Source organism: Micromys minutus (assembly GCF_963924665.1).
Source record: "Micromys minutus genome assembly, chromosome: 26".
In the NCBI taxonomy this organism is placed as follows: Eukaryota; Metazoa; Chordata; class Mammalia; order Rodentia; family Muridae; genus Micromys; species Micromys minutus.
Window position 1 is genome coordinate 5,977,830 of NC_137961.1, and position 69,067 is coordinate 6,046,896.

The 69,067-nt window shown below is 46.0% G+C and overlaps 1 protein-coding gene across 1 annotated transcript; it reads right to left on the reverse strand.

Annotated features, from left to right (window-relative positions):
• Nucleotides 1-36,371: 36,371 nt before the first annotated feature.
• Nucleotides 36,372-60,403, reverse strand: VXN (vexin; the record flags this gene model as incomplete). The annotated part of the gene is made up of 6 exons (XM_080938562.1): nucleotides 60,230-60,403; nucleotides 55,448-55,503; nucleotides 48,358-48,553; nucleotides 42,267-42,328; nucleotides 38,957-39,048; nucleotides 36,372-36,555 (listed from the first exon to the last, which is right to left on the reverse strand). The coding sequence occupies exons 1-6, from the start codon at nucleotides 60,294-60,296 to the stop codon at nucleotides 36,372-36,374; spliced, it is 657 nt and encodes a 218-aa protein (XP_080794688.1). The 5' UTR covers nucleotides 60,297-60,403.
• Between the last annotated feature and the right edge of the window lie 8,664 nt (nucleotides 60,404-69,067).

Consider the following 69,067-nt stretch of genomic DNA (forward strand, 5'->3'; position numbering starts at 1 on the left):
TCCATTTATATAAAATTATAAAAGCATAAAGCGAAGCGAAGCTAATGCATGCTGTTAGAAGTTGGGATGATGGTCACTCTGCATTTGTGGCTGCGTAGGGTGCTACAATGTTCTTTCTTGCTCTAGATGCAGATTTCATGGATATGCTCACAGCCTGTAAAAATACCAGCTGCAGTATTAAAGATGGAAGAGCTGCTCTCTTTGTATGCTATGTTTCAGTACATTGTAAAAACTAAGCCTAAGTAGAATAACAAGAAAATAAAAATGCTCAACCAGAGCAGATGTGATGAAGTATTCCTGGCACAATTCTACCTGTGTGAGACAAAACCAGCACTCAGAGCTTAATGCCATCACTCCCCAGGATATATGCCAGAATCATTCCTCCTGCTAAACTGAACTCTCCCTAAGCTTCTGCATGGCATAAAGGACTTCTTCCTGGTAATTCCATGTTATGTTTTTATGAGTAAGAGCTTACTCTGTCCCAGTACACGAACCTTTGATAGACACTCTCCCTTCTAGACTCTCTGCAGTTGCCTACCTGTTAACCTTTCTCCTCAATGTGATGATTGTACATGCCTTCCCACAGAAATGCAGAAATGCCACACTCACCAGATCAGTGGTCACCAAATAGTTACCAAACTAGCATGCATTGCTATATGCCCACTAATTCCTTGTATCTTGTCGTCTGCATTTCTTTATAACACATGTGGTTTTTAATGTCTTGTTTATTTGGAGTTTACATTTTTTTTATCAACATCACATAACTCACTCATTGGATTAACCCCTAGTCTTTGTTCCTAAGGTCTCTGCTCAGGGCTGAGCAGACTGTAGATCTCTCATTTGATTGCTGACTTTTGTTCTTGCCTAAGCTCTGATAAGAGAGAAGATATCTAATTTTTATGGTTTAATGATCTATTTTGTTTAAGTCAATATATTAAGAAGATAAGTTTAATATGAGACTACAAAATTTTAAGTTGAGTAAATTTTTTCTTTCCAAGTCTTTGAAATCCTATGTTCAATACACTTCAAACAAGGGTCACTATTCAGAATTTACAAAGAACTGCAGAAATTAAATACCAAGAAAATAAAACAGCCAATCAACAAATGGTCAAATGAACTGAATGCACTGAGTATACTGTCTAAAAGAAAAAAAAACCACAAATGGCCAATAATTATTTTAAAAGGTGTTAAAATCCCTAGCTGTTAGGGAGACGGAAGTTAAAACTGCATTGAGATAGCATCTTACCCCAGACAGAATGGCTCCTGAAAACAGTCTGGCACCAGCTGGAGGGGATGAGGTGAGAAAGACACCCAAGTCTGGCAGTACAAGTGAACACAGCCATTGTGCAAATCAGTTCAGAAATTTATCAAAAAATTAAAACAGAAGTATCATAGAATTTGTTATTTCACTCAGGCATATACCCAGAGAATTCCATAGCCCACCATAAAGATATCTGTGTCTGTTACTGCTTTATTCACAGTAGCTAAAAAGATCAATAGATGATGGAAATTTGGTACATAAAAAATTAGAATACTGCTCAGCTCTATGTGGAAAAAAAAAGCTTAGAGGAAAATGGATGAAGTTAAGGTTTTCTAGTTCAAATCCTGTTGTAGACTAGGTTTTTGTTTTGGGTTGTGGATAAATGCATAAACTACTGAAGGTGAAATCCAGAGCCCCATGGCTTCTCTGTTCCTAATGCCTAGTCTAGTCTAGTCTATAAAAGCTCATTGTTGTACGGACTTTGGCTCCAGTTACTTTTAGTGACTGATGCTCTTTTTATTTGCAAGGGTTTTTTTTTTTTTTAATATATAATGAATTTTATAAAGTTAAGAAAAAAATGTCCAGTTTGCATGTAAGAAATTCAGAGCAGCCACATTTCATGGACTTAAAGACCACGTGTGGTAAGTGACTATTGTATACCGACTGGTCAATGCATTCACAGTTCTGGGCAATTCTAGATTACTGGGCATTAACAGGAGAGGTTACTGGAATCCAGAAGAAAGTTCAGGTTATAACAGATAATTTAGTAAGTTACAGTCAGCGTCTTCTTCAATCTTTTGAGCTGAATCTGAATTAAAGTGTAAATCATGTGGGAAATCCTGGCTTAGGTTTCTTCATTAGGAAAATAGAGAAATATCACATTTCAGCCTCTTCCTCTCTCAGTGGATTTTAGGGTTCTTGAGGCCAGCAGGTCTTGTTCCTCAGGATTTCTCTAGCACTCAGCAGACAGTCAAGGATGGCAGTGCTGAAGGCACTGCTGGGAGAGCGGACAGACTACTCAAATTCTCCCTGGAAATAATTGCTGTCCCATATGAAGTCACAAAGGAAAAGGATCAGTTTTCCTTGGGAGGAAACTATGTCTGAAGTGATGAATCTCAGACTGATTGGCCTGAGGCAAACAGGCAAATCAATTGGGAAACACTAGGTCAAGACTTGGGGGGGAGGAGTCAGTTCTGTGTTTAAAGACCTTAAGTACACTATTAGCAGCATGTGGGAGGCAGAGGCAGGCAGACCTGCTGTTACAGGACAGCCAGGACTACACAGAGATCCTCAGTCTCAAAACCCATTCCCCAAAATTTAAAAACAAACAAACAACCCCAAACCAAACCCAACCAACCCAACCACCCACCCACCCACCCAACCAAACAAACAAAAATGGAGCAGGAGAGATGGCTTAGCAGTTAAGAGCCCTGACTGCTCTTCCAGAGGTCCTGAGTTCAAATCCCAGCAACCATGTGGCAGCTCACAACCATCTGTAATGGGATCCGTTTCCCTCTTCTGGTGTGTCTGAAGATACTGACAGTGTATTCACATGAAATAAGTAAATAAAGAGGAATTGATAGGGGAAGGATGGTACTGAAGCGGTCCCTGAAATAAGTCTACGGTAGACCATGCATTCTATGGGAAGCCGACTGGAGACCACAATTAGCGTGCAGGTGATGCATGGGGAGTTAAGTCATCTAAGAAACAACAGCCAGCAGGGAAAGGCTAGGCTGTCTTGAGTCTCCATGAAGACCTCTCTAAACACAGTGGCTCTCCCAGTTGTTGAGGTGAGAAGAACAGAACTTCCTTTCATGTAAACTGTCTAGACGTGGGACTTGCTCTTGAGGAAGCCCATCTGTCAGTAGATGTGAGACAACTCGAGTCCTTAAAATGTTCACTCGTTCCTTAAAAAGACGGCAGAATCATCTGCTGCAAGGAAAAGGAGGAAATATCGCTGCAGGAGATGTGGTCAGTGCTCTTGGTGCTTAGTGTCTTTGTGGGTAAGTTGCTTTGCTTAAATAAACAACTCTACCCATGCTCTTGTTTAAATGCACTGGGCCATACAAAGACAAGAAGAAAAGGGGACTTGGTGGGAGAGGAAGGGAACAAGGATGGTGTGCAGAGCTATGTCTAAAGAACGTGTGGATGAAACTGTGAAAGAATGAACAGTTCTCCAAGAGAACAAGGAAGAGATATGATTTAGGAAAAACTATGAGCTGCCAAGAACATGAAGGGCTTGTTTTCGGTTGGTAAGCATGAGTCCAGGCCCTGTCCGAGGTCCCTAGCAATGCCCTATGAGAATATCGTTCTCCTTTCCCTTCTGGAAGAAGCACAGGCTGAGGAAGCCCTGTCTGAGTGCCCAGAGACACAGGCCTCCCCTGACTTTGGTATCGTCCTGCAGGGCAAGGATGACCTGGAGTAGCCAACGAAGAAGCAGATGGAATGCCCAACCCAAAAGATGGAGAAGCAAAAGAGTGTGGAATATCACCAAGAGGCATGGTTCATGGATGAGACAGGACAGGTTTCATTGTGTGTGCATGTGCATATGTGTGTGTGCATATGTGTGCTTGTGCATGTATGGGTGTGTGCTTGTGTGTGTGCATGTGTGTGTATGTGTGTGCTTGTGTGTATGTGGGTGTGTGTATCTGTGCCCCTTCTAGAACTCCTGCTGGAAGAATGCAGCCAAGCCAGATGCTACAGCTGAAGCAGGCACAAATTCATACCTGGGCATGATTTTCCCAAGTCTGCCTTATCTCACCTGATTCCCTTGGGTATAGATGGGTCACAAGATAGTTCAATTTTTTTCTCTCTTAAAGATTCTTTATCTAGTTTATGTAGTAGAAATGCTAACTCATATCCCTTCCAACCATGTGTACAGCTTCCTTCTCCTAACACTTCTCTCAGTTTATAAAACAATATTTTTGTCTTGATGATGGCCTTCTACTGGGGATCGGATGACATTGTAATATAATTTAAAATTGCATTTCCTTGGTGACTAAGCATGTAGAATATTTTCCCTACATTATTCACTTGTATTTTTTTTTTTTTTTTTGAGAAGTGTCTGCTTAGTCTATTAGGTCCTCTATTGATCAAATTACTATTTGGTTGGGTATTAAATTATTTAGAATTTTTAATATAATCTGTGTATTAATCCTTTATTGGAAGAGTAGCTGCCAGAATTTTCTCCCATTTTAAGTTATATTGTCGCTTTGGTAATTATTACCTTTGTTGAGCAGAAATGTTGATTATTTACCTTCCTGTAGATCGAACCCAGGGTTCTGTGTGTGTGAAGAAAGTGTCCTATCACCGACTATATGTTTCAGAAGCGTTTAAATTTGTTAGCATCTAGTGTGTCAGTTTGGGTTAAGTATCTTAAGAGGCAAAATCTAAGGTTTACCATAGCATCAAAAGGTGGGTTTTTTTTTTTTTTTTTTTTTTGTCTACTTTCACAAAAATTTAATTTAAAATTAATCAATTTTGAATTTAATTTAACTTATTACCTTTAAATTTAAAAATTCAAAAAATTAAATGTAAAAGATAAGGTCTTCTGTCTTACACAGTGGGCAGACATTTATTATAAATATTATCTCTATCTCTCTATATAACTATCTCATCTCCAAGAATTTAAAATATATTACTTACCCCTCCCCCTTTTTTCCTTTTCTTTTTCTTTTTTTATTTTTTTGAGCAATGTCTTGTAGAGCCTAGGCTGGTCTCGAACTTGCGATATATGTGAGATGTGAGGTTGACTTGGAAATTCGAATTCATCTTTCTCTACCTTCTAAGTACTGAGATTATTGTCATGTGCCAACAAAACCAGTTCGTGATGTGTTGTAGATCAGGACTCTGCATGCTGAGCAAGCATTCTACCATTCTTCCCAGCCCTGCTTTGTTTAATCTGAGAAAATCGATAAAGACATTGTGGGGATAATAAGCAAAAGGTATGTTTCACTCTGTGACTGCTTCCTCTGTTACCCCAAGGCTGTATGTGGCTGTTTTTCTGCCCTGTCACCCCAGATCTGTTTGGGTTAATATCTCCTACTCACCCGATAGTGACCCTTGCATTCTGTGGTTATTACAGAAAGGCAGCTAACTCGAGGCTGTGCTGAGGTAATTATAATGGCAAAGCATTTAGTGGGCTACGGAGTAGTGACTGAGAGGCAACCTTCATTGGCCACTGCCAAAGGTTTCATTATTTACCTTAAACAAACGAACCAACCAACCTTGAGTTTTCATACGGTTTTAGCTCAGTTGCCAGAAGGAAGCGTGTGTCTGGTGAGAAAGCAGTTAGAGAAAATGGCTTTATAGAAGCCTTTGTGCTTCGGGTAGGCTCAGAAGACGGTGGCCCAGCAGGGGGACTGGGGAAAGCCTGTGCGGCCAAGCTGGATTTCCCCAACGTGAGTCTCTGATGGGTTCAGGCCACCAGAGAGGGTCAGCCCTGGGCAGTGTGTACCTCCAGTGGGGCGTGAAACAGTGTCTCCAGGCTTTTGTTCAATAAGCAAACCAGCTTGTGCAGGAAATCCACTGGAGAGGGTTCTAAATTAGAGACTACAAACTTATGAATGGCCCGTCTGCTTCCAGGGCAGAGCCGTTGTATCTCTAAGCTCATTTCTAGATGCTTCAGTGCTCGGGGATGAGGGCGAGAATCGGATCTCATTATGTATTGTTTTCAGAAGGAATAATCAAGGGGAAGACACAGATAAAGCACCGCTTTACTGAATCCCCATGTGGGCCGTTCATTGCTAGTGAAGCATTGGTAAAAATGCACAAAGCCTGCTGTTCTAAAAGCAAAATCCATTAAAAGTGATTTAATAAAGGTAGAGATTGTTTGCTGAAAACTGACAATAATATGTTGGCGAGGACCTCCCCAAGGTGCAGGGCACACTGCGGGGTGTTTTTAAAGACAGTATTCACCACCTGGAGGGCACCAACTGTGCTCAGTGGAGGGAGACCCGTGCTTTCTAGCACCATTAATTTGCACACACCTAACAGAGACCTCTGAATCCCTTCGATGAGTAAGCAAACTGAAGACTGGAAGTTATTTCACCTGCTCAAGGTCATACTCGTAGAGGTGAATTTATTATTAAATGATGCCACCACACTGCTCCTTGTTGAGTGCTGAGAGTCGCAGAGTATAGATGGGGACTCAGAGGGCAATCATGTATGTATGTATGTATGTATGTATGTATGTATGTATGTATGTATGTATATATCTATTATCTATCTACCATCTATCTATCTGTCTGTCTGTCTGTCTATCATGTATGTATGTATCTATCATCTATCTATTATCTATCTATCAATCAATCTACCTATCATCTATCAATCTATCATCTATCATCACCATCTATCTATTATCTATCTACCTACCTATCTATCTATCTATTATCTCTCTCTCTCTATCTATCTATATGTCTGTCTATGTATGTATCTATCTACCTATCTATCGATCATATATCTATTTTTGCTTTTTGAAAATAGAGCTATTGTCACCTATTCTTCTTTCACATTAAGCTCCCTTTTCATGACAGAGATGCTGAAACTGGAGGTGTAGAAAAAAAGCCAAGAAGCTTATCCTTGATCAGGTTCCAGCCTAAGCTGGCCAGCTTAACTCCTGGGATGCTAGGTTCTCCTTTTAGAAGAAGGAAACAGAAAAATTTTGGAGTTAGGATGAAATGAAATAAAGAGAGCCTGCAAACAATGGAGTTGCACACAAAGCTGAAGCATTCTTATTGGCCAAATGAATTCATTCATTAAGAAAATAAGTTATTGTAAATAGATGTCCAACTCGATTCTTTGTACAGATGGTCTAATTAACACTTACAAGGACGGTTAAGAGAACAGGGAAACATGCATTTTGTCTACAACTGTTGTTCAAGCACATATACTGAGCCTTCAATGTAGCAGGTGTTCAGTGGACATTTGTAGAATAATATATACTCGATTTATGCAAGGTCTATCAATATTTGGCTCTGCTCCCATACTGGCTTCTGCTCTTAGGGTAATTTTGATCAGCAGATATGGTGGAATTGCATTTTAGCCAGAGAAAACAAGAGTGGGCAAAAGTAGAGAAGGAAAATTTAAGGGTACACTTGGAATGACAAGTGGTTCACTTTGCCTTGAAGAAGAAAATACTGTGAACTTGTCTATGGGAGCCAGATCCTAAAGGGTCTTAAACATCCTGCTAAGACTTTGGTCCTAAAAGCACCCAGGAACTTATATTACTTTAGCCATGATAGGAAAATTAATTTTAAAAGAACCATCATACGTATCGATGCGACACACAATCAATCAGTTTTACTTCAGCTCAGTTGCCTCGTTACTTCAAACGAAAAGCAGGCCAGTTGGTCCTGGCCACAGGGAGACAAGCCCCGGGAATCCTTTGCTCCAGGACCCGTGATTCAGATGTAATACAGTTAAACAGTTGAGGCTGTTTTCCGTTCGGTTAAGCATGATGGCTCAGCAGGCATCTCCAGTGAGTGGATCATGGATTGCTATCTCAGAAGCCAATGGGAAAGCCAAAAGTCAGCGTTCAAAGTTCCTTCAGAAAGACAGACATTTATACACGGACACTTACTTTAATCACCTTGGCAACAGGATTCAGTCAGAGTGTGTAGGTGGCTGTGTGGCATGAACGAATAAAGAAATAGAAGTTGGACAGATAGGAAAGGGGGACTGGGCAGAGCTGGGGAGGGGATGGATAGGGGCTAAAAAAACAAAAACAAAACAAAACAAAACAAAAAAGCCTCTTGCATGAAATTTTTAAAGAACTAAATTCTTAAAAAGGGAAAAGGACTTTGGGTGAGGACATTCAAGAAAAGTTGACGGGTATAGTTTGAAGGAATAGATACATATTTTTGGTATTAAGTATTAAGATACATAGTATTCAGACACTAAAATTCATGACCTAGGTACTTAGGTCATATCTAAGACCACACAGACATAAGGTGACATGTATAAAAATACAGCTCAAAGCCTGTGACACAAAGTCTGTTACAGGGTTTATATTTTCAAAATTTGCATTCGTATGATTGGATTATGTACCATGGAAGAGGATCCTACGGGGAGAGAGCAGAGACACAGCGTAAGGGAGGGGACGTAGGAAGGACAGCTGAAACTGTGGGCCATCTGAGGAGTTGCTGAAAACCCAATACAATAGATGCTTCTTAAGACATACACACATCTGAAAGAAACCCCAACAGAACCACCAAGTAACAGGGAAGGTGAAGCTCCAACTGGACATCTCTTGTCACCAGATGAACCCTCCGGTGCTGGGAATGGGTTACACCCCAGCAAATGGGTGGGTCTCTGCATCTGTGTGTGTTTCTTATACTTTTTCTTTGGCTCTTTTTAATTTTTTTGTTTGTTTTGTCCTGTTCTGGTTTGTTTGCTTTTTAAATATCATCATCATCATCATCATTATCTTCATTATTAGATGTCTGCTTTTTAATGAGAGAAAGAAAGGATGTGGATTTGGATGTGTGGGGCAGGGGGAGGATCTGGGTGGAGTTGAAGGAGGGGAAATCGTAATCAGAATATATCGTATTAAAATCTGTTTTCAATAAAAGTAAATGTGTGTTAGCTTATCAATTATGTTAGCCTATTGATTATGCTTATTGGGATTTGTTACAGTATTTTCCTGATACATCGAATGAATTTTTATCATCATCATTCTCCCCTCCCTCTCCCTGAGCACTCCATCTTACACTCCCCACAACTACCTCGTCTTTCTGATGACCCAATGAGCTTCATCCGGGTGTCTGAGAGGCTTCTTTCTGGGTAACGGATTATTCATCAGAGCATAAGCAGCTTACCAGTGTCTACACTACTGAAGAAATTATAGCCCCTCCCTCCAGTTACGATGAACTATCCACAGATACTCAGGGAAGATTATGGGCTTCATGAGCCTCTCCCTCTATCTGTCATTGTCTTTTTATAGGTTTTAGGGAGGGGATGCTGATAGTTCCAGACTTGTGCGGTTTCTGGTTGGTAGTCACAACTGTATAGGACCAAGAATGAATACCCATGTCACATTTGTCCACAATCTACTTCCTGTAGTTTATACATTCTTTCTGACACATCCTCTGTGACATTCCCTCAGTCTTGGAGGTGGTGATGTAGAAGCCCTAAATATGGTCGAGTCTCTCATTATGGCGGTACAGGTAACCCAGTAGCTGAAAGCACTTGCCATGAAAGTCTGACAACCTGAGTTCAGACCCTGTACTGGCTGGTTTTGTGTCAACTAAGACAAATTGGCACCAGCATAGTGGGGTGTTCCTGTGACAACCTGACCATGTTTTGGAAAGGACTGTGGAAGGACTTTGGGACTTTGAGCTGGAAGAGCCATTGACATATTAAGAGCTCTGTGGGATGTTTAGTAGGAGCTTGGAAGATAATGTTGAGAACAGTGCAGAAGATGGAGGCCTGGCTTGTGAAATTTCAGAGGGAAAATTTAAGACTCTTTGATCAGGGCTGTTGCTGTTTTGGTTGTAAAGATTCTGTGGTTTTGGTTAGCTGGGGCTAAAGAATCAGCTATGATTAACAAGATACCAGAACTACTAAAGCAAAACCTTTGCACTAAGAAATTAGTGGTGATTAAGAAGAGACCAGCATCACTGAGGTGAAATCTTCTGGGAAGTGTTTTCTGAGAGCACAAAGAGGCTGTGTTCCAGAGATAGCCACGGTTGTACCTCCTGCTGTGGCTGGACTTGGTCATGTGTAAGAGTCCCCCAGGTGGTACTGGTTTTGAAGGAATGAAGGGGTCATGGAGAGCAGCTGAGGCTCAGCACTGTGAGAGGCCATGGAAGGCATTGGTGAAGGTGTAGCCTCAGTTGCAGTTAATGTCCCAGGACTGAGGGGTCAGGCAGCTGGAGCCTAGAAGGTGTGTGTTTCAAAGGGCAGAGCTGGAGAAGTGACCCAAGCCCTTGGAGGAGCCCAGAAGTTTGTAAGTACATTCCCAGATACCGAATGGCTAGAGATTGACTTTGCTTTGACTGTGACTGTGCCCTGATATCTTTCCCTCTTGAAGGAAGAAGTAGAGCCCACAGTTTAGAGATTTTAAATTGTAAAAAGACTTTAATTTTTAAAAGAGACTGAACATTTTAAAGGTATTGCAACTTTAAAATGTAAGAATTGGTAAAGACTGTGGGACTCTTAAGGTTATCTAGATCTTGGGGATGAACAAGAAAGTAAGGGTTGAGGCTTAATAGTGATTTGTTTGTGTGTCAAGTTGACAAGGGGTCAATTGTACTGGCTGGTTTTGTGTCAACTTGACACAAGCTGTAGTTATCACAGAGAAAGGAACCTCAGCTGAGGAAATGCCTCCATGAGATCCAGCTGTAAGGCGTTTTCTCAACTAGTGATCAAGGGGGGATGGCACCGCCCATTGTGGGTGGAGCCATCCCTGGCCCAGCACATTGTGGGTGGTGCCATCCCTGGCCCAGCCCGTTGTGGGTGGAGCCATCCCTGGGCTGGTGGATCTGGGTTCTATAAGAAAGCAGGCTGAGCAAGCCAGGGGGAGCAAGCCAGTAAGTAACATCCCTCCATGGCCTCTGCATCAGCTCCTGTTCTCTGACCTGCCTGGGTTCCAGTCCTGACTTCCTCTGGTGATGAACAGCAATGTGGAGGTGTAAGCTGAATAAACCCTTTCCTCCCCAACTTGCTTCTTGGTCATGGTGTTTGTGCAGGAAGAGAAACCCTGACTAAAACAGACCCCTACCACCATGTAAAAGCCAGACGTGGTGCTGAGTGTTTGTAAGCCCAGCACTTCTACAGGGAGCTGGGAACTTGATGGCAGCTAGACTGGAACACACGGTGTGGTGGCAGACACAAGGAAGACACTCAAACGGGATGGAAGGCAGGGACCGATACCCAAGGTTGTTTTGTGACACACATGTGTATATGCCCTCACACATAAACTTGTGAGCCATATTTATGTAGATTGATGTTAAGGTGATGCATGATTGGACAGTGGAGAGGTAGGCGGAGAAAGGGTAAGAAAATGAAAGGGGAACAGAGATTAGAGGAAAAATAAAGATGGAGCTAGAGATGGGTGATAGACCCAGGTGAACTTACTTGGCACTAGGTAGATATAAACATTTTAAGGGATTCCATGCGGTCTTTTCTCTCAGTGCTTTGACCAGTTATAAGTGACTGCAATTATGGTTTCCCACTGCAAAACTGAGCTTTGCTGGCCAAAGCTGGTGGGACCAGTAATCTATGCGTATAAACATAATTCTTTAGGAGGCAATTTAAAGGCATATCAAATCCACTTAGTGAAACAGTAGCTTCTCCACCATGGCCTGGGATGTCTCCACCACAGGCCTTTGATCAGGTTAACACCAGCTAAGAACTGGGGCTCCAGCTTAACCATCGAGCGGTTGGTGACTAACACTCATCAAGTGACTTGCCACTGTCACACCAGTGGGCACTCCTTTCCTGTCTAGTTGCTAGTGTAGACTCAGGGTTCACAGCCAAGTAAGACTTTTGATGATAATTTCCCCCTAGCAGCCCCAAGCCTCTTAGATCTCTAAGTTTTAGATATTTATTTATTTGTGTGTGTGTGTGTGTGTGTGTGTGTGTGTGTGTGTGTGTGTGTATGTATGTGCAAAGAGAAGGAGGGGGAAAAAGGAGGGAGGAAGGGAGGCAGCTAGGGAGAGGGGAAAGAGCAAATTTGCATGTGCTTGCCATGGAGCAGGTGTGAGGGCAGGCTGAAGGACAAAGCTTTAATGTCAGCTTTTCTTTCCCTTTGAGTTGGGAACTCTTGTTTTTCTGCTGGGCACTAGGCTAGCTGACCCGTGAACTTCCAGGGGCTCTCTTGTTTCTGCCTCCAAGTTCCCCGTAGAAAATGAGAGACACTCCCACTGTGCATCTAGCTTTCCTGTAAGTTCTGGGGGCTTGAACTTGGGTTTTCTTGCCTGTGCAGCAAGTGCTTTTGCCCTGAAAGCCATCTTCCCAGACTGTTTTTGGAATCACAGAATGAAATCCAGAATGCTGGGTACCACTCGAGCTTCTTTAGTAAGAAACTTCATCCACATAGCTTTTGGGATTTGGAAAGATCTCTTTTATTTCTGAGTATTTTCTTGTATTGTTATATTGCTCTTGGATGCAGGCATGTCGTGAAACTTGCTGGGATGAGCCCCTGTTTCCTTGGCACTTCGATATGAGAAACCTCATTTTCTTATCGTACGTCAGGGATGAGAACCTGGCGGTGCTATATTTCAACATTGCCCGAATCGCAGCCGGGATGGCGTTTCGTTAAGGCCATTGGTAGACGAGAAGTAGATTGGTGTTTTAAGATCTAGGGTCCCCCAAGTTCCCAGTGCCAAGGAAACCCAGAGCTCACTGCTCTCCTAGCGGTGGCACAGATTTCCTTACAATCCAGAGCAAATGGCAGCAAATGACAAGGTGGGCTGTCTAAGCAAAAACCACAAGGTAGAGGGTTGTTTGGTGGCATCAGGATGAGAGGAGCCTGTGGCAGCATGGCTCTGGGCCATCAATTAAATCATCAGGTGTCAGCTATCAACTTTCTCCTGCGGTGTAAGGAGAGAGGCTCCTCTTCAGATATGATTATTTCCCCTCCATGTGTAAAACTGGGAGGTGGGGCAGGTCCGCAGAAGAGCCACCAAAGGGGTACCACTCTTGAGAGCATGGCTGTTGTGTGATTCCATTAACTTTCCTAAGAGGTGAAGCTGTTTTACTGAAACTGATGTAAGTTACTCAACAATGATGTGCTGAGAGAAAAAGGAAAGAAGAGTTAGGACACACATGCTTGGGATGGAGTTACAGTACTAAGCAATTCATTTCACTAAAAAAATAACAAACTCAAAAACCTAATGATGTAATAGAGTTATTAAAATAATTGTGTGGGGCGCTAGCTCAGTTGCTCAGTACTAAGCTCTTCTTGCCTAACATAGAAAAGAATGTTAGTCCTGGTTTAAATCCTCAGCATCACAGATATTCCTCCTCCTTCCTCTCCCTCCTCTCTTCCTCTTCTCTTCTTGTGTTTGTTGTTTGGTGTATATAGCTAATTAAATTGTTATAGGAAAGCAAAACAAAAAAAAAAAAACAAAAATTCAGATACACCATTTCTAGTCAGCCATGGTGGTTCACATCTGCGATTCCAAGTCTTGTGGGCTAAAAGGCAGGAGGATTGCTGTGAGTTCAAGGCTAGGCTTATCTGAATGTTTGGACCAATGTAACTACCCTGACCCCATTCAGTACACATCCCACCGACTGTGTCACTGTGTCATTTGGGTGCTGAAGTACCTATGGGGGGACCTGTTATTTTGGGAGAATGACTAGGTCCTGCTTAACGTGAGGATCATTCTAACTGAAGGGAACACATAACTTGTCTAGCTGGGGACAGTTTGGAACTCAGGTTATATTAATAATGCTGCAGTGATGGACAGAGCAGGTCACACACAGTCTCTCATTCCAAATACTGTCTAATAATAAAGCCAATGTTTATTTGCAACTCTCAGGTGTTTTATAAGCAGGATTCAAAATGCAGCTCCATGGCAGGGCCTTGCCTGGCACATGAGACCCCAAGTTCTGATCTTGGCCCTACAAACCCCCAGAGGACCTGCTTGACTTCCGCAGTTACAAATCCAGACCCCCTTTCCAACCCTTAAGAGAGGGCATGTCGGGGGCCTCAAGGAAGTGTCGAATTTTAGAAACAGATTCCCTCATACAGGGACACTTCCTGTCCTTGAGGGTTGTCCTCTCTAGCTTTCTCTGGGATATGACCCCCCACCCCAAGTTAAGTCTTGAAGTCAGAACAAGTTTCGGGCAGGGGTAGAAAGCTATTCTTAGTAAGGAGGTGAAAGGCACCCAAACCCAAGGCTATGCTTTGAGAAACACGCCGGAGTGCAGCCTTACCCTCAGCAGTATGGTGGTCCCATAGCGTAACAAGAGACAATGGAGGTCCCACTGACCTAAGCAATCCCTTGTGTGGCTAGCTGGAAGCCCCTCTCTCTGCTCAGGGTCTTGTTCCCATGTTCCTCACTCTTTCAATCCACATTGTATACATGCAACAAACAGATCCTCAGTCTGATCCCCGCACACCCAGCAAGTCCCCTGGAGTCATGGCCACCTTTGCTCTGCTTTCCCTCCTTGGCAAGAGTGGGCTTCATGGTTTAAGCTCCATGGAAGCCAAACCACCCCGCCACCCAGCCTGCTGGTGTCCTTGCTCTCCAGCATCATGTCCCCTGCTCTCTCTGCCTCAGTTTCCCCGTCTCTGTTGCTCTTCACTGACAACTCCATCTCCCGCACTTACACGTGGACCTCGGTAATGTCCTGCTCACACACATGTTTCAGATGTGGGAAGCTGTCCAGGCAGGGTGAGTTCCTTCAGACTTTGACATAGGGGTCCCCACAGCTAATTCTGCCCGGTCCTCCCTCACCTGCCTGGCCTGTGACATTCCTGTTTTCTGCTTTCTCTTCTCCCAGCCATTCTTGGCTTCATCTCGTCTCTTTTTTCTGCTGTGTCTAACTTGTACATATTGGAGTCCCCAGGCCTCTGCCTTCCCATTTTCACAGAGGAAAGAGAATCGATGACGTCATTATTAACAAGTAAATGATCTGCACCCACAGATAATGTCATTCCACCCATGGTTCTATGTGACAGCCACACAGAAACATAACACCCCCTAGAGATTTTTTTACTTAGCGAAAGATATAAAAGTCCTAAAATACAGATAAGCAAAGCTAGAGAGATTAAACCAGACCCATGCTCACCACCTAGACAGGATCACAGTGAACATCTTGCTGTGTATACTTTGTATACATTAACATGTCTGTGTATATAAATGCAGTAATATTATAACAAGTTCTTTTATTTTGTAGCAGTGAGCCCTTGTGCGTGTCCTTTGATCCCAACACTCCTCAGGCATTATTCTTGGTCACTTAGACTCCATTTTACAGCGATGATTGCCCCATAATTTATGTAACCCCAAATATCCACTCTCTTCTCTCCCATTCTTCCCGCCCCTTTCTGTATCAGGGTTGGAATACAGTGTGTGGCTCACAGAACTGAGATGGGTCCCTAACCTAACCCAGCCTTGTCTGTCTGTCTGTCCATCCGTCTGTCTGTCATCTATTTATTTTAATGGTTTTTTTTTTTTTTTTTTTTGGTTTTCAAAGCAGCTCAGATTGGGCTGCAACATAATTGCTCCTGGCAATTGTCTTGCCTCAGTTTCCAAATGCTTGGATGACAGGCAAGAGGGATCACATCCGGTTCCCTCGTTCTTAGTTTAAATTGTGCGTCCAAAGTTTTGCTAGCACACACACACACACACACACACACACACACACACACACACACACACACACACACAGAGGTAGAACTGTGCACAACACCCGGCAGCACTGTCCATAGATCGTTGTGTATTTAATGCACCCAGTCAGATTGAGGAATCCACGCTAACGGTCCCAGGGTCCCTAAATCGCCTGCCTCTTGCTGAAGGCCAGGAGAAAAAACATCCCCTGCTCAGGCGTGAGGCTGACCAGCTGTCCTCAGTGCGGCCAAGGACCGGGCGGGGCCCAGGGCCTTTGTCTGTCTGGCCCAGTGCCCCCAGCCCGCACGCCTGCCAGAAGGGTGTCGCGTCGGCTTGACGGCTTGACGCGAGGCGGCTGTGGCCCGTGTTGCACAAATGCGCAGCCTGACCTGCAGCGGCTGCTAGCCTTTGTGTTTGCTAGACACCAGATGGAGCAGAATTAAGGGATGGCACCCGCGGGTCCCGCGGGTCAGATGGCAGGTGTCCCCGCAGACCCTCTGCTGCTGCTGCTGCTATAGGCATTTTGGCGGGAAAAGAAAATTAGAAACGAATAAAGAAGAGAGCCGTTTTCTCTGTGACAGGCCCTTAGAACAAATGCCTATTTGACCTGGTGTGTGCTTGTGGGGAGGAGCTGTGGCTCAGAACCGGCCTCTCACCTTCTGAGAGATGAAAGCCAGTTGCCTGTCCGATCTGGGCCAACGAACGCGGGGGAGGTTCCATCTGGCCTTGGAGGGCAGAGACCAGGGCGATGTTTGCGCTCCAGCGAACACCGTGGTCCCGTGGGCCGTTGTTGAGGCGCCTCTGAATGCAAGGATGCCACAAATGATGGATTATGGATTCATGCCGAGTCCAGGGCTGCCCCAGGAGCTCCTACAGAGTGTGCACGCAGACAGGAGGACTCTGGCGGGAGAAGGGAGGAGAAGGGAGCCACACTGAAATCTGCAAGTCCCTCGCCTCCCACCGAGTCCCTTCCCACCAAGAACATCTAGACCAGAGTTTTTGGCAGAAAAGGGGAGATGGACATCTCCAAAGTGGGCTTAGAGTTTGACAGGAGAGGCGGATAGGGGAGGCTCTGCCTGTCCCATCTACTGTGACTCTGGTGAATACAACTCACCCAGCCCTGTAGCTGATTGCAGTTTAGGCAGTGGGAAATGGGTTTGAATAGGAACAGTCAGCTGTAGAACACTCCCGCTCTGAGACAGAAGCTTTTTAAATTTTTTAATTAAAATTTTTTTTTTGAATTTTTTTTTTATGACCTCCGTCCTACTGACTTGCCCTCTTCAGGTGGGTATGTTTCCTGTCAAAGGCCCATCGTAGATATAAAGATGATCTGGTCACTATAACATGCCCTGCTCCCTCCTCTTCCTCCATGTTCATGATATTGTTATTCTTTCTGGAGAGGAACAGCCAGCTCAGGGGATAAATGTGATGGTACTCAGCACACACACACACACACACACACACACACACACACACACACACACACAAAGCAAACAACAAACAAATAACCCAATCAAACAACCAAACAACAACAGCAACAACAACCACCAAAAAAACCAAACTCCTGGTGCTTGAGACCTGGGAGAGAACTTGAGGGCCCAGCCGTGGGTCCCTACTGTGAAGCTAGATGCCCCTCAGGGGACCTGAAAACCTGCTTCTGGCATAACTGCTCACAGTTACCTGCTTGGCTTCTGCTTTCCTTACCAAGCTGTGGTTTTGAGCTAAAATGCTAAAATCTGGGCATGGAAGACTCAGGTAAGAGGGTTGCTCTGAGCTTCATGTTACCCTGGGCCTTAGAGTGAGACTCTGCTCACAGACAGACAAACGGAACCCCAAACAAGCCGAAGAGAGAAATCTGTGGATCAAGACAGAGCAGTGTCACAGAGATGTCGGGGAGGGGGGTGGAGGGCTGACTCCTGCACACACTGTACCCCGGAGTTCACTGCTACCTGGTATGACCTTGGATAAGCCCTTAATGTGCCCACGCTGTTCCCCTCTCTCCTTCCCCTCCTCCTCCTCACTCTCATCCTGCATCTGAGGTGCTTCTGTTTCTTTGTTGGTAACCAGAGAGGAGTCATGCCCGATTTGCAGCGTCCGGCTAAAGATGGAGCAAGGTTTGTAAAGAGCAAGGCAGCACTGGATAGAGATGACCGTGACGGTGACCACGGCCTTCTCTGTACTTATGGTGGCTTCTTCCCAGGCCTTTGGCTGCCCTCCTCTGTTTTCCCCACTTGAAAGTGAGGCTGGTTTGAACTGGAAGTGAGGCTGGTTTGAACTGGAGGGCTATCTATGTGCAGATACCATGTGTACCATGCCAGATTCCCAAGATTTTATAAAACAAACAAAACAAAACAACAAAATCGTAAAACATGTTTATAGACACTATATTGAAATGACCATGTTTTGTATACATTAGGGTAAGTCCAACTGACTTAAAAAACTGTGGCTTCTAAAAATTAAGCTTGAAGTGCATTAAAAAGCCAATCCCATTATGAAAGTTAAAAAGCAAACAAGTTAACATATTTGCTGTCTAGAGCTTGTGCCCCCTAGGAAAGCAGGCTGGGGACAGTGGTGGGGTGGGGTGGCAGAAGAGAGGGCAGTGACAGAATGCTCTGATCTGTCGTTGCCTTCTCCTTGAGAAGTCCAGTCCTGGCTTCAGTGTTTCCTGGAGGGCCACAGTGAGACTGAGCTCAGGGGAACCAAATCTGTTCTGAAATGGGAGATCTGGCTCCGGGCCATCTCTTAGCACGGGCTATTTGAGAAAGTCCAGATCAAAAGGTGGGTCTGACGTTTGTTGTTCTTGTTTTGAGTTCGATGAGTACTTTGGAGACTATGGTGGCCTCAGGTTTTCTATCTGCCCCTCTCAGCCTCCCGTGAGCTGGGACTGTGGTGTGTGTCCCATTGCTGGCTCTGCCGGATGACATTGAAATGTGCGCCGTACTTCGCTGGCTTTCTTGTTTCCCTTTCATAAACTTATATCAAAGCTGAAAGAGGCTAAAACCTTACAGTGATTTGACCGGGGAGGTCTGAGGCCATGTGGAGATGAGCCTCCTTATTCCTCTGAGCAGAAGTAAGATCTCCAAGCCTCACGAGGAAGGACTAACCTCAAACTTAGCTTGTGACTCTCCACGGGGATTGGAAAATGAGAAGAGCAGCTCCTCACCTCCTCTGGGAAGAAACTGAGCGTGTCTCACTTTGCCCTGCTTAGCAAGTGATTTCACACCAGTCTAGGCCAAGTGGAATATGTGAGATATTCTTAACTTAAAACTCTTCTAGATGGTTGGAGATGTCATCCCGTTTCTGCTTCTTGGAAAGTCAGCACTCTGAACACTGGCTGAGCTTTAGGAAGGGGTCAGGATGTCCTGATTGCCTCACAGCTGTCCAGAAGCGCCACCTGCCTTGGGACTTGGTGTATGCAGACATCCAGCTGGCCTGCAGGTCACACTGAGGCAAGAGCTCACCATTCCTGGGAATGACCACAGCCTTATAGGAGTAGGTGACAGAGAAATGCCCACTTTCAAGGGTAGGAGGATGGGAGACATTTTCTTCCACCTTCATATTGGATATATTTTCACAAAGGTCAGGCCCTAGGCTTGGCCTACTGCAATCAATAGTTTATTTGCGTCCTGTGCTAAGCAAGCTAGCGGACAGGCTCGTTTTACACTCCTATCTAGGTGCCAGGTTCTGTGCCCGACATGAGACGCAACAGCGTATCAGGGAATCAGCTTCATGGAAAAAGGAAGCAAGCATTTCTTGGAGCACCAGATGCCCCGACGCAGCTCCAGTGAAAGGCAACTGCTGTCAGAAAGCTTCCTTGTCTGATGAGCATGCCCAGTGTGATGGTCTGAACGGGAATGCCCCATAGGCTCTGGCACTTAAACGCATCGTCTGGTTGGTACCGCTATTTGGGAAAGCTGAGGACAGGTGGTCTTGCTAGAGGATGTATGTCACTGGGGGGGGGGGCATGTCACTGAGGTTTCAAAGCCTCTTGTCACCCCCAGTTTGTTCCGTCTGCTTGCTGCTTGGAGTTGAAGCTGTGAGCTGTCATTGGTTCCTGCCACCATGTCTGTCTACAGTCTTGCTTTTTTGACCTGATGATTGCAGACTCCTATCCCTCTGGAACCGTAAGCTCAAAGTGGTCCCATCCTCCCGTGGGTTGACTTGCTCAGGGTGTTTTACTCCAGCAACAGAAACGTAATCAAAACACAACGACGAGCGTGAAAAGCCAGTTTGGGTAAGCCAGTGGCTGGACTCCCTTTCTCACCTCAGACAAAGCCTTTGAGGGGCTTAGATGCAACTCCAACGTGAGCATCTATGGACTGCGGGTTGGCCTGGAGTCGGGGGACAGAGGATTGGAAGTAGTGAGAGAACAAGACAGCAATTGTGCCTTCTTCATGGACTGGGAGGAAGGCTCTCCTAACCTGATCCTTTACTCGCTCACTAGCCTAGCACGCCCACTGTCTCAGACTCCACGGCCAGCATACAATCGTATCACTCGACTATTCGAAAATCTCTAACGAATCTTTGCAGCCCACAGTTGGGTATCTGGGTGTAGTCATGGCACACCCCAAGCCTTCCCATCAGCTTCTTCTCTCGAACCAACCAGATCGACTTCTGCACGTGTATGATGTATCTGTGCTGTGTGCTCATAAGTGTGTGGGTGCACATGTGTGCATGCATGTGGAGGCCCAGGACGGATGCCATCTGCATCCTGAACACGGCGAAGATACAACGCCCTCTGCACTCACCTGGCATTTGTGTGGTTGCCGAAGACTTGAACTCCCATTCTCATGCTTGTATAGTAAGAAGCTTACCTGATGAGCCATCTTTCCAGTTCCGCAACCAGATTCCAGCTCTTCAGAGAAATGAGCCATCTTCCCAATCCCCAATGTTTGGCTATAGATGCCCTTTTAGGTTTTAGTTCATTTTTGTGGTGCTATCCATGAAACTTAAAGCTTCACACGCGCTAGAAAAGTGCTCCGTTCCCGAGTTTACACCCTCTACATACCATAAAAAATGTGCTGAGGGGCCTGGGGAGATGTCTCAGAGGTTAAGCCTGCTAGATGCTCTTGCAGAGGGACCGAGTTTAATCCCCAACACCTGCATGAGGCAGCTCTAGGGGAGCTGACAACTTATGTGTGTCTACTGTGTACCTGTATATACATCACACACACACACACACACACACACACACACACACACACACACGCACACACATCCTTAAAAGTGAAAAGTTCTCAACCCGTGGGTCACAATCCCTCTCCACAGTAGTCACATTAGACATCTTGCCTATGAGGTATTTACATTGCGATTCTCAACAGCAGAGAAATTAGTTATGAAGTAGCGAAGAAAATAACCTTATGATCGGGAGTCACCATGACACAAGGGACTGACTGCATTAAAGGGTGGCGACCTTGAGAAGGTTAAGGACCACCGCTCTAGATTCGGCCACTTCCAATTTTTACGATCCAGTCAAGACCTGTCCACTTCTGCTTCCAGCTTGAAGCCCGCCGGGATTTCCCGAGACAGGACCTCGGGTGTCTGACTGAACACTTGTCCTCCTTGCTCTGCTAGTTCTCTTTTGCCAATACTTGCTTTCCATTCACTCTTACGCTTATTCCAGCAATCCTTTGGGGACGTCGTTAGGTACCTTAGAGTATCAGCTCACGCGATGGGTTTAGCTGGTGTCCAGGTTTTGTCTGGTGGACGTGTGCACTGAAGTTGGCACATGAATCCGTATGGCAGTGTTGATGTGGCCGGGCAACAGGGCAGCTGGCAGACAGGTGAAACAGAGATCTAAGCTCCCACGCCTGCTGACCACCTCAAAGCTCACTGGAGTCATGTTCTAGCACCGAATCTGCTGGCCGGCTGCCAGCCAGGTCTGCTTCCCGGAGAGGGCCAAGTTTTCCCTTTTTCTCTTTGTGCACCGCACACCTGCATGTCTCTCAGGAGGAATAATGTATGAATTAGAAATACAAGATGCACTTGAGAGAAAGAAGTCCTAATTTTGAAAGATTATATGGTAGTTAGACTAATCTTACCATAATGAGTGATTTAGTTTTGATCACTTTCTGCTTGCTTATTTTTTTCCCCCTAAGGACCACATTTAAAATGAGCTTTAATATCTCACAAGCTTAATAAAAGCATACCGCAGGCTTGAACACACACCACCAGAGAGGTCTTAGGAAAATACAGACAGATCTCAATACAGTAGCTCTGGGCAGACATTGGAGTTCTGCATTTTTAAGAGGCTTTAGGTCTGTGGACTTTAAATCAAGAAGCAAAGACTTAGGCAGCTTTTGCAATGTGTCCCTGCTACTATAGCCTTTCAAATAATCTATATTTCCTATAGTATCTCCTCTGTGCTGTTGTGAAGGTCTGGGCTGCTGACTTCATGTTGTTGGAACTATGCCACAGACTAGACACACTCTGGAGATTGAAGCCATCTTTATCACCTTTAGATTGTTAGGACCCGAGAGATCTTGACAAGTGTCTGTCTTACAAGTGGATTAATGGGCAACAGATCTGTAAGGTGCTCCTCATGTCCCCCAGAGAAGCCCTGTCCAGCAAAGGAAACCATTCTGTGGGAGATGGCCCTCCTCAGGAACTGACCGCCTAGACAGGAGATGGTCATTTTTATCAACAAGTTAATGCCACCAAATGGCACTTTGTATGCTGAGCATTTTTAGTCACACTTTGGAATGTTCCACCAGATGAAACACGCCATTCAGCGTCACCATACACAGGGTCCTCATATTTTATACTTCTCACTGTATCCCTCATACTTACTCAAGTGATGGTTGGGGATGAATGAAATTGCCCACATTTTTTCTACTCTACATGTGGGCTTCCCATGACTGCCCATGGTCAGTCACAGTAAAACACAGGGCTCTGCCTAGCCTTTCCCTCACTATTTCCAACTATACACTCTTCCTGTTGTTTTCAGAGAAAACATTGATTTTAGCCAGCCAAATATACTTATCCTATTAAATGTGCCCTTTCCTTGTCTCCTACGAGAGTTCTCAGGTCCTGGTGGTTTTGTTTCACTCTTCATTTTGTCTAAAACTCTTGCTACCTTGTTACTGAACAATCTTTTCCTCCCAGATCCTTAGCATCCTAGTGTCCCCTGGGTTGAAAGAGCAAGTCAGTCCTCCTCTGCAGCCCTGCCTCAGCTCCTCCTGTATCCCAGCATGCATCATACCCACTGTCACCAAAGCGTCATCTCTGTCCCACCCACTTTTTCACTGTGTCCCCAGCACCCAGTGGGTGTTGAACTTACAAAGGATGAAGTCAACAGAGATACATTTTAGCTGAATACTCTTATTTATGACTATTTCCTTCTCCTTCTGACATCCCTGGAAGGAGCCAGATTAATTCAACACCCGGTACTGTCAACTTCATGGCTTCTCTGACTTCTTCATGCTACCCTAGTTTCCTTTTTTCTGTTGCTATGATAAAACACCCGGGCAGAGGCAACTCCAGGGAGAAATGGCTTATTCTGGCTCACAGTTCAAGGTGTAGTTTATCATGGTAGGGTATGTCAGAGATTCTTGAAGCAGCAGGCACACTGTATCCACAGCCAAGAAACAGACAATACTTGCTGGTGTTCCCCTTGATGTCTCCATTGTACAGTCCAGCATCCTCCGCTCAGGAAGTGATCCTACCTATAGTCTGGATGAGTCTCCTCCTAACAGGCAATCAAAGCAACCCCTCGGAAACAAGGAAGGAGGTGACTCTACACCCATTTAACATTAACCATCAAAGTATTTTACAACTTTTCTTGTCCAAGTACCATGTTTAACTTTACACTTTCTTTGTGTAAGGAGTATTCTATTTACTCTGGGTTTATAATTGAGCCATCCGCCAAGAGCTGAAGTTCTGGAGGGCAAGGGCAAGAGCTGCTGTTGTGTGCTGACTGTGTGTGTGCTGACTGTGTGCATCTTTCTAGTGTGGACTGAAGGTAGGGAAGGCACACTGCCAATGGCACTTGAGTCATCCAATCTTGGACTAAGATTTTAGACTCAATGGAATCCCCCTTTCTCCAATTCCTGCCACACTGACATGACTCAGTAGGGCACAGTAAGCTGGGAGGTCACAGGAGGTATGCCACTGAGGGCAGGGCAGGATTTCTAAACCACAAGTAGTCAAATTATTTCCTTCCTCAGGATGGTTCTTACCAGCCATGCTCATGTAGCCAAAAAGTGAAAGTATTTTTAAAAAGTTTTTTTCCCCCCTCTTCAGCCCATTAGATCTAAATACAAGGGGTTTCATACGCGCTTGTTTGGTGTTTAAGAGCCACGGTGGCTGTAACCTGCCATCCGGGATCAGAATGGATACAGACACGTGTAGTGTCTCTGTGACCTTGGACAAGTGGTTGAGCCTCTCTAAGCCTCTGGCTTCTCAAATTAAATATAGCTACCAGGAGGATTCCATGACAGGACCTGTGATAAAAGGACTAGCCGCTGGTAAACGTTCGCGCTCTGAGGTTCTGCATCCTTATTCTCCAAATTCTCCTCCCGTCACAGACCCGCTCAGGCAGTGACCACCTTAAATATTTCTCGAAACAGATCGGGAGAAATGACCAGGAAACACCAAGGATGTACAGAATATTTGAGCAAGAGTCCCCTGTAGGATTCCATTTTCTCTGCTGGAAAGCGGAGGCTATGGGACCGTGCAGGGGGCCGGAAATGAGAATGGAGAAACCCGCAAAGGATTGTGGGCCAACTGGCACACTGTCATATGGATCCCCTAAGGTTTATTGTAACTGTTACTTTTTAAAAATTCTGTTCCTAAATCTATCATAAGCTCCTGGTGAGAAGCCTAGGAATATGCCTCTGTACAGACTCAGTGGGTGATTTTAGGGAAAGATTGGGGATTTAAGTAGACCCAAACGCTTATTTATTTATTTACCTCTCAGATGCCGCTCCACCTCCCGGTCACTACCTCCAGAGTCCCTCTCCCGTGTCTCCTTCCCTTTTCCTCTGAGAGGATATCCCCCGTTCAGTATCGCCCCACCCTGGTGCATCAAATCTCTGCAGGGTCAGAGTCATCCTTGTCTAACTCAAGACAAGGCAACCCTGCTGGGGAACGGATTCTGTAGTCAGGTGACAGCTTTAGGGACAGCCTCTGCTCCAGTTGTTCGGACTCCATCTGGAGACTGAATCGCACATCTGCTACATATGTGGAGGGGAGGGAGGGCTCCTGTACTCTTTGGTTGGTGGATCAGTCTTTGAGAGATCTCAGGGGTCTAGGTTAGTTGAATCTGTTGGACTTCCTGTCCTGTTCAGGACCTTCAGCCCTTCCCCCAGGTCTTCCACAAGAGTCCCCAACCTCCATCCAATGTTTGGCTGTGGCTCTCTGCATCTATTTCAGTTAGCTGCTGCACAGTGACGCTCAGAGGACAGTTATGGTAGTTCCTGCTGGCAAACGTAACAATATCAGTAAAAGTCCCTATCAAAAAAGTGCTTTACTGGCCCACTGGCCTCCTTTCTGTGCCCCTGGGCTCCTGAGACCTGACAGACACGCCCTGGCCTGTTTGGAACTGGTCATGTCCCCTGTTGGTTTCTACAAACAAACTCAGTCAGAAGATGGTTAAGGGACAAAGAAGACTAGAGACATTTAGTTAGCTAAGCTGTCATTACTCGCTTAGCACCACAGCTCATGGTGAGAGCCACGGGGCGAGCTGATCTGGACAGTTCAGAAGCTCTGGTAGTGTCTACTGAGTGCAAAATGAAGGATCTCCTGTGATGAGAAAGCACTTCATCCTGGAAACCTGGTCAGGAAACACATCAGACATGGGGGTGGGGCACAGTATAGATGAGAGATTGTCTCTGCATGCCCGGGCTTGCTGGAGTCACTTGTGCCACCTGAGGTGCACTGGCTCCTCATTCAGGACACACTGATTTGGTTGTTTCTGCTTTGCACACAGTGTTGATATTGGATGAGAGATTGTCTCTGCATGCCCGGGCTTGCTGGAGTCACTTGTGCCACCTGAGGTGCACTGGCTTCTCATTCAGGACACACTGATTTGGTCGTTTCTGCTTTGTGCACACACTGTTGATACATACATATGTGTGTGTGTGTGTGTGTGTGTGTGTGTGTGTGTGTGTGTGTGTAAAATAAGCCTAAAAAGCTGAGTTGAGCCTGAGCAGTTTTATTTTTAAAGTTGGCTTTCCCACCAAATGAAACAAGGTCCTGAAACGGGGTTCATCTGCGTCCTGCTCAGTGCTCCAGGCTCACCCCTGTCCTGATGCTTCTGAGTGCCCCAGAGGTCAGGTGGGGCTAAGATAGGGATCAAGGATAAAGGTTAAAATGACTCAGGTTCCCATGATAACGAGGCAAGTGCTGTAACCACTGAACTGCCTCCCTGGCCCCTGCCCAAGTTTCATCATTATATCAGAGAAACTAATTTTTAGACACTTGACACACCACTTCCTATCCATAAAAGTAGTTAACCATATTTCAGTAGTTTTCTTAACATATTTTTATTAGCATTAGCTAATGTTATTAAATCCATTTATGGCCATGGTTTGAAAGGAGTCCCTGAGAGGCTAAGTTAAATTAGACTTATGATTTTAGATGTACTTATTTTATGTATGAGTGTTTTGCCTGCATGTATGTGGATCACATGCATACCCGGTGTCCCTGGAGATCAGAAGAGGGTGTTGGATCTCCTGAAACTGATTTACAGATTAGTTCTCATTTGGGTGCTGGGTTCCCTGCAAAGGCAGCAAGTGCTCTTAACCACTGAGCCATCCCTCCAGCTCCTTAAAAACTTTTTTTAATAGATAAAAACCTTTTGTTAAATAAGTAAAGATGTAGTTTATTGGAGAGAAAAAAAGCAAAGGCAAACTATAGAATCCAACAACAGCAACAACCAAAGTATTCCCTAAACAAACAAAGGAAAGTATATACTACAAAAAAGATATAGTTGTTGCCAGGGTCTCTAGAGGAAGGAGGAAGAAGGAAGGAGGGAGGAGGAAGGAGAAAGGAGGGAAGAGGAAGCAAGAAGGAGTGAGGAAGAAGGGAAAAGGAAAGAAGGAAGAAGGAGGAGGAACGAGAAAGGAGAAAAAAGGAAGGAGGGAGGGAGGAAAGAGGGAGGAGGGATGAGGAAAGAGGGAGGAGGGAGGGAGGAGGGAAGAGGAAGGAGAAAAAAGGGCAGATGGAGGGAGGAAGGAGGAAGAAGAGAGGAAGAAGGAGGAAGAAGGAAAAAGAAGGAAAGAAAAGGATGTTTAGGACAGTGAGACTATTCTGAAGTGCCAGTCAATAGTAGCTGTATGACTTCACACAAATTACTAGAAGGGAATGCTAAGGTAAGTGAATGCCTTGGTTAATTAGATGCCAATCGATTGTTACAGAGCTCAAATGAGGCTGGAATGGGGAGGGAGAAGAGGAGAGCTTACTGTAATATGACCATTTCAATCTTTATAAATTCAAAAGTGTTAAAAATATGCATTTTGTTAAAACAAGAATTCAAAAGGCTCAAGGTATAAACTGCCTGTCATCCCATTTCTCCCCCTGAGCCCTGAGGTCCTACCCAAGAGGCAATTTTAGTTTCTAAAGTATTCTTCCAGAGATATTCTGTCCAAGTACAAATCCAAATGCCCACAATAGCCTATGGTCCCCAGCAAAACTGGCTGTTATACATGCATTTAATTTAAAAGACTGTAAGACTAGCAGTCTTTCTGCTCAGGTCTGAGGCAGGATGGACAAGTGTCAGAGTCCTTGTAATGTCAGGAGGCTCTGTGGTCCCTCACAGGACCAGACAGGATAGGGTAACATTGTGAGCGCTGTGTAGGCTCATGATATATTGTTACTGTGGGTATGAGTGGAAAGGAAAAGCCCAGTCAAGACTGTTGACTATCATCAGGATGAGAGAAAGTGGAAGAGGACTGTATAAACAGAGAGCCAAACAGAGTAGCAGAAAAGTTGGGGAAGGGTGGAGAATTTTGAGGAAAACACCAAAGGGAGGAAAGATTCCCAAGCATATACCATAGAATAGTCATCTCGGGAGGCTGAGGCACAGAGTCCTGCAAACCAAGACAGCCTATGCTCTTCAGGACACGGACAGCAAAGAGAAGGAATCAGGGTGGAAGGGAAATAAAGAAAACAAGGCAAGCAAGAGTAGAGTGTGCTGAGATGGCTGGGCTGTCAACACGGGTGAGGGGAGGGGCAGAACTAGGCAGAGGATGAAAACCAAGGGCTTACTGTTGGCTCTTGTCTGGACTCTCCCATTCTCCACTACTGGGAAGATCTGTCTCCCTCCCTCTCCTCCTTCCTCCTCCCTCCTTCCTCCCCCCTCCCCCGTCTTTCTCTCTCTCTCTCTCTCTCTCTCTCTCTCTCTCTCTCTGTGTGTGTGTGTGTGTGTGTGTGTGTGTGTGTGCTGGGATTTCAGGGGCATGCCACCATGCCAGACTTTACGCAGTGCAGTAGATTGAAACCAGGACATTGTGCTTGTCAGGAAAGGACCCTATTTAACTAAGTCTTACCCCCAACCCAATCAAGTAGGTTCTTCTAAAGGAAGGGCTAAATCCCTACTTTTGAGTGACAGTTTAGTTATATTATGAGGCCAGGAAGGGAGCTGGGGGCTAGGAAAGGGAAGGTCAAGGAGATAGAGAACCCAGCATTGCCAGGGACCAGAAGCTTAGAAGGAAGAGGGGACTGAAGGGTGTGTGTGTGTGTGTGTGTGTGTGTGTGTGTGTGTGTGATCATTCATTATTACTTAGCAGTTTTGAATAGCCTTGCTGTTTCTCAGGGTAGTTGCTGCATGGGTAGTTGCTAACGGAGGTTCTCCCTTGCTGAGGTGTAATTGATTTTTGAGTAGCAGGTTGCAAATCACCCAGCAGTTCCGTCTTCTTTGGGCATGTTCTTCCTGAAACATGTCTCCTTTGCAAAATAAGTTATTATTCATTTCTGCTTATAGAGAAAAAGATGTGTAATTTTGGATCAGCGAGTTAAGCTGTATTGTTAGTCACTACTTTCCTTATAGTGTAAGGGAGATGCTAACGTTGGGTTCAGTTACTGGAGTGTATGCATTGCTTTGGGCTATCCCTGGCTGTGGTGCCCTCTGGCATCCTGTCTGTGTGACATCGACTGCTCAGACTGCCTGGCTGTCAGTCAGTGGGTCAATATGAATTGTGGGAAAACAGAGGTGAGAGACACTTGCAGGTTCTTAGCACCTTTCCTTGGAGTCCTTTCTAATTGACTTTGGGGTGTGCTCTGGTCCTAGCTCTTTCTTTTCTTGGCAAAACTGGACTCATCTTTTAGTACCCAGATCAAATTTTTTCTCCCTCTCCCCATCAATTTTTCCCCCTTTCCTTTCCTCCCAACTACATATAAATACCCACACAGGTCACATAGTTTTCTAATTGTCTTATGTTGGTACCTTTCATGGCCTGTAACACATAAAGTAGGCTTTGTCTCCGCTCACCTGGTGTCCAGTCTTGTAGACTGAAAAGGGAGCTGGTCTTGATTTCAACATCAAAATGATCTCTCTTACCCACTCTTGAGCTGCCTTTAAAAAATAAGCAAATATGTCTTTATTTTTGTGTCACATGTGTGTGTTTTGCCTGAATGCATATATGTGTACCAAGTATATGCCTAGTGCCTGTGAAGCCAGAAAGGGGTGTGGGATCATCAACATATGGGTGCTGAGAACTGGATTCGGGTCCTCTGCAAGAGCAGGTTCCCCCAGATGTTGAGCTGTTCCTCCAGCCGTCACTCTGAGCTTTGTTCTGCTGTCTCAGACTCCCACATCTCATTCTCTATTTATTTCTTCTAGGATCTGCAATCCTGATTGTCTCTTCTCACACTGCTAAATTCTATTTTTTTTTAAGATGACTCTTGCCTTTTTGTCCTCTTTGAGGGAAGGCAAGATCCACACCACAACGTGTAGCATTGCATTGTGGAGGGGAACGTGTTTCTGAAACCTTTGTCACAAATACAGGTTTCTCGGTGGAGGAGGCCCTGCCTCCTGGAGACCGCCTCCACACTCAAAGAATAACCCAGGTGGGAACTGGGCCAGTGGCTTTATTTTCTGCACAGGCCCTGTGAAAACACAACAAAGAGGCTAGAAGTACCCCCAGGAACATTCTCACATCAGCAAGAAGCATACCTGCTTTCCCAGTACCCTGCCCCCCTCACCACATGCCACAGGGACTTTTTTTTTAATGTCAGGGAGGCCAGGGCATTGACCTGTGTTATGCACACTGTTTGTACTGTTGCCCTGGACACCGGGATGACAACTGAACCAGTGTCTTTCACAACCAGCTTACCTGCTGAGTAATCGGCTGGCTGAGGGCCCTTCTTGGCCCCCTTCCTGGGCCTCCTGCCTTCTGGAGACACAGGCAATATTTTCTGTCTAAAAAAGAAATTGCGGGCTCTCGTCAGGAACATGGAGGACTTTCTGTACTTCTGATCATGTATCGAGAAGATAAAAGACCATCTCGTTGCCTTGCCACATGAGCTGAGACACTTTAAGCATTTTGCTCAGAGCCTACCACATGCAAACCACCTACATCGGCTCCTGCTAACTAAGTCGTATTTGTCTTCATAGGCAACAGTCCACTGACCCTAGGGTGGAATTGCAGAAGACCCGTGGCTTCAACCAGAGGATGTAGAGGCTAGGAATAAAGTCTTTTACTCTCCTCCTCGGGCTGGAGAACAGAAAGTAGGCAAACAGGAAGCAGCCTTCCTCTTCCTACTTCCTATAAGCTCGAGCCCTGTCCTTAAGGAAGAGCGTGCTACAGATGGGGAAGTATGGCTTACAACAGCACCCAGCTCCTAGCAGCTGCAGAGCAGACTGCTAGCAGGAGCATGCGCCCCCCCCCCCCCCAGAAAACCAAGATGACGAGTAGCTTTGATTTCCTTCTGGTGTCCTTACAAGGTGACAAGAGGAAAAGTGCCCTTTCATTCCTGAGGTATAAAGGGAGGTCTCTGTAGATAAGAGGGCTCTCTCTCTTCCCTGCTTCCACACTGTGCCTGCTAACACAGAGGGATTTTCCTGGACTAGAATCTTCTGGATTTGTGGCTATGGGGCTTGTGTGTAAGACTACATAGCCTGCTTTCCTGGTGAGGTCACTGTTTCTTGAGCTCCTGTCTTGCTTTCCTTGGCCTGAATGAACAACAGGAATGTGGTGCAGAGGGCTTGTTTGTGAAGCACCAAATCTCTGCCCGGTTGTACCAAATGGAACAAGCTTCCCATCTGACACACTTCAGCCCCAGGGTCTGCCTTGAAGCCTAGTGAGGCTCAGTAAGCAGGGGTGAGCCTTCTTCCTCAGAGTTGGAGCAGACAGGCAAGAGCCTGTGGTGTCCTAAGGGAATGCACTTTGTAGGTTTCAGCGGGACTAATTCTGGTCGGGAATGCAGGCAAGAGGCCAAAGGCAGCAGTTGGCAGCAAGTCTACTCTTTTGAATTCAAGAGTCGTCACCACCCACGGCTTGCTCCGGAGCCAAGGGTCACTGGCCTGTACTGACCTGGCACACCGTGTGACCACCTGGGGCTGCAGGATCAGCCCAAACACTACAGTGGGAAATGGAGAGCCATACATCCAGCCAGCCTGGAGCCCTTCCCCTGCCCACCTTCTGAGAACCCTGGGCCCTGGCTCAGGAAATGATTCTATTTTCAGCCCCTGCCTAGCGCTGTTCAGTCCTCATGCCTGCCTCCCCGCCTGAATCACTCACTGTTCTCCACCCAGCCCTGTTTCTTCTGAATGGGGCGGATTCTCACAGCACCATATGGTAATGCAATTCACAATTTGCAAAGCCCCAGTTAGGCTTGGGCTCTGTCGCTTTTTTTTCATCAGCCTGTAGGTAATTTAATTTGAGTGCAAAGTAGAGGCTCAAAGAAACTCAGGTAGCAAGGAGACTTGCCTCTGTGAGGTGGGGCCTCGGCACCGGACTTCTTACCTGGAGCCCACCCCTTGTCCACAGTTTCTACACTGTCAGGGGTCCTGCTGACAGCTTCCTGTCTTCTTTATAGAGGACATTTGCCTCTGAAGGGTGTTACACTGTGAGTGCAAAGAATTTAAAATCTTACCTCCCAGTCTCAAGTGGAGTCTCATATTAATGTCTCCAATCACCCTGAGGTTTATATAGCAATGTAAAGGGTGACCCCTTCTTGATCTGGTCCACTTCTCCCTCACATGGTCTCTACTGTAGCTCGTAAGACAGGCACATTCTAATGCATTGTCTTTAGGGCAGCTCAGTTTTAAGAACTGGGAGAACCTGAACAAACGACTGTGGAGGAGGAATACTGGCCATAATGACTGAGCCTTCAATCCCTCTGATCTGTAGGGCATTGCTCACGACTGTTATCCACAGAGAAGTTGGTGAGAACCCCAAGGGAGTTGCTCAGTAACCAGGGACCACATGGAGGGAGGCTCAGGGTAGTCCCTGGCATTTTCAGCTAGTGTGGAAGTTCTCCAATAGTCTCCAAGAGTGGCCACATTAACACAGATGAGCAGCGGTATATTGGCCCAGGTAATTTTGTTCAATCATTTCTGGGACACCGGGGAAGGTGGGACACTCTCTCTTTCAACCAACGAAGAAAGTGAACTTGGGAATTTGCATGATTCTTGGTGTCAGGGTTCCTGCCAGTTTGAAGTGCAGAGCATGGGAGTACTCAAGACTTTGGGTGGCCGAGAGTCCTGGCTGGCCAGAGAGGATGGAGATCAAGGGGTGGGGGGTGGGGAAAGCAAGGAAGGGAACTGAAGTGTGTGTGTGTTTATGGAAAGCTGCTGAGCCTGAGAGGTCACCATGGAGATACTGAGAACAAGTTTGCCCTCACTGATTAGACTTGGTCTGAACTAGTCCTGGGTGGTACCAAGAAACACTTTGCTTAGTTCATGCTGCCCCTGGTCTTTGTCTGGAGGCTGGCATCTGGGGAACGTGCGTGTTCGCGGAGCATTACCCGTAGAACCTAGTACGTTACAAATAGCTGCGCCCTACTTAGCGAGAGCTTCTGCCAAACTCCTCGGGTTCCCCAGCCCTCTGCCAGCACCTCCATTTCCTGCCCGGGCAGGAAATGCTTAGCTCCGTAGAGTGTGACGCAGGACACAGGAGGATGAGGTGGGCCTCTCCGTGAATGGAGCTCTGGAGATAAGGTGGTTGAATCGGGCACTTACTTTGTCTCCTTGTGGGTAGGCTTCCACACATGTGTCAGCATTTGTTCAGCCCTTTAGGAATACCTGCCCTACTTGAAAATGTAGGCCCCTTCAGGTTGATAAGCAAAGCCTCAGCCACCTGGTGACAGGTGGAATATGGCAGACATCCTTTCTGGCTTGAGACAGTGACCCCGCCCTTAACCTCAACTGTTTGGGAGCCCGGTGAAAGAGGGCTGCAAGTTTGAGGTCGGCCAGGTAGCTTAGTGATTGAAAATAGACTTTAAAAAAGTGGAACAGGGAAGGGTTGACTCTGTGGCCCAGCAACGCTCACCTAGTGCTAGGACCTTGGGTTAAATCCAAGTATTGAGGAAAATGGAAGGACTGAGGTATGCAATGTGGTATCCCAGAAAGGGCGCTTGTGTTTGAGAAGTCTGAGAGACCTGGGAAAAACAGAGTTGTAAGAGCCTCTCTTCAGACCCCAGCAAGGGCAAAGGGTGGATTAACCCATATGAGCTTAGCCACCCTGTCCAAAATGGCGCTACGTGTCAGGCTACGTGTCAGGCTCTATCTTCCTCCATTTCTCTACTTTCTTGCTCCTTCCTAACAGTGGGTAGTGGTAGAAAACATATCGTGTCCCAGGTTCCATGTGACAAAATAAAAATCAGGCGACCAGCTGTGTGGACTGGCCTTCAGAACAGCCTTTTCCTTGTCCTTTGAGAGAAACAGGAATAGACATGTTGGGAACTTCCTGGACTTCTTTGGTGGAGGGTGACATCCTGGTGACATCAGAGATGGAGTGGAAATTCTAATTCTCCAGAGAACTTGCCTGCATTCTTCCTCGTCTATCCCTTTGTCCCTGCCAACTTTGTGTCAGAGACGACCTGTCACATGATTCCTTTTAAGAACTGGTCTTGGCTGCCTCGCTTCTTCAACCCACTGCCCATCTGCTGGCTCCAGACCTTGGTGCTGGGTGGGGTGAGGTATCTCTGGAGGGAGAACGGAAATGTGTGACTGGCCTCTGTCCTAACAGAGACAGTTTTCTTACCCTACATGTCCTGGAAACCCTGCCTCTGGCTCAAGGAGACTCCAGTCTTGGTTCTTACCAGACAGTAGCCTGCAGTCAGCCTTGGCATCCTTCTGTGAGTGGCTGTACCATGAGTCATGAGGGCAGTCTCCAGCAAGAGGCATGAGGTGGGCACAGAGGAGGCAGTTTGGATCTTTCCAAGCCAGAAAAGCCAGCAGGCTGAGGATGGTCACAGGGACCCTGGAATTTATGGGTGTTACTGAAAGGCCTAAGCAGCAGGGAGGGAGGGAAGCCCTGGGCTTATAGGTCATTCAGCCAGTCCCTTCAGCTGAGGCCCTGGTGCTGTCTGGTGGCAGGGCCTGGGATATCAGACCTAGACATTGCCTCAGGATGGAAAGAATGTTCCGGTTTCATATTTGTCTCTCATCTCACGGAGCAGTGAGGCTCAGGTGCATACTTCTTTCCCATTGTGCAAACCTCTCACGGAGCGAGGGAGTCTCAGACACAATCTTCAAGTGGTTTATTAATGTCACTAACAAGGCATCCTTTATTTTTATTTGAATTGGCCAAATGAAATGTTCTACACAAGGCAAACATTTCACCATGAAATATCTAAGTTAAAGATAAATAAATGAGTCCCAGTCTACATGTAAAACAAATCTCCAGGTGCCACACACACATTTAAGACATCAATTTTAAGTTAAATAAATTCAATCGTTGGGGACTCTGTGACTTGCTTGTTTCCTAACTTTGTTCTGGATTTCAACTTAATATTGTATGTAACATTAAATGTCACACACTGCGTCAAAGCACTTGATGCCCAAGAGTATGTTTGGACGTGAGGGTCAGATACTCGGGGTCTAGGGCTGAGGTGGAAGAGCAAGAAATCAGCAAGGCAAGAACCTGGAAGTCCAGTTTTGACCTACTGCCATTTTTCAGTTTACCCAAGGGCGTCAGGAAGAGGGGAACAGAACCCACAGAGCACCAGAAGGAAGCCTGGGACCCAAACAGTTTAAACTCTTTCTTGTGCTAAGACCTGGTGACCTTCCACATAATCTGAGGGTAGAGTTAATGAAGAGTTTCTGCTTTCACTAAGAAGACAGGGTTAATTTAAACCCTTTAGTTAGGGAACGAGACTTCCAGGGGTGGAATTTAAGCCACAGATGAGAAATGTATAAGGTCTATGCTACTGACCACCCCACAGGCAGATCCACTGTCAGCATCTGGTGCCGCATCTCTGGGTGTGCTCCAGGCAGCCTCTCCCAGGCCACTGCAGATGAAGAGTTTTTGCTGATTTCTGCCCTTCCTTGTTCCCTGTTCTGTGTGAAGGAGAAGATAGGATATGGGCATCGAGGTTGGACACCTAGAGTTAGGTGACTTCAATCTAGTCACTTAACCTTTTAAAGTTAGTATCAACATATATAGTGGGCAGGTGTACTTAAGATAGCTGTTAGAAAGAATAGCGTGATGCATGCGAGGTGTTCAACACTGTGCCCGGCACGGGGCAGGAAAGCATTTAACAAATAATAGCTTTGGTTACTGTTATTTCTACACGATCATTTAAAAATGATAGTAAATATTAGTTTGAGCCATAAGAAATTGATTTTTAGCTGTTTCAACCTATGAAAATGGTGATTCTGTCTGGTTTCAACTATGCATAATCTCTCTCTCTCTCTCTCTCTCTCTCTCTCTCTCTCTCTCTCTCTCTCTATCTCTCTCTCTCTCTGTGTGTGTGTGTGTGTGTGTGTATTTTGTTTTTGAGACAGGGTCTTGCTAGGCTGCCTAGGCATGTCTCAACGTGATCCTCTTAAGGCGCAGGGATCCCTGTTTTCTGCTACTACACTGGTCTTAATTATCAAATGCACACAATGCATTTCATTCAGATTCTTCCCTTCATCCAAAAACTTTCTTAAATTAGTCATTTTAGAGAAGCTCAGACCTGGGGACAGTCCTGCAACCTGCTGTCAAGCCACATACCACCATCCAGATGCTCCGGTGTCCCCATCTGTAAGTTGGGGACTACAGTGCTTTCTTAGCAGAGGTTTTGGCGAGAAGAGACAACAACAGAAGAGCGCTCTCTGGGTTAGTCACTGGATAAAGATGGTCAGTTGCGCCATGTCACGAGATACTGGACATTAAAATTAACATTGACATTTTAAGTGCTTTTCTATAGAAAAGAAGAGAACTCATGCAGCCATGCCCACGGTTAGTAAAGCAGAGAGGACGGTCGCCGTTAAGTAGATATTAGAACAAAGTAAAGACGAAGCGTTTTGTTCTTCATCAAGGCAGAACAGACATGAAATGGAAAAAGTGAGAACCATCATGTTCCATGTACCTCAGAGTCGAGCTTTTACATTGATACCAGGAATCATACATACGTCTTGGGAAAACTCCTAAGGAAGACAGCTCAGCTGCCTTCTGTTTTCCTTGGAAAGCTTTCAAACAGGCCAGGAAAGTTTGCTTCTGGGACAGTTTTGCCCAGAGATGGGGATATAACCTTTGCAATCGACCAGTCGGACTTTCAAACCAATGGCTTTCATAGTTCTGAGGAACGGGTTCCCTGCCTGCTGGGGCTGTTACTCCCCATGCCAGAGTGTAAGGAAAGATGATGCGTTTGGTCCAGCAGAGGGGAGGGTGGCTCAGTCCTCAACTCTTCCATCTCCCTGTGAATTGTGGCCAATGCAAGGCGCCCACGGAAGGTCGCCTTTAGTCAGCTTCAAAGGCGCTGTTGGTGGCTCCCATGTATTCAGCCTTCTTCTTGTGCCTGGTCCACATTTTTCGCAGGATGCCAGGGACACCACAGGAAGTGGTACCTGTTAATGGCAGGGAGGCTTCAGCTCCCTGGGGAAGGGCTGGGTACTCTTCTGCTATCTTCTTGAGGTGTCTGGATCTAAACAGGAAAACCAAAGAGTAGGGTGGGGATGGAGCGGGGGAGGCAATGACTGCATTGAGCCAGAGCTCTCTCCTTCTCCTCTATCCTATGACCATGCCCTGCATAGCTGGAGGGTCACTGTACAACACCCACAGGGATGTCTCTGGGGTGCATCTAAGATAGAGTAAGTAGAGATGACCATAAGTACGATAGTTTGTGGGATCTGGGCTCCTGTCCCTTTGTTTTGAGTCTTTTTTTATAAAAAAAAATTATTTATTTCATATATGTGAGTACACTGTTGCTATCTTCAGACACACCAGAAAAGGGCATTGGATCCCATTACAGATGGTTGTGAGCCACCATGTGGTTGCTGGGAATTGAACTCAGGACCTTTGAAAGAGCATTCAGTGCTCTTAACTGCTGAGCCATTTCCCTGGCTTCTGTTTTGAGTCTTGCTTGCCTAACCAGTAGGAATAAGGAGGAGTGGTGTGGTAGATTAGTGGTAGAGTGCTTGCCCAACTTGTAGAAGGCTTGGATTTGATCTCTAGCATGGAAATAGGCAGGTGGGGTGGGGAAGGGGTGGCTGGGTTTATGGAGATGGGCAGGTGGGGTGGGGGAGGGGTGGCTGGGTCTAGACAAGCAGTGCAGTACTGTGGCCTAGAAAACTTGACTTCTATCGAGGCATGTTGTAGGTAGTCTTTCTGGTCTACCTGAGCAGTTCACGGCAGTCCCTGCCCCCCCACCCCATGGGAGAAATATTAACAAAATCCAAGCCAAATGAATCAAAAAAAAAAAAAAAAAAAACCAACAAACAACCCCCCCCCCACACCCTGTTAAATCCCAGATATATCAAATGGCACATAACTTGGTCTTCACAGTTCTGTCTTGGGGAATTCTGACTTTCAGAAGGGCTCCATCGTGAAGGTTCTCACTTCAACTCCCAGGGCTTTACTTCCTTTAGCCAGTATTTGCTATGTTTTGGTTGTGTCTGCTTTTCAACAACTCGTCTTGAAACCTAATCTCTATCTGAGATATTAAGAGACCAGGGACCACATTGTATTTTCAGCCCTCGGGAGGCAAAAGCAGCAGCAGATCTCCAGTTCCAAGCTCACATCAACATTTTTATGCTGGTGAGTTTTTCGCCAGCTTGAAATAAGCCAGAGTCGTCAGAGAGAAGGGAACCTTAGCTGAGAATAAGCTTCCGTAAGATCTGGCTTTAGGGCTTTTTCTTACTTAGTGATTGGTGGGGGATGGCCCAGCCTATAGGGATGGTGGCCTCACTGGGCTGAAGGTACTGTTGGATAAGAAAGCAGGCTGAGCAAGGCATGGTGAGCAAGCCAGAAAGCAGCATCCCTCTGTACTCTCTGCTTCAGCTCCTGCCTCCAGCTTCCTGCCCTCATTGGGATCCCTTCCTGACCTCCTACAGTGTGGAAGTTGCTCCTTTTATTTCATTACAACAATAGAGACCCTAATTAAGACCCGTTCCATACCTGATCTATACCTGCCCTCCTCTCTGTTTCTTTTCAGACAAGGTGTCATGTACTCCGGGGTGGCCTTAAACTCACTATGGTGGCCAAGAAGTTAGGAGAGGTCTGGCCTGGGTGCTGGCAATCAGACTTGGTCCTCTGTCAGAACAGTACCTGCTCTTAACCACTGAGCCATCTCCCCAGCCTCTCTGTTTTTAAATAGATGAGAATGATTCACTCAAAACCAGAGTCGGTGGAAGTGTCAGGCTAGAAATCAGACCGGAGTCCAAAGCTTTCATTTTGCGTCACCTGAACCCCTTGTGACAACCTGCAGTGTGGAAGGTGGTCATTGAGATGTAACCGTCCATGATGAATTGCAGGCAGGCTCCGCTGTCTTCCTGCGCTGGAGGGCTGTGGTACTCAGGGAATAACCTTCTTATGGTGGCTATTTATCAGATGGAGTTAACAGGGGCCAGGGTTACAGTTTATTTAAAAACCCGTGTTTTATTGTTTGTTTTTGCAGCATTGGGAATGAAAACCAGGACCTCACAAAAGCTAGCCAGGTGCTGGACCTCTGAAAACTATTCGATACATTTCTTTACCTGTGCGTGAGGGCCCCTAATAGAGTTCATGAGGCATTCCTGACACCATCTACAGAGGTTCGGGATATGACTTTTGTTACATTCATCTAATTAAACAAAGCCACAAGAGCAGTGTTAATGATGTGGAAACCATGAAAAGTACTCCAGCTTAATCCCAGACAAGCAGTTGATGTGTAGATAGCCCGATCTGGGATCGCAGGTCTTGTTAGGAGGCAATTTACAGCTGCCATGGATTTTGTTGTGCAGAGTAAGTGTGTGAAGTGTGCAGAGTAAGTGTGAAGCCACCTGCTCATGATGGAGGGATGGGTGGGGATCTGTGCTGCTTGCACAGCAGGACAGCCGTGTACTTACCCTCTTCCCAGAACAGCTCCTTTTTCTGAGCCCTTGGCTGCCACCTCAGCCCCAACTGGAGCTTTCACTGAGATCCTGGCCACTGGAGGAATCTGTGTTTTAGGGAAGCGGTGAAAGAAATTAGGATGGTACCACATTCCTGAGGATGGTACCTCATTCCCACTCTGGCATTTACTGGAGCCATTTCTAAGAGGGCTGTCTAAAGGTAGTATCCCCCAACACGAGCGACTGTCCTCCCCTAGTCAGCATCAGACTTGCTGGAGGCCATCTGTGGTGCCTGGGTCTGACTTAGCAGGTGGGACATTGCCTGGAGCTGATGAATGGAACAAGATGTGTGAAAGAGTTGGTCCTGGGATGCTACTTTAAGAACCACTAGCCTACTGATGCCCCAGTGTAGGGAAATGCCAGGGCAGGAAGGCCAGAGAAAGTGGGTGGGTGGGAGTGCACCCTCATAGAAGCAGGGGGAGGGGTGGGATGGGGGTTTGGAGGGGAAACCGGGAAAGAGGATAACATTAGAAATGTAAATAAAGAAAATATCCAATAAAAGAAAAAAGAAAAAACTAGCCTACAGACATGTGTGTTTGTGTGTGTGTGTGTGTGTGTGTGTGTGTGTGTGAGAGAGAGAGAGAGAGAGAGAGAGAGAGAGAGAGAGAAAGAGAGAGAGAGATAGAGAGATAGAGACATTTGATCTTCTAAGAGTTGTCACCCTTTCCCTTCCACTGCTGGTGTCTGATTGTCAATCCTGTAGGGTCCATCTGTCTTCAAGCACACTGCCCACAGTAGCACGAGCCTTTCCCTTTGCCTTCTTGCACCTTTCAAATTAGTAGTCCACTCAGACCTTGTTTCTACCCAGGCCTGCTACACTCTCCAATGTCCTTCTTGGACTCTGGAACTGTCCCCAACCCACCCCCTGATCACGGAAGCCTCAGACCAGTTCTGCGCCTCTCTCCTTGAGGTCCTGCAGTGCTGACTTGTAGCTCTGCCCTTTCTGCCTTTTCTGCTGCTGACCCCTCCTTTCTTGCAGGTCTGAGGACTTCTCTGAATCAGGGCCTCATTTCTAACAGCCTTTCAAGGCCACTTTCACCAGGTCTGCCCCAAGGCTGCGGGCCGTGTTCATATTTGTCTGTCCTCCTGTCCCCAGAGCACTGTATTGGCTACACGATAAACCTGCCTGCTCACTTTTTATTTTTCTCTCTGGAGTTCTCTACTTGCTATCCTGCTCACTAGAGAAATGGTGTGACAAGCGGAGGAGTCTGGGATTGACCCTTCCTCAGCCCTGTGTTGAGCTGAGACTTAACTAATGGCCCAATCAGGGCTAAGTCCGGCAGTTGCTTCCTCAATGGATGAAGCTTTGTTTTTTCCTGCTCCAAGCCCCATCAACGTGTTAAGTCACCACATTTCCCGAAGTCTCTGGAAAAATTCCAGGTCAAGGACATTATTATTTACCCCTGTCCTGGAGTGGAAAAGGTTGAGGGCAGAGTTACTGTGCCACCTGGTGGCCTCTCCCTAGCTATTCCTTCCCATCATGCCAACGGCTCAGTTAATATGGCCCATAGCTCCTTAGTTCTGGAAGGGAAAGCCTGGTCCCTCCCCCTTCCTTAGTCCTACCTCATCTGTGCCAGCACTGAGTCAGATTTAGATGGGCAGGCTCTGGGTCTCTCTCCTGCCTCTGGACGACGAGCATTGGATGAGGAACGGGGCATAGTTCCACTCTTTCCAGACCCATGGAAACACTGCTTGAACCTCTTCACCCTTACCCTACACTACCCCAGCTTTCTTCCGTTCCTTGGCGTACGCTTATCTACCAAGGGCACAATCTAAACCTCTCCTGAGGCCTGGGAGCAGGAATCCCTGGTTACTAGATTCCCTTTGGGTACTTTCCCCAATACAATGACCTTGCTAAAATCCTTGGATTAGATCCCCTGCCCTGTGCGTAAATCTGTCTAATTTGTTCCACATAGATGAGGGGCTGGCCGGGAATCTGGTTTTCATGTTGAACGGCAGCTGCTGCAAGAGCCTACTATGTCTGAGATAATCTCAGCTCTTTCTTCCTTAACCTTGACCTCCCCACCCCCATCTCAGAACTTTCAAGACTGTCTTCCTTCCCTCTGCCAGCTGCCTAGTCATCCTATTTTCTGCATATGAGGTTGGAGAGGAGACTTCCTTGACAACCGCCCCACCCTTCTGTGTACTTTTTCCAATACAATGACCTTACTAAAATCCCTGGATTAGAGCTCGTGTCCTGAGCATGAGTACCCATATCTGTCTAATTTGTTCCACAGGGATGAGGGGCTGGCCCAGAATGCTTCTAGTTTTCACGTTGAACAGCAGCTGCTACAAGAGCCTAGAATGTCTGAGATAGTCTCCACTCACCGCTCTTAGGTGAGGGGGAAACTCATGCTCCTCCCTAGAAGAGTATGAATAAGTGGAGATAAATCTGGAGGGCATGTCCCCCAATCCTTATGCACGACAGCACAAACTGTTCAGACTGGTACTGATCTCTTGATCAGTTGAACGTCTTACTCTTTGGTTCTTGAATCGCAGCAAACCCGACCTGTAAGGGATGCTCCCAGAAGTACCTTGTCCTGAAATGACTTGTTATGGATTGAATATTTGTGCCTGACTTAAACTCATCTGGTAAGGCCCCACCTGTCCCCGGGGTGTTGATGGTGTTTAGAGGTGGAACCTCTGGGCAGTAACTAGGTTTAGATGGAGATATTGAGGGTGCAGCATCTATGATGATATCTGTGCCTCCTAAGAAGAAAGAGGTTTCTGCAATTGCCTCTATTTGTAGGAACAGAAAACACTCAGCAAGAACAAATCCAAATGCAAGGGGAGAGGAGAGCCCTCTCCAGACACCAACTCTGCTGTAAACAAATGTTTCAGAGCCATAGTCTATGTGTCGAAGTCAAGCTGAGACGATAGTGTTTTGGGCTTGTGTGGTGACACAGCCTCTCTTAGTGCTGGAGAACTTTACATCCCTTTACCCCAGAGCTGCACCTGGGAATTAGTTGGGCATTGCTCTATGGCCAGACCCTTTGGGTCTTCCCCCATGCATGAGATGCTAGCAAGTCACAGCTTCTGTTTGTATGTGAACTGAATCCCTGTTGAGAAAGAGAAGCAGCCAGTAATGTATCCTAAGTGCACAGAGGGGTACCAGTGGCTTGTTCCAAGAGCAAAGAACCACATTGCTGCTTTCCTAACAATCCTCAGCCCTGGGCAAAGGACACAATCTCTTTCTGGCACCAGAAAGACATATCAAGAAGTTTCGGGCACATCGGATACAACAAATCTGGCTTATTTTACTTACCAGTGATTTCCCATATGCACGATTTCCACACAGAGTCGATGCTCTGGGTTCAGAAATCCCCACTGTGGGATTGAACAGAAGAGACATTACTGAGCCGCACTCCGAGTTCTGTCTCCTTCTGCTTCTGAATCCATTCAATCTCGCTAACCCACTAGAGGAGGGGATTTCTCCGGGTTATTGTGCCAAGCATCGAAAGACAATGATGCTGGACAGGCAATGCTAACTGCCAAGTGGGGTCACCCCATATCCTGTCACTCTTCCAGGAAGCTGGGACTAAGTTCAGTGCAGTTCAGCAGCTATGACAGGCACACCGTGGTGGTAGGGATGTTCAGGGTGGAGGCGGCTGCACACGTGCAGGCAGAAGGCAGATATAGGGAGTACGTGTGTTTTCAGCTCGGTTTTGCTGGGAGCCTCAAACTGCTGGGGAAAAGATTAAGTCAATTAAGCATTTAGCTCCGTGTCTGCATGCAGTTGGTGCTCACAGAGTAGGGCCTCAGCACTTTCTCCTTTCCTGAGACCTCAGCTCACATGAAGTTAGTTAAAAGAGTGAGCCTCATTATTATGGTATTTTCATGTGTACTTTGTTCAAGCCCTTCCTCCTCCTCCACGTCCAATCCTAGTCCTCTCTCTTCCTGCTGGTCTCCCTCCTCTCCCTCATCCCAGTCCTGTCTGCTTCTGCCTCACAGGATTTGCTTGCCCTCCTTTCCTGCTCCCTCCCTCACTTGGATCCTACCTTCCCGTCTCATATTCTCTCTTTTTTTTGTCTAATCTCATCACATAAATGTCTATGTAGGAGCTCGTAGGAGCTGGGAGAGGCATCTGCAACACAAACCCGGTAACTGAGTTTGGATGCCAGGAACCCGTGGGGCACGGCAGATCTGCAAGTTTTGTAGGTGGTCTTAGAGCGGACTGGGTATGCCCCAAACCTACCCCAACAGCATTTCATCACAGTAGCTGAGCTTAAATGCTTACACATGTCCAATGGCTTGCTAGCTAGTGGTCTGGAAACAACTTACTGGTTAGCTGAGAACCAGTTAACTGGTTGGGTGACGAGGTTGTTTTCTGAGCTTCTTAGGTGGATGCTGCCTGCCAGTGGTGTTGCTTAGAGTGAAGAACCTACTTCGGGAATCACCTAATTTATGAATCATTATCTTCTATGGTTTGATCCAAAGACAGATGCTACTAAGTTCAGTTGGTCTAGGAAAATTCCCCTTTAACCCTGCCAAGAGTGCACCACAATAAGTGGTACCCGTGAATACTTGGAATCAGCAGTATACCAGGCATGGAGCTGGGCATAACTGCACAATAGTGGTTGGCCTCATTACCTGTAGGCCACACATTCATATCCAAAATACTGCATTTGTGGGGATGGGAGTGTGGTCCAGTGGTAGGCAACTTGCTCAGGACAGGAAAGGCCCTGATTCAATACTCAGTCCTGCAACAATGACAATAATAATGACGAACTTGAATTTATATAGGGGGTCATGGTAATACATGCATGTAGCATGGTAGCACATGCATATAACATGGTAGCACATACATGTAATCCCAACATTGATAAGTGAAGGTGGGAGGAGAAAGAGTTCAAAGCAAGTGAGTCCAAAGCATATCATAGACCATGAGACTATTTAAAAAAAACTATACTGAACAAGTACTTAGTTTCCTGGCCCTAGCCTAAATAGTATAGTATAACTACTATGTTCATATGGTTTATTTCACATGTACTTCAGTCATCTACCTTTAAATTAGACAGAAAGCCAAGTGTGTATAGGTTATACACAATTACTACACTATTTGACATAAGGGGGTTGAGCATTGTAGAGTCTGCCATCTTAAATGGGTCTTGAAACCAACTGTGCCCAATCTGGAGACAGTTACACCTCATTTGCCTTACTGTCACCATAAAGGGGGAGGAGGAGCCATGGTAGTTTACATGTTCTAGTTGGGGGAACCAAGGCATTGGTGATACATAGCCATTCATCTGAAGGCAGGTGTGTTTGGATAAGATATCCCCTGTATTTGCAGGCATTGAATATTTGGCCCCCAGTTGGTACCCCTCTTTGGGTAGGTTTAGGAGGTGTGGCCTTGCTACAGGAAGTGTATCACTGGGGACAGGCTTTGGGAGTTTTAAGACTTGTGCTATTTCAAGTCTGCTCTCTCTGCTTTCCGTTTCCCATTTGAGATGTGAGTTCTCAGCCACCATGTTTGCTCTCTGCCAAGCTCTCCTGGTTTATGGTTACTAACCCTAGTAACCTTTACTAGCTAGTAACCTGTGTGGTCACTAAGCTTCTGGAACTGTAAACCCAGAAGAAACCCTTCCTTGTCCCAGTTGCCTTGATCAGGGTGTTTTAACACACCATCAGAAGAGCAACTGAAGTCCCAGATAAAGATGGTTTCATGGGGTATTAGAGGGAGTCTCAAAGGATGCTTGATGAAGGGACAACATGTCCGTTCCAGAGGAGGTGGAGTTTTGTACACAGAGATGATCTGCAGAAAGAGCATTAGTGAAGGCTCGGGGCAGCACAATGGACTGAGCCGGCAGGGTTGTGTGAGGTAGGATAGCCCTGGGCTGCAGGATTCCATCCGGTAAAGACAGGGTGTCTCAGGAGGTGGCCATGGGATGCCATTATGGCTTGGAGGCAGGAAGAGACAGAAGATGCAGAGGAAGCTCCCGTCTTAGGGCATTCTGGGGGCTTTGGAGAGGGAGAGGGCCTGGAGGCTGAGGCTCTTCACTGCCATTGTCCGCATATGTGAGATGTGGTGGGTCTGTGGCTGCAACGCTTGAGGTAGGTTGCAAAGGTGGTAAGGCAAGAGCTCTCCGGGGGTGACACTAACGGCTTAGCGTATAGCGTGGGCGGGAAGGAGGTAGAAACATTTGGGATGAAACTGTAGACTTTCTGGAAAGCTGGACGGTCATGCCTGGTAAAAGGCGACACCTTTTAGCTTGTTTTGATCAGCTGGTTTGCGAGGTGCCCTAGTTCATCTCTGGGGAAAAGTGCTCTAAATAGTTTTCCAGGCCCAGGAGGTAGGCACTGTCCCTTCCCAGCATCTGAGACTGTGAGGATGTCTTCCTTGGTTCTACCTCTCCATGTCTCCTCACCTCTCTCTCTTCCTGGAGATGTCTGTAGCACCCGAGAGCCTTGTCCTCCAGTTTGGAGAAACAGCAAGCCCCTAGATCCGAGGTCCCTAGAGACATGCAGCTTACTGATGGGAGGAAGTGAGAATTGATACCCATGGGCTGTTGCCTAGTCTCTCCTTGGAGAGCATCAAGGTTTGGCTTTGGATCAGCAACAGTTCTCCTACCCATCCTGGGATCTATCGAGCTAGAAGCACTGAGGAATTGAATCGATGCCCAGTGGAATCTATTTTTTCCCCCACCCAAAGCTGACTAGCACATCCCTGCATGAGCTGACTGTCACATGTTGGGCAGACTTTCCATGTCATAGCCTACTGCTCTTGTCCTCTGAATAAAATAATCCTAGCCCTTGGGATGCTGAGGCAGGGGAATGGTGAGTTTGAGGTCAGCTTGGACTACACTATGAGATACTATCTTTTGGAAACTATAAAAGTGACCTCTAAAATTAGACATCTGGGGGACATGGCACTGACCATTACGTTAGGAGACCGGGTATTGTACCTTGGCTCTGTGGCTGCCAAGGACTGTCACCTTGCATGGGTCAAACAATTTCTACAGCGCTGTTTTTTTCTGTTCTGTGAACTTGGAAGGGGGTGACTGCGGTAGGCCAAATGGAAGATTAGAAAAACTACAGTCTGCCTTGTAGCATGATTGAGAATTATTTCAAGGTGTGTGTGTAAGACTCAGATTGATATGCCTTAGCCCTGGAATTCCTAGTCAAATAAAAAGTGTTTTTCCAACATAGTTCCAGGTGCTGTGCTGTGCCTGGAACCCATTTTGAAAATCACTGCATTAACTTCTCTCTAAACCCCTGCTACTCTCAGTCTGTGGACCCTGTAGCCACAAGAGGACTGTCCTGTCGGAATGAACCCTTGGATCCATCAGTGGACCAGGGTCCTTCTGAATTCAGATCTGCACCAGGGAAAGCCGCCTAGCTGATTCTTGGGTCCACCATAGCTTGAAAAACACGAATTCTAAATTCACTTTATGATTTTTGGAGCAAAGAGGAATATTCTGCCTATTTCTCTTCCCGCACACATGCATCCACCCACTCACCTATATATACATAGACACGGAGAAAAATCTATCTCCTCTTAATTTGCAAGTCAGACTGTGGCTTTTCTAACGCTTCCAGCCTATTTACATGTGTGCAGCCGACATTAGCTGAAAATGTAGCTTAGCTCATCTTCTTGTACCTCTGATCCTAAGTGCAGGGTAAGACCAAAGGAACCGAGTATGACGCCGAGGAAAAGCAACAGTTAGAACTAAGAACCACAATGAAACTTGGAACCGAGGAGGACCACGGAATGAGAAAAGATTGTTAGAGAACACAGTCAGTAGGGAATGGTGCCAGTTCCTGTTAATGCCCAAAGCTTCAACAACATTCTGGGGTTTCCTTTCCCTTCCTTCCTTCCTCCCTTCCTTCCTTCCTCCCTCTGTGTGTTCATTTAGTGTAGGTAGGTGCATGAAGTGCATCCTATGAAGGGCAGAAGTTAACCTCAGGTGTCTTCTACTGAGATCTAAAGCTTTCATATTAGGCTGACCAGGGAGCTCTGAGGTTCTGTCTCTGGCTGTTGGGATTCTGTAAACCCCACCCACCCCACAGTTACCTGGCCACAGCCAGGTATGCTCTGCACCCCCTCTTGTCCTTTTGTCCTCTGGCTACCCCCCCACCTCTTCTCTCCCCATCCCCTTTCTCTACCTCCGTGTGCTCATGGCCAGCCTCTACTTCTCTACTCTTTTCTTCTCTCCTCTCTCTCTCTGCCTCTACTCCCCTCCCCATGCCCTGAATAAACTCTATTCTGTACTATACTGTCTTGTGGCTGGTCCCTCAGGGGAAAGGGATTCCCAACATGTGTACCCCCTGCACCTCCATATCCCCTCCACTCTCTTCATCTTTTTCATAACATAGGTGCCGAACCTGGGACATCATCTTTTTTCTAACACTTCATAAAAATAACATCGGTGCCCCGTGTGAGGAGATTAGATTTCCTCTCCACCGGGCATCTCTTTTCTTTCACTAGCTTCCAACTCTGTATCATGACCTAGTTTTTCATGTGGGGTCTGGAGATTGGACTCAGGACCTGATATTTGTGTCACAAATACTTTATCAGCTGAGCTGTCTCACAACTGCTGTGTTTTTGTTTGTTTTTGAGGTAAGCTATCCTCCTGAAGCCTAGGCTGACCTTGAATTCAGGATACGTCTCCTCTCGTCCTCCCAAATGCTGAGATTACAAGTGTGTGCCATCATTCTGAGTGATTTAGGATTATAACATGAATAATATTACGCTGTCGGTACAACAGAAAACAAACGCCTAAAGGATCAGTTAAGGAGAAAAATGCTGTTAGAAACGTCAGTGGACTAGAAGCTGAATCTTATTTTTATTGCTTAGGGTGCAAGCCATTAAAAAACAAAAATCAACCTAGTATCCAAGGTAACATTACTGTTTCCAGTTTTCAAATAGGTTTGCCCCTAAATTCTTTTTATATATTACTAAGTCACTCAAATTAAAAAATGGTACAATTTGGTTAGTCGGGCCTGGTGGCACACGCCTTTAATCCCAGTCCATGGGAAAGCAGTTGCAGGCTTATCTCTGTAAATTCAAGGCCTCCCTGGTCTACAGAGTGAGTTCCAGGACAGCTAACTCTACTCTGAGAAACCCTGTCTCACCCCCCAACCCCGACCCCCACCCAAAAGGTACAGTTTGGTTGTTCTGACTGTGGTTATGGTACTAAGGATGAATCCAAGGACTTTTACTGACACACACGCACACGAAGGAGCGTGGCGTGTTCTCGCTCAGGGCTCACGGATGCCCATCTTCTGACGGGTGGGCAGCTACCTTTGCAGCATGTGAAATTCGGGCGTCTTCACTCACACTGCACTCCTGCTGCTGTAGCTCAGACCCGGTTCTCCGGGGTCCCCGCATCCCACCCGGGGAACTGAGACTCACATACCTGGTCTGGCGGTGGTTTTAGTGGGATGCACCCCGGGTGGCCTGGCGGTCTGCGGCCTGCCAGTCTGCAGCCACCTGCGGTCGCCTGTGTCCCTGCCAGTCTGCAGCCACCTGCGGTCGCCTGTGTCCCTGCGCTCACAGCGTTGAGGCAGCAGCTCCAGGGGCCTCGGTGGGTACAGGTCGGACTCGATCACCACCTGCAGGGTGAGAGGCGCTATCATCCTCCTGAGTTCCCACAAGCACCCGGGGACCGCACCCACCTCACGTCCACTAGGGAATTGTAATGAATGAATAAATGGCCACGGCGAGATGAGCCTGGACCAGGGTGTCAGGGAGTGAATTTTCACTGTTCGTCAGTGGAGGTAGCAGAAAGTCAGAAGAGAGGCTAAAGGCTAAGGTGGTTGCACTACAGTCGCCTGTTGGAGCTCAACCACAAACAGTAACAGACACTGGGACTCAGGGATCGTTGAGGAAGAGGGGCAGAAAGACTGTAAGAGCTGGAGGTCAGGGAGGACTACAGTAAGCAGCGCCCTTTCTGGGTAGGATCCGGCTGTGTCGGCCTTTCAGCAGGAAGGGGAAGGGGCTCATGAGCTGAAGAGCTATTCACGGTGGAGGTGGAGGGAGCGCTTGCTTTCTTCAATGTTATCACCTCTGGTAGGTCAATTTCAGTGGACCGCCTCACACCCACAAGCACGTACACAGCACAAAGTTGACCTAATAGGTTGTTTTTATAAGAGGACACGAAGCGGGGGCGCTGTGGCAAACCTGGGAGGAGCTAGGAAGAGTGAATACGGATCGAAACACTCGGTATGGAAAAGGTAATAAGAGATTATATTAACCTATGCAGAAAAGAGGGCAGAGAGATTGTAAGAACCAGAGGTGGTGGGTGACTTCAAGGGAACTGTTTTCCAGACACAACAGGGAAGATGAACGTAAGAATTCATAGAGACTGCAGCATGGAGGAAGGGCATGACGTCCCACACCTCGCCTAACTGACAGTCAGGAGGACAGGAAAGTCAGCTTTCTCCAGTGGAGTGGCACGGGATCGGTCTTACTCCTCAGGCCCCGTGCTCGGGAACAGGTCAGCCAACCCAAACCTGACTCCCTGTTCTGTCGTTTGTTTTAAAGAGAGGGAGGGAACTTGGAGTTGGGTGGGTTTGGAAGGAGCTGGGAGGAGCTGGAGGGAAGGAAAAGATAAGATCAAATTATTGTACTAAACCTTTAAAACTGCTGTTTAAAAAAAAACAAACAAACTGGGGGGGTCTGGAGAGATGGCTCAGTGGTTAAGAACACTGACTGCTGCTCTTCCAGAGGTCCTGAGTTCAATTCCCAGCAACCACATGGTGGCTCACAACCATCTGTAATGGGATCTGATGCCCTCTTCTGGTGTGTCTGGGGAAAGCAACACAGTATTCACATAAAATAAATAAATCTGAATAAATAAAGAAACCTGAATCTGCACTGAACACACACAGAGGTCGTTCTTTATCTCCTAGCAGATGGCATGCCATGGTTTTCATAACACGTCGTTATCTTAAGGTAAGTTTGTGAGTCAGAGCAAGAGATGATTTAAAGTTGAGTGTGGTGTGTGTGTGTGTGTGTGTGTGTGTGTGTGTGTGTGTGTGGACTGTGTGCATACTGTGTGCCATTTACACAGGCAACTTGAGCACGTGAATGTTGATATCCATGGACGTCTCAGAACCAACCCCTGAGGGTACTGAGGGGCAGCTGTACTTAAATCATTGAAATTATTTAAATGTAAGAACAGGACACAAATAACAGCAGCCATTTTTCTCTTAACACGGGGAGTCCTGAAGGGAAACTTGGCAGCCTGGGAGCAGATTCTGCATATTTTATCCATTTCCAGGACACAGGGTCATTCATTAGAGGCTTCACTATTCCATAGCACCCCATCCTCCCCAGGGCCCGGTTTCCCTCACTCACTTCCTTCTGCACACAGCTGCTCTGCAAGGACCCGTTCTGTCTCAGCCCCCGGGTGCCTGAGCATCTGCGAGGGGGGCAGAGGGGCTCAGCCCCCATCCTCTAGGTTTTGGCAGACCCCCTTCAGTTGACCACACAAGACTATAGTGTTGGTTTGGGAGGGTGCCGAAGAAAAGTAAATGGGCTTTTAAAAACACGACAACAGGGTGGTATTTCAAGTCGGCGGAGGAAACTGTATCTTTAGTGATGTTGTTGGAATAAATATCAGGGCACTGGCTTGGGTTCAGTGATAAGCCAGGTCAAAGCTGTGGTTGAACAACAAATACTGAAATAGAATGTAAGCTGATAGAACACAGCGCATTATATATACTGAGGGATAATTTCCTGTGCCCACAAAACTCTTTGCTAAGCAATAACATTCAAAAAAGTAATAGAAAATGGAGAGAAAATGAGCAAAACTCATAAAATATGCTTACTGTCAGGGAAGAAATGCATTTTAAAACAGTGTTGGTTGTCCCACATAGACTGCTTCCTTTGCCCTCTGTTCCTTGATGTGCAGTTTCTTCCATGATGGAACCCAGCACATTGGGAATTACCTGATTAATAATAGGTCTCATCTCAGATTACCAATGGAGAACAAGATTAACTCAATTTCAGGTCAAGTCAGAGTTAAAACTCCAGATCTGTTTTTTAGATAGATCTTTATCTAGTCTAGGCTAGCCTCCAACTCAATATATAGCTGAAGGTATCCTTGAACTTCTAACCCTCCGGCCACCAGCTGTATAATGCTGAGATTACGGGTGTGTATCAACAGGCTGGGGTCTGAACCCAGGGTATGTATGCCAGGCAAACATTCTACCGACTCAGCCACATTCCATGACCATATGCCCCAGTTTTGCCACTTACTAGTTGAGCGTAGGGTCATGCCCACTGACATAATCAAAGCCTGTTATTAGCAAAGGTTCTGGTTGTGTACAGACCACATTTGCAAGTGTTTTGGTGTTCTGAAGATTGAATGTTTGTGTTTGTCATAGAGGAGCATGAGAGAAGCCACTCGTGTCTTCTTTCAGTTTACCTCAGGTATCCCGTATCTAGAAATTGAATATCACAGATTTTGGTCTGAAATGGGGTAGAATATTTACTCTTGTCAGATCCATTTAGGACCCAGTCATATCTTGGGTGGGGGGGACCTGGGTGTATTCTGAGCATTTAGGATTCATCGCTGGCCTGATAATCCTTGTCCTTTCTTGCTCTGGGCATTTTAGAAATGGTAGCTTGCTGGGTTGCCTGCAAGCTTTTGAGGTAGGCTGAAGAAAGTTCCTGTCCACACAGTGAAATGCAGTGTGTGTGTGTGTGTGTGTGTGTGTGTGTGTTTTACACTCAGTTGTAGGACAACGTAAGGCAGATGAGAAAGCCCAAGGGGTCCATGAGAAGGCAGTAGCACCTTCCATCTTTTGAAATGAAGACATGTGTACTCTTTGGGGAAGGAGATATGCCACCTTTCCAGGTTGTCATTGAATTGTGTGTGGCAGGAGATAGGGAAGAGAAAAGGAGAAGCATTAGCTGTTCAACCCACCATGGATGGAGGATGTCAGTGTATGTGATAGTGGTCATGGAGATGGTGGTGATGGTGGTGGTGATGGTGATGATGGTGGTGATGATGGTGGTGGTGGTGGTGATGGTGGTGGTGATAATGATGATGGTGATGGTGATGATGGTGGTGATGATGGTGGTGGTGGTGGTGATGATGGTGGTGATGATGGTGGTGGTGGTGGTGATGGTGGTGGTGGTGATGGTGGTGGTGATGGTGGTGGTGATGATGATGATGGTGATGATGGTGGTGGTGGTGTGATGGTGGTGGTGTGATGGTGGTGGTGGTGATGGTGGTGGTGGTGGTGGTGATAGTGGTGATGATGGTGGTGGTGATGGTGGTGGTGATGATGATGATGGTGATGGTGATGATGGTGGTGGTGATGGTGGTGGTGGTGTGATGGTGGTGGTGGTGATGGTGGTGGTGGTGGTGATGGTGGTGGTGATGATGATGGTGATGATGGTGGTGGTGGTGGTGATGATGATGGTGGTGATGGTGGTGGTGATGATGGTGGTGGTGGTGGTGATGATGGTGGTGATGGTGTATGTGCCTCTAGGTACTTTCCAGGTTATCACTTAGGGCCACACACCTCAGAGCAGGGCAATAGCTGGCTGCTGAGAGCTTGACTTACTCTCTTGTCCACAGAACTCTGACGGCTGTAGAACACAGTGGTGTGTGAGCATGCCCTTAGCATCTCATAGAGAGAGGGTGGGAGTCTGAGATGTTAATAGGGTAGAAAAGGGAAAACAAGGATTTAATGATGGGATTTCCTTGTTCTAGGTCATCAAACAGTCTACTGAAATGTTATTTTCATACATTGCTGGGGAGTCCATCCCTTTATACCCCAAATTCATACTTCTATTTGTTTACCAGCTCAGAGGTCAGGATGAGGAATTAGACACATGAATGAGACCTAGAGGATGAGGCACAATCATGACTTCGGACAGAAGGAAATGGCAGGAATGTCCAAACTAACAACTTTTACATGTAGAAAATCTGAGGTCAGAGGGAGCTTTGTGTCTTCCTTAAGGTCACAGAGCTGTCCCAACAGAACCAATGCAAACCTCAGCTCTGTATCCCTGAGTGAAGGCTCTTTGTGAGGCTTCAGAGGGGCACCCAGCTGAGGACTTTCAAGCACAGTTGAATACTTAGTGCACAAACCAGGAGACTCCACACAGATGTCCTCACACAATCATCAAATTTGGGACAAAGTGATATTTACAACCCCGTTTCTCTGTCTTTCCTCCTGTCAGATTCCCTGCTTATTATCAAAGGGTTCTGTTATCCTAGTATGTTGGACAGACCCACTCCTTGTGTGGGCGAAATCTCTCCAGATATCTCTATGACATCTACAGGCATCAAGATGATTAGGACGTCAACAAGCCAGACTTGGAATCCGAAAAGAAGAGACTGTAGAGAGGGAGGGTTAATGGAGGGAGGGAGGGGAGAGAGAGCACATCAGAGACTGTGCCTTGTGATTTGGAAGAAAAAGCAAGAGGAAGTGCATTGGGGCTGAGGGTGACTCAGAGAAGGAAGTGGTAGAGGGAAAATGAATTTTCATCCACACGGAGGCCCAAGGAGTGACAGGAAATGCAAACCAACATTTGGGGACAAAGAATTCTGTAGATGTTAGTGCCTGTGCAAAGAAGATGGTTTCCTGTTACCTCCGAGCTACTAACCTAGACAAGAGGACAGAGCCCCCATTTCACCAAGGCAGGAGAGGTCAGACTTCAGCTGCCCAGCCTGGTGTGCACGTCCTGTAGTTAGCCTAGAATATTCTAAATGGAGGAGCTGGAAGCTGTTGGCTAAGGCCTCAACCCCCGAAGGAAAGTTTCCTAACTCTGAATTGTCTGTGAAAACACTTTTGTCTTCATCTTCCTTACGGACGAGGGGCTTAGTCTCATGATGTGCACGCCTGCTCTTTCCTAACAGAGTTCCCGGGAGTCCGTATTCAAAGGTACACGATGAGCGTAGAAGCAAGCAAAGGAGAGGAATAAAAACCCACGTGTGTGTGAGTGTGTGTATGTGAGTATGTGTGTGTGTATATGAGTGTGTGTGTGAGTGTGAGTGTGAATGTGTGTGAGTGTGTGTATGTGAGTATGTGTGTGTGTATGTGAGTGTGTGTGTGAGTGTGAGTGTGAATGTGTGTGAGTGTGTGTATGTGAGTATGTGTGTATGTGAGTGTGTGTGAGTGTGTGAGTATGTGTGTGTGAGTGTGTGTGAGTATGTGTGTGTGAGTGTGTGTGAGTATGTGTGTGTGAGTGTGTGTGAGTATGTGTGTGTGAGTGTGTGTGAGTATGTGTGTGTGAGTGTGTATGTGTGTGTGAGTGTGTATGTGTGTGTGTGAATCTATTAATCTTCTACTATGTTCTACAGTATATCAGAATTTTGTGATACTAAGGCAAGTAAGTATCCTTACAGTGTTTGAGATTTTTTGGAATGGATACACGCTGAAATGTAGCAAAGCTGTAGGCAATACTCTTGTTGCCTGGCTACTCTGCCCTGTTCAGGGTGATCAATGTACCTGTTTTCTTCCTTTTCTTTAAAGTCTAAAGGATGTTTATAGAAACAGAAAATAAACCCATTTTTAACTTAAAAAAACATGTATTTAAAACAAAAAAATATTTTTAAAATTACAATACTTAAAAATTGTAATAGTGCTGTCCAATGTCTGTGGTAGCAGCTGCTCATCGCCTTCCTTCTGAGACACCCTGACGACGTACGTGCTGGTAGTTCTGACAGGAAGACATGTATAAAGTGAGAGGTGCCTCACCATCAGCCTCTAAGGGTGTCTGAGCGACATAAAAATGCCGAAAGTGCGTTAAAAACACCAAAGCACAATTTAGAAATGAAAGTCCACGTTGATGAGGCTGCGGGAAAAGAACAGCGAAAGCCCTGGAACCTCCTAATTGTTCCGAGTTCTGGCGTTACCAGACAAGCCTGTAAGCCAAAGACATTTTTAAGAAGAGTCATGCCTAAGACCCCAGCATTTTGGAGGTTGAGGCAAGAGTATTTCAACTTTCAGGCCAGCCTGGGCTGTGTGGTGGGCTTGTGGACAGCCTGAGGTACACAGGTCTATCTCAGGCAAGCACTCAAACAGCCACAAAATTGCTTGTGTGCTCTGTACATCCACCACAACATATTAGATACGCAAATACCCAAGGATAGATAGGCTGGTGGACGGACGATCTCTCCTTATCCGTTTATCTGCTTATTCTGCTCGGAGCCCTGTGTCACAAGGAATTGTGTGAGTACTTCGTTGCTGTCTATAATGGTGAGAATATATAATGTTACATATATTGTTATGGATGCCTAGACCAGGATGGTACGTCCATATCAGGAACTCCTGCACAGGCAGTGTGAGGTCTTCCCTGTCCCTGGGAAAATGGCACAATGTGGGACTCTGTTGGGGACTATTCTGTGTACGCTTGATATTTGCCGGTTATTTTGTCTATGTGAATAAATCACCATGAGACACTGAAAATACCCTCTGCCCTCTGTGAGCTCAGAGAGGGGTCAGTCCAAGAAGTATCAAAACCAACTGATCACATTTCCTTACATTCTTGGCCAAGAGGTGCTGAGAGCTCTTCACTCTTCTCCTGGACGGACTGGGCACTGAAAGAGATAAAGAAATGGTTTTAGAAAATGCCTAGAAGGGTTTGTCCCAGTCCTGGGGCTATGGGGTGGGTGGGGGAGAAACAGAATTTCACTGGGACTCAAGATGTCACCTGGCTTGGCTGCAACAAAATTTCTTTTCTTTTTTTTTAATTAGATACACTGTATTTACATTTGAGTACAACAAAATTTTCTATAGCAGTTCAACTTCACAGAGATGCAAAGTAGACGGGTCATTCCCAGGGTCTGGGAGGCTGAAAGAGTAGGGTATTACTGTCTCAGAGTAGGCCAAGGAAAGAGTCAGATTGATGGTGGTCATGGTATCACTGGTCTGTACACCTGTGGGTAAAATGGTCACACACACACACACACACACACACACACACACACACACACACACAGCCATAATTTAAAAGCAGCTTAGTAGGGAAAGATGTAGATTAGCTTCGAGAGTGTCTGTGTACCATGCATGCAGTTCTGGGTTTGACCCTCCGTACCACATAAAACCTGGTGGGTTGGTATGTACTTGGAATTTCAGAACTTGGGAAATGGAGACAGGAGTAAAATCAGGAGTTCAAAGTCACCCTTGGTTACATAGTGAGTTCTAGCTAGCCTGGGCTAACACAGGAGTCCCCATCATGGAGAGAGAAAAAAAAAAAAAAAAAAAAAAACCTTAAACCAGTAATCTTTTAAGTAGTTACAGCGCTTGGCTGGGCCGAGGCAAGGATCTGACTATGTAATAGCCACAGTTCCCAGCTCTGGTAACTAGCATTCCTCCCTCTCACTTCTGTGGGGTTGACTGCTCGAGGTCCCTCACAACAGAAGGACATACACATGATGTTTGGCCTCGAATGTTTCACGTCACCTACCCTAGTCATCTACCTTCTATATTGTTATGAGCTAATGGAACACAAGTCCTAGCACATCTCCATCCTGATTAGAACAGAATTGATTTCTTCTTCCTTCCTTCTTTCATTTATTCTTTCTTCCTTTTGTTTTGCTTTTTGAGGAGGGGTTTCTCTGTGTAATCCTGGCTGCTCTGTAGACACGGCTGGCCTTGAACTCACAAAGATCTGCTTGCCTCTGCCTCCCAAGTGCTGGGATTAAAGGTATGCACCACCACCGCCTGGCCTGAATTGGCTTTTTAACACCTATTGCAGGAGTGACGTTAGAGGTCTTTCTCCTTTATTCTTGGCAAAGCCCTTGTTGTGGTGAAGCCTGGAGTCTGACTCCAGCTTTCTTGAGCTGGGTGTGAATCTGAACTTGACGGGCCTCACTTTCTTCATGTGTCAGATAGGGATGACAATGGCACCCACACTAGAGGGCTGTGTCAAGGAGCAAATGAACCCAGGAAATAGTGGCTTCATAGAACTTTTCTGCCAGAGGAAGGCACAAGGAAGAACCGGGTGCAATGGCTACCTATGGAAGGCTATGGCTTCTGACCCAGCCAGCAACTCTTCTTGCTGCCCACCTCATTCCGTCCTGCTGGTCCCTGCCTCCCCATCCCTTCTTTGAGGTACGCGTCAGGAGTAAGTTCCAGTGCAGCTTCTGAGTGAAACAGCTTCTATCTTCAGAGGTCACTATGAGCTGTATCTACCACACATACATCGTTAAAGGGCTCCTGGTCTCTAGAATTGAAGAGGACACGCATGGCTGGTGGTTTACATCTTTAAGAGAAAGGAAAAGCGCCATACTGTTTTCTATTGCCAGTGTTACAAGGTCATTGTAACAATGTAACATTGTAACAAGCTCTCAGGCTGACCGCCGCATAGGTAACATTGGAAGGAGAAGTAGTAAAGGGATTCGCTAAGGTTCAAGCTGAGCCTGGGGGGTGATGGTTACTCAGCTTCATTCCCACTGAGTTGCCCTGCCGCACCGATCCCACAGCATTGCGAGTTTCCAGGGCTGCAACATCCACTCTGTTCAGCCACACTGTGTGTGCATATGGTACGGTGTGGTGTATGTCCTTTTTACTGTATATTGTGTGCTACGTGTACTTGCTAGTGTGTGGGTGTATGTGCTTTGGCACATATACTCATTAGTGTGTATGCATGTGTGTGTTGTGGTGTGTGCTCTTGTTAGTGTGTTTGTACATGTGTGCATACGTGTTAGTATGTGTGTGTGTATGTGTGCATTATGTGATATATATCCTTGTTAGTGTGTATTGTGTGGCACATGTACTTGTTAGTGTGTGTGTGTGTGTGTGTGTGTGTGTGTGAGTGTGTGACATTGAATGGCTTTTCTTCATTGCTTTCCATCTTCACTTTATTATTAATTTTGAGACAGATCTCTCACTGAACTGATCGTCTGATAGCTCATCAATTTGACTGCCAGCAAGCTTCTAGGATCTATCAATCTCTGCTGCTGGAGTTTGGCCAGGTGCCACATACCCAGCTTTTCACATGGTTCTGGGGATCTAAACCCGGCTCCTTGTGCTTGGGAGGAAGGCACTTTGCTTACTGAGCCATGGCCCCACATTCTTTTTGAGACAGGGTCTTATTATGCATCCCAGGCTCGCCTGGAGCTCATGATTCTCCCACCTTAAGCCACCAAGTGCTGGGACCACAGACGTGTACTGGTACATGAGGTTTAAGGCTTTTCGTTCTAACCACTAGGCAACCCAGGCTATGCTACCTGCACTGCTGAGCCTGTTCTAGGGAGATTGGGCTCATACACAGCCTCTGGGAAATGGCCCACTTAGGGGATTCAGACCTTGTTGGACAGTCAAGCCACCTTGTGTTCTGCAGTTCTTTGGACGGCCTGTAATAAGGGTTTGTACACAGTGAGTGATTCAGAACTGAGGCTCTTGGGATGCCCCAGGGTGAAGCAAGGCATGGGAAGGGATGTGATCTACCCACTGATGCCTCTACAAAAGCTGCAAATAATCCTCCCTAGAAAGTAACTCCCCAGAAGTGAAAAATCTATGAGCACTTAGTTTAAGGCGCAAGGATGGATGAAAACAGGGTCAAATATTTATCTTTAACGAAACATATTCACGGCCACCCGAGCAGGCTGAAAACTCAAATCACGTTGTATATGACATGTTTAATAGTGTGTGATTGTACATGCCCCACTGTAGCTGTTCTAAGTCTCGGTCTATGTATTCTCCATGACAATCCTGGAAGCTAAATCCTTTTTTTCTCTTTTACAGAAGTGGGAACTCGCGCCTGAGAGGTTAAGTAGCTGGTCCAAGGTCACACAGCACAGAAATGACAGAAGTCTTACAGCCACATTGTCAAGGACTTTTCCTCCCTTGCTTTTTACAGGAAATAGATGTACCTTTTCTTTTCTCAATCTTTCGAGAACAGTGCATCTCAGTGCAATGCCCGAGAATCCTCAGCTTTCTTGGGTTATAGACATGCGCACTCTTCTCAGTGAAAACAGACCAACCAATATTTTTGCTTTCCAAAGATCAACAGCGAGGCTAGGCCGCCTTTTCACCTTCTCCAGTCCTCCTTCCACACTTCTCCAGGGCCACTGAGCTCACCGATTTTATAGCACATGGATCCTTCTCGTCTTGTTTTCACAGGTCGCTCCAAAAATGTACCCATAAACACTATGCAGAATTATCTTAGCGTCCCAAGCACGATATTAAGCATAGATCAATTACTAACAATGAAAGCCCCAGCCCCCCCCCCCAAAAAACCCCAAAAAACAAAAGGCAGAGACAAAGTAGATGGGAAGCCTCTTTTTATGCACACAGATCTAATTAATTCCTCTTCATAAGGGTTGACTTTCAGAATCTCCAGAGAGAATTTCAACTCCTACACATGGGCAAACTCCCAATTCTCCCTTTCCTCCCTCTCCCTCAGTAGTAGGGCTCAGTTTATGTTTAGCTGTCTGCCTGTGTCCAGGCTGAGTCATGAGCCCCCAGGATAACCCCCCTGGCTCCCCAGCAAGGCACCTCACATTGGAGGGACAAAGCAAAGAACTATTCGAATGTGGGCTCACCATTTCAGCCAAATATCCCAGTGAACCCGGGGGCGAGCCTGTGTGTGCTACAGCAGGACAAGACAAGGGGTTGCAGGACCAACAGTGTCTGCGTGAAGGGCTGTATACTCGATCACCAGCCGGACCCTCAGCGCGGTCTCACGCAGCCCTTCCCAGGACTCCACACCAGGAACCAGAGGTTGTAAAGTCAAGGTTCCCTTTTGGTGGTCCTAGGTGGATGACCCTGGGTCTGGATGGCTAAGTAAGCCCCGGGGTCAGTTTCATTCCCTTTCTGGGCGTTTGGCTGTCTAGGAGCCTTTCCCCTCCCAAGTCAGATGGAGTTGGCTTTTGGAATAGCTGATTCTCCCTTCAGAAAGGGCTCCCCCTTTCTGTCCCCCCCCCCCCCGCCTCCCCAGACAATGAGAAAGGCTTATCGGACTGCCCTAAGGCTTATCGGACTGCCCTGGTAATTTTGTTTCCATCTCTGTCTCTTTAACAATCACTTATTGTCCCTGTCATTGGGCATGCTGGGTTGCGCGTTTCGAGTTAAGTGAAGCAGGAAGGCTATGCTGTCCCCGCGCCCGCCTTAATAGATTGTCCCCTATGATTGATGCTTATATTCTTGTGCCCCTTTTCAGAAAGGGGGGGGGATCAAAACGGAGAAGCCAACAGACCTCGGGACCTGAGGGTACCGCGTACTATTGTACCTTAGTCGGACAGCACGGGTCACCTCCCCCCGTAGGGTAAGATGCCACAGTAGGGGACGCCAAGGGCGATTGTTATGATTATTACTCACCCTTGGAAGGAATCACGGTGGTGAAAACTTCAATATTCTCATCACTGCAGCTGTAGATCTGATGCATGGTCTCAGCCTCCTGCCCTGCAGGGAGCCGGTGGCCTCTCTCTGGAGCCCTAGGGTCTCCGAAGCCAGTCTGGCTCTGGGATCATTGTGCAGGTCCACAAAAGACAGGCTTGCCCGCCTCTCCTCTCATGATGGCCTCACCGCAGCAACATTTCCTGATCCCATCTGTCTTTTTTTTTTTTTTTTTAATGAATCCTATTATTGAAGACCTTTGGTTGAACACGGAGCCTTCCGTCTCTCCCCCTCAGCTAGGATGTACTTAACATTTTAATTTTGCAGTGTCTGCCGCAGTGAATTTGGAAGTCTTTTGTGAAGTGACGGAGTGAATTCGCCTACTCGGTGAGCGCACAGCTTGGCTGGAGGATTTCATACGAGAGGGAAAAAGGAAACGTCAGATTCGCTATCAGTCATGCCCCTGTCTCATTCCAGAAAGGAAGGGCTTTTCCCCCTCCAGGGGAGCTGGATCTTCGTTTGTTATATGTTAACTCGGCTCCCGTCAAAGTTTCTATTTTAAATAAAAGGACTGTATTTCCACCACATATTTTTTTCTCAATCCACTTTGACAACCAGGCTTATATTTCAGGAGGTGAGCATTTAGTGTTTTCTTTGTACAACCATACAGGTGTGCATGGTCATGCAACAGGCAATGCACACGCCAAAAAAAATTCATGGAATCGTTGTAGTTTATTATCTTCTACATTGGGATGCATTTATTGCCTTATCTTCTTGTGTTATATAGTCCATAATTATGCTATATTTTCCTCAGATAATCTTTCCCAAAATGTACACAGATAAATGTCGTGGTTGCTATTTATTTCACAAACATATGGAAGCATATACATTTTATCCAGCCCCACTACTCTTTTCTGGGCTGCACAGAAGACTGATGCCGTGTATTAACAGTGACAGCCACCCTATTAAACACTATCGACAGGCCAGGGAGCTAGCTGTATGCCATCATTGAGTATCTATAACTAACTAATGGCTCTAGCTATTTATTATTTGGCCATGGTGTACTCAAGAAACTGAAGTATGAAGACATTCGCTTTTCTGGTGATTCAAATAGCTAATTTGTGTCAAAATAGGATTTAATCAGTCAATAGGATTGACTGAAAAGTTAGTGAACTAATTGCTCAAATTCTCTCTCTCTCTCTCTCTCTCTCTCTCTCTGTGTGTGTGTGTGTGTGTGTGTGTGTGTGTGTGATGCTATAGTCCAGGCTGGCCCTGTACTCAGCCTTCCCAATGTATGGATTATAGCAATGCACAACCATGTTCTATTAATCTTTAAAATTTATTTAATGTATATGAGTGTTTTGCCTGCATAGGATAACAGATCCCCTGAGCGGGAGTTGCAGGAGATTGTGACCTGCTATGTGGGTGCTGGGAATCAATTCCTGGTCTTCGAGAAGAGCAGCTGGTGCTCTTAACCACTGACCCCCCCCCCAGCCTCTTTGTGTTTGAGTCTTTAGTCTTGCCTTGTCATTCTTTAACCTTGGGTGCACCTAGTTCATCATGTTTTAGACATGGAGTACTGGACAAAAGTTTGTTCCCTAGGTAGTTTTCAGAACTTCATCTCTTTCTTTGAGAATTGCTTATCCTAGAGGGGGCCTCTAGGTAGCCATGCTTGCTCTATCCAGACTTACCTCTCTGACCACATTTGATTGAACTGATGTGGACAGCTGATCCTACGTGCAGCCTCCTGAAAACTGCCACCCAAGTGAGGCTTTGGTCTGAGGCAAGACGAAAGAGTGAACTTTAATTCCAGAGCTATGTTCTGGGTTTATCAATCCCAACAGTAGAGGCTGGGGCAAGAGGCTTACAGCCTACGCAGTATAGAGAGTTCAAGGCCAGAATGAGCTACATAAACAGACTTTATCTCAAAGACTAGCAAAACAAGATAAACTTGTGTGGGGCTAGCCAGATGATGCAGAGGGAAAATGCTTGTTGTGCAAGTCTGAGGACCTTACTTATTCCCAGCTCCTACAGAAAAAGGATAACTGACCCCCTAAGTCATCCTCTGACCTCTATGTGCACGCATGCATCCACACACAAGAGGTTGGCAGCAATGGACGGCTGGATGGGCTCTAGGCCCCTGAATATAAATCCCAAGTAAAGAGTTTTAGTTGAGGAGGGTAAGTGCCTCCTCATCAAGACCCACACTTGTGTGTGTGGTTGTGCACACACTCATTGGAGGGCCAGGGTAGGAGCCAGCTAGCTGTGAGGCGGTGTGTTGTATATGTGTGTTGGGGGCTGGGGTGGTTGAAATTGAGCATAAAGAAGCAGTGGTAAGGCAAGAAGAAAGTACTGCCTATTTCTGCCTTGCCTCTGGGCCCTATGACTTACTTCTCTTGGGCTCAGTAAGATGCCCAGTCTTTCCCCCCTCATTTTTAAAGATTAGATACTCTGTATTTACATGTTATCCCCTTCCCCCACTCTGCTCCCATCCCCTGTCCCCCTCCATTTGCCTTCACGAAGGTGCATTCTCTCCTGATCACCCTCTCCACCCCATTGCCTTGGTTTCCCCTACGTTGGGAAATCATGTTCTCCCTGGACCAAAAGCCTCTCACACTGATGCCAGACACTGCTATCTTCAGCTACATATGCAACTGGAGCCATAGGTCTCTCAATGTGTGCTTAATGGTTGGTGTTTTAGTCAATGGGAGTTGTGGAGGGTTTGGTTGGTTGATAATGTTGTTCTTTCCATGACATTGCAACCCCTTTCAGCTCCTTAGGTCCTTTCTTTAGCACCCTCTTTGGGGTCCCCATGTTCAGTCTGATGGTTAGCTGCAAGCATGCTCAGCTGTATCTATATGACTCTAGCTTAGTCCCTGAGGGGGCATCTCTGTCTGGTTCCTGCCAGTAAGTACTTCTTGGCATCAGCTATAGTGCTTGGATTTGGTGGCTGCATTTAAGGTGGATCCCCGAGTAAGGCGGCTTCTGAGTGATCTTTTCTTCAATCCCTGTTCCTCTATTTGACCTTGTATTTCCTTCCATGAGTGTTTTGTTCTCCCTTCTAAGAAGGACTGAGGCATCCACATTCTGAAGGTGCCCAGTCTTATATGACAGCTTCCCTTTGAATTAAGTAGGTGTCAGCCATTCTCAGAGGAAAAGTTTACTGTTGAAAATACTTTGTTTGTATTGAGTACTTATTTTTACAGCCTTTATAGTGATTAAATTTTCAGGTTCTGCCGAACTTAGAGGGACATCTACTGTGACAGAATCAAAGATGCAGAATTATGTTAACAAACTTGAGTGGTTGACTGGAGTGTTTGCCGGGTCTGGAGGGAAGGCTCAGTGGTTAGTGACTGGGAGTGTTTGCTGCTTTTGCAGAGAACTAGAGTTCAGCTTCCGGAACACATCAGGTGTTTCCCAGTCACCTATAATTCTAGCTCCAGGGCATCTGATACTTTCTTTTGACTTGTGAGGACATCTGCATCCACATATGCACATATGCATAAACACACACACACACACACACACACACACAAATAAAATTAATCTTTAAAAAATTAAGAACTCGAGGCTAGAGAGATGCCTCGGGGGTTAAGAACACCGACTGCTCTTCCAGAGGTCCCAAGTCCAATTCCTAGCAACTACATGGTGGCTCACAACCATCTGTAATGGGATCTGATGCTCTCTTCTGGTGTCTGAAGACAGCTGTGGTGTACTCATGTATATAAAATAAATACATCTTTAAAAAAATAAAAAAAAATGAAGAGCTCTTGGAGGGGGCAGAATTAAACTAGTCTAATTCCAAGGGATGGAGTTTGGATTAGGTTTAATCTGCAAAAAGCCAAATTTAATTAACTAGAGTATGTTGTGTTATAGCTAATTAATGAGCCCAAAATATGTAGCTAAGTGGGATGGTATAGAAAAACACACTCAGGAAACATAGTTCTGGAGAAATCATTTTCACTTTCTGAAATATTTTTAACTGATAAATGTAACACGAGGTTGCTGTATCAGATGTAGGCACTGAAGATGGGTCTACTGAAAAAATCAAAACCCGCTTCCTGTACACAGTTTCACTTCCTGTGAACATCCTTTGTATAGATCAGTGGGCATATCCGCAGATTTTAATGGTTATTTATAAGTCTACATTATAAACTTTTAAAAACAGAAACCGAGTTACAGGACATGCAAAAAATGTCAACATAGACAATTCCCAATTTGAGTAGGAGACCAACGAATTCTCAGGATCGAGGCAACCCCCTTTCCAGAGCTTATTTCTAGTTTTGGAAATTGGAAAGAAGGCTGAAGGGGGCTGGGAGATGGCTCAGTTGTTAATGTTCTTGCTGTTCAACCACACAGCCCTGACTTTGATTGCTAGTGTTTGTATAGAAAGCCCGAGGTATCGGAGACTTTCAGTACCAGCACTGTGGAGGTGCACACAGAAGGATCCCTGGGCCAGTCTAGTCTAGTTGATTAGCTCTGATCAATAGGGAGATCTTGTTTTAAAGGAAGCAGATGACATTGCAGAGGACGGTGCCCGACCTTGTCTATTGGCTTGCACGGGTATCCGTATGCACACTCATACTTTTATTAAAAAAAAAAAAAACTACTATGCAGTTTATATTTACATATGCATTTTTTATAGATGCCCATGACTTCTGAACTTTGAGCCCAGAATTTTGATCATATTAGGCAGTTAGGATTGTCCTGGGCTTGGTATTTTACAGTCTTTTGAGGAGTGAATGGCTAAGCCATTTTTAATGAAAGCCAAAGGTGTAAGTCATACGAAACAGTAAGCTTATGCCACACCTATAAATAGTAGCATAAATATACTTATAGTTAGGTCTTCTCTGTCTTGAGTAACATCCTCTTGTCTTGGAAATCACTGCTGGGGTTCTTTCCTTGATTACATGGGGGTGCTCACTTGCTGTCTTTATTTTATTTTATTTATATTCCATCTCTATAGTCAAGGGCAGCAAAACCAGAGGAAGTTTTTCTTTCCCTCACATTCTGCAGAATGCTTTCTACCTGTTTGGGACTTAGACCTGCATGGTGTAGTCTCTACCACTCTTTTGTGAACCCAAGAGCTCCACAGATCTAGCACATCCACCAAAAGTGCCACGGGAAACGTTCTCTGGTGAAACTGCTTTTAGGGTGAAACCTAGGCTGGGCTGAGACCACTTGGAACACTTCTGAAAAGATAGATCCTGGTTCCAGATCCTGGTAGGGTAGTGCTGGTCCCAGAACACATTTTAGAATCAGGAAAGAGATTACATAAGGAAAGATCTATCTATCTATCTATCTATCTATCTATCTGTCTATCTATCTATCTATCTATCTATCTATCTATCTATCTATCTATCTATCTACCTACCTACCTACCTACCTACCTATCTATCTGTCTATCTACCTATCATCTATCTATCTATCATCTATCTATTTATCTATTCATCCATCAATCCATCCATCTATCCATCCATCCATCCATCCATCTAATTTATTGAGGTAGAGTCTGGTTTGCCTGGAATTCACTATGTAGACCAGGTTGGATTCAAGCTCAAAGAAACCTACCTGCTTCTGTTTCCCAAATGCTGACTAAAAGTGTGCACCACCACACCCAACATCACAATAGTCTGTAACCCAGGTGCACTAAAATAGAGAAGAGCTCAGACCTTCTATCTATAGAAAACCAATCATATAAAAATACATATGCAAAAATAAATCCAATTATCTATGACCAAGGGACACATTTGAAAACACTCTGGCTACTAAAATATGCTAGGGTTGTGAGCCCGGATATGCCACAGTGGTTTTCAAATCGTCCTCAAACAGAGGCATCAGCATTTCTGGGGAAACTTGTTAGACATGCAAATATCTCAGGTCCCTCCAGCCTGCACAACAGGAACTCCCAATCTGGGTGGAGGCCTGTGGTCTGCTTGAATAAGATACTCTTCCCCTCATAGTCTAAGAGCCTCTGGTACCCAGGGGGAAGCAGAGTAGTGCTGACAGAGCCCTCCTCCAAGATTTGAATCTGTGATTCACCAGTCTGTGTCTGCAAGTACCTCTTAGTACATTTCCAGATGCCTGGACATCTTTCAGATTCCAAAGTTCTGTGGTTGTTCCAGTGGATATGTGGCTTTAGACAGAGAAGGTGTGGATTCTGTACTAAGCAGAGATAGCATCTCCTAGGCTGAGAGGTGACTTGTACGTAACTTTCTGGCTTGTGCTGAATACTGCCTTCTACTTGTCTCACATGCACGGGACCCCATCACGTCTATACATAGTGATATGCTGGTGACCACACACTTTAGACATGAGCTCAGCAACCTGGCAAAGTGTGTCCACCATTCTGAGAGAGGGAGATAGATAGATAGATAGATAGATAGATAGATAGATAGATAGAGGTAGGTAGGTAGGTAGGTAGATAGATAGATAGATAGAGGTAGGTAGGTAGGTAAATAGATAGATAGATAGATAGATAGATAGATAGATAGATAGATAGATAGAGGTAGGTATGTAGGTAGGTAGGTAGGTATGTAGGTAGGTAGATAGATAGATAGATAGATAGATAGATAGAGGTAGGTAGGTAGGTAGGTAGATAGATAGATAGATAGATAGATAGATAGATAGATAGATAGACCCTGACTTGGGTGAGTTATGACCATACCGTGGGGACCTCAGACGCTTCTGCATGTAGTCAGGAAATGCGTTCAATGTTAGCAGGTGCAATGTTCTCTGTACCGTTCCTCTGAGAGGCCGAGAGATAGTTTCAGTCTTTAATTTAGGCAAAGTGATGCTCCTTGGGGTGTAAAGAGGACATGCTCACACAGCAGGTGTCTCAGAGAGGAGCGTGGCTAAAGGCTAGTCAGGTCAATTTCAACTTAGAAAACAACAACAACAACAAATAGGGTTTTAAAAATGATAAGTATATCTTCCAAATATTGCATAGAATACTTACACTAAAAACTATTGTTTACTGAAATTTAAATTTACTGGCTATTTTAAAAGAACATTTTAAACTTTATCTTTGAACAGTTTCCTAAAATATCTTAGTTAAATCCAACCCAAATCTCCCTCACACTCCTTCCATTTTCCTTCCCGTTTTCACGTCCCGTTCTGATTTTTTATACACTTCATAACCTTCTGTGTCCAATTGTTGATGCCTGAACGTGCATCACACATAGGTATGTGACTGTGTCCAGTCACTGATGCCTGAGCTTGCATAGGTGTGTGACTGTGTCCAGTCATTGATGCCTGAGCTTGCATAGGTGTGTGACTGTGTCCAGTCATTGATGCCTGAGCTTGCATAGGTGTGTGACTAGTCACTGGCCATGGGCAACATAGCAACTAGAATATTGACTGGCTTGATCTTGTGAACCAGAACTGTTCAGGCCATGGCTGGAGGGCAGCATCACATGGCTCTCCTCCCCAACTCAAGCCCTTACATCTTTTCTGCCCCTTTGCTGCAATGATTCCCGCGTCCTGAGGAGTGGGAGAACGGTTGCCATAGATGTCCAGTTGAAGGCCGAGCGCTCAAGAACCACTTAGCATTTTGACCATCCGTGAATCTCTTTATTGATGTCTGTTGCCTAGAGCAAAATGTAGCTTCTTTGATCACGACTGAACACTAATCTGTAAGAGCAAAGACAAATACTTAGAAGGCAGTGTGGTAACCGCAGTACAGACAGTGTCAGCATCTCTTCTGGGCCTAGTTTCTCCAGTCACAGCCTTCTGACCAGGCTTATACTTTGAAGCATGAATTTCTTCTAGAGGAGAGTCTGGTTGTGTTCAAAATTGCTGCACCAGGTAAGCGGTCACAGTGGGCATTCTACTTGCCACAGGGCTGTATTCTCCTTGACTTTTAAAGAAAATGGCTCATTACTGCTATGATTACTATTATTTTGAAATGGTCCCTCACTTTGCTGCCTAGGTTACTCTTGATGATCCTTCTGCTCCAGCCAAAGCCGAACATGACTGTGCTTGGTCAAAGAAAATGAGTTTTAGCCTTGTCCTCTGGCTGTCCTGTGGTAGACAGATCTTGCCCAACTATGCCTTACCAAGTCTGTAAGGATAATTTCTTTCATTTTTGTTTTTTGCTTTTTAAATTTTTTTTTCTTTTCACTGAAATAAGACTCCAGTAATGCAAGCCAACCATTTTGATATATGTGTTTGATGGAACTTGGTACATCACAATGTTGTGCTGGTCTCCACTACCTAATTCCAAAACATCCCATCAGGTAGGATGGTTGATATTCACTGTCAACTTGACTAGGTTTGGAATTACCTAGGAGACACATGTCTGGGGTGTGTATGAGGATGATTCCAGAAGACTGTAACTCAGGAGGGAAGACACATGCTGAATGTGGGTAGCACCCTCCCATAGAAGAAGGTTCCAGACTAAATTAAAAATAGAACAAAGACACCCACGAAGCATCAGCTTTCACCTCTTGTGGCTGTCACTGGCAGAGTGACCAGTGCCCCATGTTCCTGCTGGTATGCCTTCCCCACTATGACGGACTGTGTGCTTGCAAACCATGAGCCAAAATTTACCTCTTCCTCCCTTAAGTTGCTTTTGTCAAGTATTTTGTTAAAACAATGAAACTGTAATTAATACATCGCCAGAAAAGGAAATCCCATCTTCATAAAACTATTACTGCCCTTTCTCACCACGGCCTCTGGCAAGCACAAGTCTGTATTCTGTCAATGTCCATATTCTCCTTTGGAAGAAACTAGACTCTCTCGAATGGGACTATTTGTGTCTAGCTTCTTTTACCTAGCATAGTATTTTGGAATTCATTCATGTTCCTTTCATTCATATTT